This window comes from Moschus berezovskii, chromosome 8, assembly GCF_049115385.1.
Source record: "Moschus berezovskii isolate FMDL1 chromosome 8, NW_MosBer_1.0, whole genome shotgun sequence".
NCBI lineage: Eukaryota > Metazoa > Chordata > Mammalia > Artiodactyla > Moschidae > Moschus > Moschus berezovskii.
The window spans coordinates 64,886,501-64,957,253 of record NC_142467.1 but is presented as its reverse complement, the minus strand read 5'-3'; the positions used below and the strand labels follow the sequence as shown (position 1 = coordinate 64,957,253).

Below are 70,753 nucleotides of genomic sequence, written 5' to 3'. Positions count from 1 at the left end.
ACAAGAGGAGGAGACTAGGACATGGACACGCACATGGGATGACACAGTGAGAAGGGTCCCGTCTATAAGGGAAGGAGCAAGGCCTCAAAAGAAATCAACCCTGCCTATATCTTGACCTCAGACTTCTAGCCTCCAGGACTGTGCGAAAATAAATTTGAGTGTTTACATCACCTAGTCTGTGGGATTGTATTATGGCAGCCCTAGAAATGGCAGCCCGCTCCGGTGTTCTTGCCTAGAGAATCCCAGGGATGGGGGAGCCTGGTGGTCTTCCGTCTATGGGGTCACACAGAGTCAGACACGACTGAAGCAGCAGCAGCAGCAGATTAATACAGCTTCTGGGGTCGCCTTGGAGGTTTCTCGGAGGAAGGCTGCGGGCTTGCTCAGGTGGGAGTAGAGCTGCCACGTGAGAGCGACACAGGGGGCAGCGTGCCAGGTCTGTTAGGGGCATCGCAAGCTCAGCTCCCCAGGGGGCACTTGGTTAGTGGAGAGAGAAGCTAGATGGTGAAGGGCCTAGAATGCCAAGTCAAAGAATTTGGATTTGGTTTCCTAAGCAAGAGGGAGCCATCCAAGATATTTCAGCAGGGGAGTGATAGGATAAAATCAGAAGTTTAGAAGGAGAGGTCTGGGAGCCGGCTGGGTTGGCAGCGGAGTATCTGAAGGTTGGGACCAGCTGAAAGAGGCTGCAGTTGTCTGGGTGAGAATTTTAAGGGTCTAAGTGAGCATGAATGGCAACCCACTCCAGTATTCTTGCCTGGAAAATCCCATGGACTGAGGAGCCTGGTAGGCTACAGTCCATGGGGTTGCAAAGAATCTGACACAACTGAGCGACTTCACTTTCAAGTGAGCATGACTGGAAAACAGGTCAGAAGTAGATCCCCAGAAGGAACAGTTCATAGGTGACATGGCAGCCACACAGTAGGGATCCACATGGCACTGTCTGAGCGGTAAGAGGTGTAGGGGGAGGCGAGGGTAAGAGAAAGAGAACGACTTGGGTAAGAGCTATAAAACCCTTAGTGGTACGTGTCCATTACTGTGACTGGTGTGCATAAAAGTATATCTTTGATTTGACACTGAGCCATGCCATGTTAGCATCTTGAGATCAGCCAGGTGAGAGTATTTATACCAAGGAACCCATCAGAGTTTGGTCGTGTTGTTTGTTTTTGAGAGCTGGTTTACTAGAACACCACCGAGCAAAAGGGATTTTAGGGGGATAATTAAACTGTTCTCTATTTTTTATTGACATATAGGTGATTTACAATGTTGTGCTAGTTTCAGATGTACAGCACAGTGGTTCAGTTATACATACACGTGTATACTATTTTTTAAAAATTCTTTTTCCTTATAGGTTATTACAAAATATTGAGTATAGTTGCCTGTGCTATACTGTAGGTCCTTGTTGGTTACCTATTTTATATATAGTAAAGTGTATATGTTAATCCCAAACTCCTAATTTATCCTTCTCCACCCTCTTTTCCCTTTTGGTAAGCATAAGTTGGTTTTTCTATGTCTGTGGGTCTATTTCTGTCTTCTAAATAAGTTCATCTGTATCTTTCTTTTTTTTAGATCCCACGTATTAGCAGTATTATATATTTGTCTTTGCCTGGTTTACTTCACTTGTATGATAATCTCTAGGTTCATCTTTGTTGCTGCAAATGGCATTATTTCCTTCTTTTTCATGGCTGAGTAATATTCTATTGTATATATGTACATCTTCTTTATCTATTCATCTGTTGATGGACATTTAGGTTGCTTCCATGTCTTGCCTATTATAAATAGTGTTGCAATGAACCTTGGGGTGCATGTATCTTTTTGAATTGTAGTTTTCTCTGTATATATCTGTCCAGGAGTGGGATTGCTGGATCATGTGATAACTCTATTTCTAGTTTTTTAAGGAACCTCTATAAATGGCACCCCACTCCTGTACTCTTGCCTGGAAAATCCCATGGACGGAGGAGCCTGGTGGGCTGTAGTCCATGGGGTCATGAAGAGTCGGACACGACTGAGTGACTTCACTTTCACTTTTCACTTTCATACATTGGAGAAGGAAATGGCAACCCACTCCAGTGTTCTTGCCTGGAGAATCCCAGGGACGGCAGAGCCTGGTTGGCTGCCATCTATGGGGTCACACAGAGTCGGAGACGACTGAAGCGACTTAGCAGCAGCAGCATACTGGTCTTCCTAGTGGTGATACCAATTTACAGTCCCACCAACAGCATAGGATGTTGAATGTTTCTATATTCTGATTAAGGTCAGATTACATGTTGGTGTGTGTTTGTCAAATTTTCTAGATCTGTACACTCAGTAGGGTACATTTTATTAACTAAAAGAGAGAGATATATAATTTAAAATATTTGTAAATTAACATAAATTTATATGAAAATGCAAAGGACATACAATATGTTGATTTTTATATTTTAAAGCTGTAAACTATTTTTTTTAAAAGACTAAAGCTGACAGATTCCCATAGCTTATTTCAAGGCATATAATAAATTTATAGCAGTGGTTCACAATTGAAGACTATTCCCCCTGCCCCAGGGACACTTGGCAATGTCTGTGGACATTTTTGGTTGTCACAACTCAGGAGGGATGGGCGCTACAGGTAACTGGAGAGTAGATGCTGTTAAACATCCTACAGAGCACAGAAGAACCCCCACAACACAGAATCATCTGGCTCAAAACGTCAGTAGTGCCAGGATCTAGAAACTCTGATCACGGTAGTCAAGGCAGTGTGGTATATATGTATGGATCAACACAACAGAACAGAGTCCAGGAAGTATGGACCTACACATCTATGATTGATTTCTTACAAAGATGCTAAAGTATTTCAATGAGGGAAAGGAAAGTCTTTTCAGCCAGTGGTGTTGGCATAATGAATATCCAAATGGAAAAGTAAATCTTGATTTCTATCTCAAATCATATCCATTAACTCAAAAGAATCACAAACCTAATATAAAAGCTAAAACTATAGAGCTTCCAGAAGATAACACAAAAATATATATTCACAGACTTGGGATGGGCAAAGATTTCTAAGGATACCAAAAGCACAAATGAAAAAAAAAATGTATTTCATCAAATTTAAAAATTTCTGTCCCCTAGAAAGACGTTGTTAAGAAAATGAAAAGGTGAGGCACAGCTTGGTAGAAAATATTCACAATTCCTATTTGTAACAAAAGACTTGCATCCAGCACGTATAAAAGCTCTTACAACATAACAGTAAGACAAACAACCTTACAAAAAATATATATTTTGAAAAGGAGGTTCTGTGCCTTCATAATAGCATAAGCTCACTATACTTCATTCCTCCCATTGACTGTAATTCAAGATTCTGAACAAGATATAAAAACCAACTACCTAAGAACTCTAAAAAGTAGAAACAGATTGTGAGGAGAGTCAAACCTTGGACAAGTGATCCATGCAGGGATGGTTTTACCAGGTTCTTTTGTTTTCTGTGTGTCTGTCTCTCTGCTCTGCACAGAGGGCCAGCTACAGTAGGACAGTAGCAAAAGCAGCAGTGGCAGGAGGTGGACCCTGGCAGGGCAGAGACCGCGGAGGAGATCCAGGAGGAGAGAGAGCCAGAGAAGAGGTCCTGTTTCACAAAAATTGATTTTAATTAGAATATAGCTGCTCTACAGTGTTGTGTTAGTTTCTTGCTGTACAGCAAAGTGAATCAGTCATACGTATACATATAGCCCCTCTTTTCTGGATTTCCTTCCCATTTAGGTCACCAGAGAGCACTGAGTAGAGTGCCCTGTGCTATACAGCAGGTTCTCATTAGTTGTCTGTTTTATATACAGCAGTGTATCTAGTGTGAAGTCTTGACCTAACCCCTGAGCTACACATGAGTGGGACAGACCCAAATCAGCACAGCCAAGCTTTGGGACCAAACTCAGGTTTAAACCATGTACGTAAAAGCTTTTTAAAATGAGTTTTATGATTTCAGGGACCCATCTTTTTAGCCTATTCACCAAATAATGTAAGCACGGGACAGACCCAAACCACTATTGCAACACAACAAAGGCTTAGAAAACTAAACTAATATTTGAACCACTGCATACAGAAGGTAAGACAGAACTTGCAGCTTGAACCTGAATTGATTGCCTTCAAATCCACAACATACTATTCATCACATCTAGGACATTTCAAAATTACCTAGCATATAAAGAACCAGAAAAATGTGGCCAGTTCTCAAGGGAAAATAGATGCCAGTTCCAAGCTAACAAAGGTGGTACTAGTGGTAAAGAAACCTCCTGCCACTGCAGGAGACATAAGAGACCTGGGTTCAATCCCTGGGTCAGGAAGATCCCCTGGAGAAGGGCATGGCAACCCACTCCAGTATTCTTGCCTGAAGAATCCCACGGACAGAGGATTCTGGCGGGCTTCAGCCCATGGAGTCGCAGAGTTGGACATGACTGAAGCAGCTTAGCATGAACCAAGGTAACCCATGTGTTGGAATTATCAAAGACTTCAAAAGAAGATGTGATAACTGTGTTCCATCAGGTTAAAAAAATACTGGAAATGATTAAAAGGATAGAAGTTCTCAACAGAGAAATAAAACTATAAAAAGAACCAGATGGAAATGTTAGAACCGAAAAATTCAAAATCTGAAATTATAAGTTCACTAGATGATTTCAGCAGATTGGTGATGACCAGAGGAAAAACCTGTAAACTTGAAGAAATCTATAGAAATTAAACAATCTGAGGAACAGAGAGAAAAAGAAAATTAGAAAAAATGAACAGAGCTCCAGGGATTTGTGGGGAAATGTATTTTTTAAAAATAACATGTGTGTTATTGGAGTCCCAGAAGGAGAGGAGAAGCAAGCTGGGAAGAAAATATTTGACAAATATTTGGCCTAAAGCTTCCCAAATTTGGTGAAAGAAAGAAATTGACATATTCAAGAGGCTCTACCAATTCCCAAAAGGATAAAATATGAAAAATAATCAGTTGTGACAAAGAGCAAGTCAGTTGCCTGGGGATGGACCTGAGGGAGGGACAGAACAGAAGTGCAGGAGGAAATTTGGGGGGATGATAAAAGTATTTGTTAAACTGATTGTGGTGATGGTTTCTCAAGTGTGGATATAAGTGAAAACTTATCAGATTGTACACTTTGAATAGATACAGTTTATATTAATTTTTTTTATTGCCATGGTGAACTTGTGGGATCTTAGTTTCCTGACCAGGGATCAAATCTGGGTCCCTGGCACTGAAAGCCCATGTGCTAACCGCTGGACTGCCAGGGAAGTCCCGCCAGGACTTTAACAATAACAATGAAGTTATTAGGGTTGGCAAAAGATTTGGACAGAAATGAAGATAGCATAAGTTGACAACATGCACATGTTTGTTGTTCAGTCACCAGGTTGTGTCCGACTCTGAAACGCTATGGACGGCAGCACACCAGACCTCCCTGCCCCTCACCATCACCTGGGGTTTGCCCAAGTTCATGTCCATTGAATCAGTGACGCCATCCAGCCATCTCATCCTCTCTCGCCCTCTTCTCCCGCCTTCAATCTTTCCCAGCATCAGGAAAAGACCATGCACATGAAAAGATGCTAAATATCATTAGTAATTTATGCAAATTAAAACCACAAAGATATGCCACTACATCCCCACTAGAATGGCAACATTTTTAAATGATGGTGAGAACGTGTAATCTTCTTCCCTGGTGGCAGGTGGTAAAGAATCTACCTGCAATTCAGGAGACTTGGGTTTGATCTCTGGGTCGGGAAGATTCCCTTGAGAAGGGAATGGCAACCCACTCCAGTACCCTTGCCTGGAGAATTCCATGGACAGAGGGGCCTGGCGGGCTACTGTTATAGTCCATGGGTTAGCAGAGTCGAACAAGACTGAGCGACTTACACGCACACAACACACAAGAATGTGAAGCAATTAGAACCTTCATACATTGCTGTTGGGAATGTAAAAATGGTATAACCATTTTGGAAACAGTTTGGCAGTTTCTTATTTAAATGTGCACTTACTATGTGATTAAGTTGTTCTTATTTATTTTTGGCTATCTGGGTCTTCGTTGCTGTGCAGGCTTTATTCTAGCAGCAAGCAGAAGCTACTCTTTAGCTGTGGTGCACAGGCTTCTTTTGTTGCGGAGCATAGGCTCTAGGGTGCAAGGGCTTCAGGTAGCTTGGTTCCTGGGCTCTAGAGCACAGGCTCAATAGTGTCACTATTGAGCTTAGTTGCTTTGCAGCATGTGGAATCTTTTCAGCAGGGATTGAACTTGTGTTTCCTGCATTAGCAGGCAGATTCTTTAGCACTGAGCCACCAAGGAAGCCTGTGATCAAGCTATTTGAATCCAAAATATTTACCTAAGAGAAATGAAGACTATGCCCATTTAACTCCTGTATATAACTATTCAGAGCAGCTTTTTATTTATAATGGAAACAGTGGAAATGCCTCTACACAGATGAATGGATAAACACATTGTCATGCCATACAATGTTATACTGCTCACTGATAAAAAGGAGCAAACTGTGTCACAGTAGGAATGAGTCTTAAAATGTGGAACTAGAAGTCACATATTAAAGAATACATATTGTGTGGTTTTATTTATTCTAGAATGTAGCTCTACCATCAAAAAGCAAATCAGTGGTTGCTTGGAGTTGTGAAGCAGAAAGAGGATTACCTGAAAAGAGGTATTTCTGTATGTTAATTTGGGGGCTGTCACATGGGTGTATAGATTTGTTATGATTGTTCAGTCGTGTCCGACGCTTTGCGACCCCATGGACTGCAGCACGCCAGGCTCCCCTGTCCTTCACCATCTCCTGGAGCTTGCTCAAACTCATGTCCATTGAGTTGAGATGCCATCCAACCATCTCATCCTGTCTCCCCCTTCCCCTCCTGTCTGCAATCTTTCCCGGCATCAGGGTCTTTTCCAATGAATTGGCAAAATTTTTGCGTTGGTGGCCAAAGTATTGGAGCTTCAGCTTCATCATCAGTCCTTCCGATGATTGACGGGTTTGATCTTGCTGTCCAAGGGACTCTCAAGAGTTTTCTCCAGCACCACAATTTGAAAGCATCAGTTCTTTAGCGCTCAGCCTTCTTTATGGTCCAACTCTCACATCCATACATGACTACTGGAAAAACCATAACTCTGACTAAGTGGGCCTTTGTCCCCAAAGTAATGTCTCTGCTTTTTAATACACTGTTTAGGTTTGTCATAGCCTTTTTTCCAAAGGGACTTCCCTGGTGGCTCAGACCCAAAGAGCAAGTGTCTTTTAATTTCATGGCTGCAGTCACAATCTGCAGTGATTTTGGAGCCCCCAAAAATAAAGTCTGTCACTGTTTCCATTGTTTCCCCACCTATTTGCCATGAAGTGATTGGGACAAGCTGCCATGATCTTAGATATTTGGTGGACCATGTACTTTACAGTGTATATAAATTAGACCTTGATAATGTTGATTTTTTTAAAGATGACTATATAACATGAATTAAAATTATTATCAAACTAAAGAGATCGAGATAATATGGCATTGGTACCAAGCAAGTCAAAGAGAGGGACAAAACAATAATTTTAAGAAACTGACTTGAGTTTGAAACAGTTAAGAATTTAGAATGCGGGTTATGCTTTGGTATTTTAAATCAGGTTGAGAGAGAAATGATATATCCATAAATGACGTTGAGTCAACTGACTAATCATTCAACATATAAAAATTAGAGCCTTATCTGTTACCACTTACAAAAAATAAATTCTATATGGATTCAGGAATTAAGTCTATTAAAAGAGAAAAGCTGACAGAGAGATGGGGCAGCCCTGCCTGGGCCTAGGGGTCCACTGAGTCTCACTTTGCTTGGAATCCCCCCCTGGGTAAACCTGTGGTGCTGGAGACGCCCAGGCCTTGTGCCCCTCACCTCCACCCCACGGTGGGCTGGGGATCTCCTGTCTTGAGCCCTTAGGCTAACGACTAACTCTGAAGTCTGCTTCTCCAGGCTGTCCTAGTACTGAGGCTCAAGTCTCCATTCTGTACAGTGGCCTAATAGTGATGCACTTTGCAGCTTGAAAGTCTGTAGTGAGGACTGTGCAGGAATCACTCAGTGGGGTAAGACACTAGGCGAGTGATGACAAATGCCCGTCTCCTCTCTCTGAGCAGTAGCACCAGGCCTGGGAGAGAAGCTGGGGCTACTGGCTCCATGGGGGAAGGTAGACGTTCGGCACATCTGTCCTTGCACGGCCGTCTCACTTCATGCTCACTAGTGACCAGGGAAGAACGACAGAGGAGGGGCCACAGAGATGGAGACCAGAGATCCAGGCCTTGGCTGCATTCCCAAGGAGCCTGAGGCATCCAGGTAAGGAGAGGTCCAGATGGCCCCAGGCAGCAGAATAGATGCTTGAGACCCCTCTCACCTTCTGCTGGAGGCCCTGGGGGACTCTGAGTCTCCGGGCACAAGTCTCCCAATGAGTTCACTGGCCCCATCATGGAGAACTGATCTGATTTCCGGAAGATGCCTGCCTGCCCTTTGTCCCCCTGAGTCTCTGGGAAGGCTCCGGATTCAGCTGAATTAAGAGGCAGGTGATGATCACGGGTGTTGGGTGCTTGGGCAGGAGTCTCCATGGTAACGGAACCATCTGGCTTTCTTGCCTGGCACCAGGCCTTATGACTTCATGATAGAATCTTCTCTACTAGGCAGAGAGGTTTCCCAGGGGGAAGAGGAGGCCAGGAGGAAGGGACCTGCCAAGGAGGCTTTGTCTTTTCACCCAGAGTTTGAAGATGAAACTTGATCCTGTCATGACTCAGGGATGCTGCTGACTCTGCAACGGCCGCTGGAGGTGCCATCTGGGGGGAGATAGTGTAAACAGCATTGTGTGCTGGCCACCTTTGGCCAAGCCCCCTGGAGAGTTGGTGGAGGCAACCCTGACCTCTTTCGGTCCTGGCTGGCTGGTGGAGTGGAGCCAGGACCACGGTGGGAAAAACTGAGGTCTGGGAGAGCTGTTGGCCCACCACTGGGAGGTCCAACTGGGGCAGCACCACTGCATGGCAGGACGGGTTAAGGCCTAGGGAAGCCCAGCCCACAGAGGGGCCTGCGGTCATGGCGATGGGCCTCTCCCCACAAGCTGCTCGCCAGAAGAGCCCTGTCAATCTTCATCCTTGTGTCAGAGCCCTTCATCCACACAGCCAGCCATCCAGTCAACCTGTGTGAGGTAGTGTCTCCTGGGGCTGTTGAAATAAGTCACTGCAAACTGGGTGGTTCACACAGTGCAAACTTATTCTCTCACAGTTCTGAAGGTCAGGAGCCAAAATCAAGGTGTTGACTGGGTCCTTCTTGGGAGCTCAGAAGGAGAGTCTGTTCCCTGCCCCTCTCCTAGCTTCTGGTGGTTGCTGGCGGTCCTTGGCATTTCTTGGCTGTGTCAGTATTGCTCCAATCCCTGCCTCCATTGTCACGTGGCATTCTCCCTGTGTCTGTGTCCAAATGTTCTTCATCTTATAAGGATACCAGTCATTGGATTTGGAGTCCACTCTAATCTAGGATGACCTCATCTTCACTGGATTCCATTTGGAAAGAGCCAATTTCTAAGTAAGGTCTCTTTCACAGCTACCAGGGGTTAGGACCTCCTATCTTACAGGGGATGGCCCTTTAAGGGATGTTCAACCCTCAATACCATGTAAGTCACAGTGAAAAGAGCAGAGGCTTCAGAGCAGGGCAGACTCAGGCTCAAACCCCGGCACCACTGCTAGTCTGTCCTGTTTTCTTGACCCAGCAAAGCTGGAAAGGCAAGTCTGTCCCTTTGTGCTTCTAAGGATTCCCAGAGAGAGAGGACTGACAGCACAGTGCCCGGGGGGTGTCTGGGGAGTGGCAGAAACTCAGCAAAGGTGGCTTGAGTGGGGCATGTGGGACTCAGAGGAGGGCCTGGTCCCCTGTCTCCAGGAGCTCACAGTCAGCAGGGTCGCAGGCACTGACCAAGGGTTAAGACTTGGGACAGGGACCTTGTGCTCAAGCTGTACACAGGAGTTGGGGCAAGCATGGACCACATGGCCTGTGGCAGAAGGTGGCACTCCAAGCCCAGAGGCCCCATCCAGGATCAGGAAGCCAGGGTCAGAACACAGTAGGTCCCTCCTGTGTGACCCAGAAGCCATGTGTGCAACCCATGGACCTGACAAAGGTGGAACATGGGCTGGCTTTTCACTGACAGGTGCTCTGGGTGCCTCTGTCCCCTCAGGGCCTGGACGGTAATTCCTTGTTCTCCACCCGACCCTACCCTAAGACCTGGCTTCTCCCTCCTAGTGACACTGAGTCTGGTAAGGACTTTTTTCCTGGCCAAGCCCAGTTCAGCATTCTTTCTTTCTTCCTCTTTCTTTCACTTCAACCTTGCTTTTATTCTTTCATTATTTGGTATCTACTGTGTGTCTGGGCTGTTGTAGACTCCAAGGATATAGAAGACAGATGGGCCTTGCCTAGGTGAAATTTATAAAAAGTGAGATGAAAGGCATTAATCAAGTAATCGTGCAGACGAATGTTTCACAGCAGAGGAATGGGTGCTCTGAATAAGTCCCAGGGTGGTGGGAGTCAATGGTAGAATGAAACAACCAAGCCAGGAGTTAGAGAAGAGACCCTAGGCCAGGAGCTGGAGAAGTAGTCCACTAGGAGAAAGGAGAGGGGAGAGAGTCCAGGCAGGAGCGTTAGCACATGCAAAGGCCCTGTGGCAAGAGGCTAGTTGTCAAGTAAGAAGGACCTAGGGAAGGTCTGCCTGGCTGGAGTGGACAGAGTGCAGGGCATGTACATGTGTGCTAAGTCTCTTCAGTCAAGTCCAACTCTTTGCGACCCACGGACAGTAGCCCGCCAGGCTCCTCTGTCCATGGAGCTTCTCCAGGCAAGAATACTGGAGTGGGTTGCCATGCCCTCCTTCAGGGGGTCTTCGCAACTCAGGGATCAACCCCTTCTGTGTCTCCTGCATTGCAGGCAGATTTTTTTTTTACTGCTGAGCCACTGGGAAGCCTGTAGGGCATTCTAGATGCACAGAAAGTCAGCAGGTTAGACCCATCGCTTGTTGGAAAAGTATCAGTTGAGTAAAACAAGACGGATCACACATGGAGTAGGCAGACCACTGATAAAGAAAAGTGTTTCAGTTCTGAAGTGAAGGGCAAGGAGATCCAGAGTCAGCTGGGGGAGGCGGGAGTTGGGAAGGCTGCTCAGAGCAGATTTGGGCACAGGCTCTGAAGCAGGACCTACTTGCTTTGACTGAGAAAGGACAGAATGCTGACTGGTGTGTCCAGGAGGGAGAAGGAGGCACTGTGAGACCGCAGGTGCCAGCAGGCTCGGTGCCCTGAGGCTGTGGGTAACCTGACCCTGGTTGGGAGCCACCCTGCAGAGCCAGGCAGAGCCACATTTGGAAAACCCCTCTAGCCTCCAGTGTTGGCAGGAGCAGGGGAGGGAAAGCTGGAGGGGCTGAGGGAGGTGGGTGCCATGACAGATGGAACACGCTTCTCTTCCCAGATGTCCCAGGAGAGCTGCAAGGCTGAGTCCAGAGTCTTGTCCTCTCCAAGGCTCCTGGAGGAGGACAGCCCAGAGCCCCCATCCCAGCAACTGCCGGCCACCAGTTCAAGGGTCAGCGAGTCCCTCGGCAACCGTGACCTCTCCCATGGGCCCCTGATGGCCCTGGAGTACCTGCCCTTCTTCCGCACCTACGGGCAGCTCCTGACTGAGGAGGAGTTTGCCTCACAGCCTGAGGTCTTCAGGGACCAAGGAGGAGAACAGAGTGTCAGAGAGGAGGACTCGGAGCTGCCCAGCGGCTTCTTCCCTTACTATCGCTCCAAGGAGGAGAGTTTCCCCAGTCTGGCTCTCCCTGGCAGGTCATGTGCAGGCTCCCGTGACCCTCCTGCCAGGAGAGGGGTGCAGGCCACAATCCGTGGTGACTGCTCCGTGAGTCAGGGAGACTACAGAGGGTGTGTGGAGCAGCACTGGCTGCCCCGGGGCCCTTCAGACCTCTCCCAGGGCCCTGACCCCAGTAGGCTTGGCCAGGCCCCCCGCCTCCCCCAGGGTCAGCTGGAGAAGTGTGTCATTGGTTAAGGGCACCGAGGCTGGAGGCAGACTGCCTCACTCAATCCTCGCTTGGCCACTTACTCGGAAAGTAGCCTGGGAATTGTGTTTTAAGCTTATGATTCTCAGTTTCCTTATAAAGACAGAAAATAGTAGTAGCTACTATTTGTTTAGTTCTCAGGCTCCCAGACAAATGATTCATGTGTGCCATTTCATTTTTCTTAATAAGACTCCTATGAGGTAGGTGTTATTATTCCCATTTTATGGAATGAGGCTTGGAGAAGTTAAGCAACTTGGTTAGATACTCCGCTCTCAAGAGCAGTCCGGGATTTGACCCAAAGCCCATGCCCCACAGAGTCACTAATAGCCGCTTCCAGCACCATGAAACTGGCACCAATCCCTGTGCCTGCAAGACGGAGGCGGTGGGATAAGTGGGTTCTAATCCCAGCTGGGAGCCCGGGCGGGGGTTGAGGGGGTGACCTTCGCCGCTGAGAACTTCCCTTCTGTAGATCAGGCACGCCTCTCACTTCTTCTCCTAGTGCTACTGTGGAGTGGAGGCCTAGGCCAGCCCTGGGTGTCAGACCGAACCTAGGAGCCTGGCTGACGGTCTTGTCTCTCCCTGACCCAGGCTGGACCAGCAGACCTCACCTCCGGGCGCTCTCACTCAGCCGCCTGCTGCCCCATCCTGCTGGTCTCAGCTGGGCATTCCCATGACAGCGGCCTGGATGCCCCTCTGTCCAGCGACGTTGCCTTTGGGGCCCAGGCCCTTCATGCTTCAGGACTCGTGCCTTACTACAGAAGCCCTGAGAAGGGGCTGCACATGAGCCCTGGGCCCCCCGCCTCCCCACTGTGGGGCCAGGAGTCCACAGGAAAGCTGCCCAGGCCCAGGGCAGCCACACTGTGAGGGAGCAGGATCTGGTGGTGGCAGGAACCACCAGCGAACAGCCCCCAGTACCTGATGATCAGCACACAACTGGGAAGTGACTGGGGGCAAGGCTCCAGGGCTCAGCTTGTCCTGGGACTGAAGCTGGCCTGGGACCACAGCCCCTAGGCCTTCATTTTCCCCTCTGGAGGAAGGCACCCAAGCCCCCAAGCCCAGGCTCTCCTGTTGGTCTCGAAAGAAGACCCTGCACCCTACTAGTGGGTGGCTTGACCCCAGGGTCTGAGTCAGCAGAGGAGAGCTCAGCCTGCACCCCATGTTCAGCCACACCCCCAGGAAGTGACCCCACCACCCTGGCTGCTCCCACTCCTCTGTCCTAGCTGGAAAACCTGCCCAATGGAGAGCAGCTGTCCCAGGAGTGCCTCCACAAAGGGGAGGGAGCAGGGTTTGCCTGAACACTTGATAGGTGCAGAGATCAGAGACTGGTTTGTAAATAAATCATTCCACTCCCAGGGTTGGACTTGGTGCACTAATTTGATGCTTTGGAGTAATACTTGTGGCTTCCGTTGATGGAACATGTGCTGTATGCTAGGCACCTCACAGAGATCATCTCCATAATCCTGAGGTGCAGACACTGGTGTCATCTGCATTCTACAGCTGAAGAAACAAGCTCAGGGAGGTCAAGTAATGTGCCTGAGCTCACACAGTTCATAGAGAGCAGAGTTGGGATTCACACCCAGGTCGGTCTGACCTGGGCCCTGAGCACGTGAACACTTGCCCTCATGCTCTGCCTCGGGGAGTCTTGACAGCCAGGAGAGAGTCAGCTACTGCCCGCCACACTGCCCTGGGCCTGCCCCCACCTCCCTCCTCCTCACTGCCCCTCTGCCTTTCCTTCTCCAGCTCCCTGCTCTTTGGAGCCACGTGTGTCTGCCGAGCCCCTGCCTACTTGGACCGCGTGGACATGTTGTCTGGTACCCCAACTCCAGGTTCGCCCCCTGTGCTGCAGCAGAGGGCCCCGAGGCTGAAGCAGGCGGGTGAGGACAGTCTGCTGCACCTGGCCCTGCGCACGCGGGCGTGGCCCCTGTTTGAAACCGTCCTCAGTGCCAGTCACCCCCGTCATGTCCCATGCCCACAGCCACCCTGTCTCACAGCGCTGGTTCCCTGACCCCTTCTTCTGACCCACACACCCTGGTGGCTGATTGCTGTTCCTGGCCAGGGGCATGCCTGCCCCTGCTCCCCACTCTTCCTGAGGATGGGGAAGTTGAGGAGGACGGGAAGGAAAGCAGTCATTCATACTTCAGGTACATGCAAGCTTTTCTTCTAAAAAAAAGTTTCGTTTTTGTTTCCTACGATTTCCCTTTGGACTGGGATACTTGGGGCTGGGAGTATGATGGATGAAATCTGGTGGCCTTGCTGGAAGACTCCTTGGCTTGGCATGAGGGGATTGGCCTGATCCCTTGTGTGTTCCTCAGAGCCGGGTCTGGGCTGGGTCAGTGCTTGCTGGCATCCCTGAGCCCTTGCTGCCCTCGTACAGTTGGGAGGTGTGTCTGGGTGTGTGTTAGAAACCAGGGCCACCCTCTTCTATGCTTTCTGAGCTGGTCCCCAGGGGTGACTCCCTGGTCCTGTGTGTGGGGCTCATAGAGCGCATGTCGGGCTGGGAGCCCTGCCGCCAAAAACCGTTATCTCCTGAGCAAGCGAGCGGGCCCTCACTTGCTCATGGGGCTGAAGAGACCCTGGAGCTTTTCAAGACTGGGAGCTCTCTTGAGGGAGTGGCTTGCAGGAAGGATCTGGGGCAGAGAGGTCCTGGGTGGGAGGGTGGCAGGGCTTATCTTCAAGAGCAGGTTGCTTCTCATCCATCCGGCTAGCACCGGCCAGGAGCTGCTCTGGGTCAATACAGACGTGAACACAGTTGAGAACACAGAGGCTGGAGCAAGGGTGAGAGGTAGCGTCCGCTGAGTGTTTATTGTGCGCCAACCACAGTGCCGAGCACTGTACGTCATGTAACATGTTGATTTTGAGTTTGATACCACTTCAGCTAGGTACTGTTAGCAGCCCCATTTTACAGAGAAGGAGTTCCAGGCACAGGGGGATTAAATGGCCAACCAAAGAATACAGATCTAGAAAGCTACAGTCCACAGGGTTGCAAATAATTGGACATGACTGGCAACTGAGCACAGCACAAAGCACAGACATTTAATATGAGCACGGACTCCAGAGCTAGATAGTGTTTGGATCCTGGCTCTAATGCTCTCCAGCTCTGCATTCTTTGTCTGGCCATTTAATCCCCCTGTACCTGGACAGCCTCCTCTGTCAAATGGGGCTGCTAACAGTACCCAACTGAAGTTCTACCGAACTCAAAATCAACAGCTATGTCCATGTAATATATTGGGCTCTCCTGGTGGCTCAGATGGTAAAGAATCTGCTTGCAATGCGGGAGACCTGGGTTCAGTCCCTGAGTTGGGAAGATCCACTGGAGGAGGGCATGGCAACCCACTCCAGTAATCTTGCCTGGAGAATCCCCATGGAGAGAGGAGCCTGGCAGGCTATGGTCAATGGGGCTGCAAAGAGTCGGACATGACTGAGCGACTAAGTACGGCACATGTAACATATTATCTCAAAGCTTAGTTATGTTTATATTGTGTTTGTTAGTCACTCAGTGGGCTTCCTTGGTGGATCAGATGGTAAAGAATCTGCCTGCAATGCTGGAGACCCAGGTTTTATCCCTGAGTTGGGAAGATCTCCTGGAGAAGGGAATGGCTACCCCCTCCAGTATTCTTGCCTGGAGAATTCCATGACAGAGGAGCCTGGCTGGCTACAGTCCATGGGTAGCAAAGAGTCAGACACCACTGAACGACTAACACTTTCAGTAGCTTAACATAACAATAAGCACGTATTTTCTCCCAGCATCAGTTCAGTTCAGTTCAGTTCAGTCGCTCAGTCGTATCCGACTCTCCGCGACCCCATGAATCACAGCACACCAGGCCTCCCTGTCCATCACCAACTCCCGGAGTTCACTCAAACTCATGTCCACAGAGTCGGTGATGCCATCCAGCCATCTCATTCTCCGTCGTCCCCTTCTCCTCCCGCCCCCAACCTTTGCCAGCATCAGTCTTTTCCAGTGAGTCAACTCGTCGCATAAAGTGGCCACAGTATTGCAGTTTCAGCTTTAGCATCAGTCCCTCCAATGAACATCCAGGATTGATCTCCTTTAGAATGGACTGGTTGGATCTCCTTGCAGTATAAGGGATTCTCAAGAGTCTTCTCCAACACCACAGTTCAAAAGCATCGATTCTTCGGCGATTAGCTTTCTTCACAGTCCAACTCTCACATCCATACATGACCACGGGAAAAACCATAGCCTTGACTAGACGGACCTTGGTTGGCAAAGTAATGTCTCTGCTTTTTAATATACTATCAAGGTTGGTCATAACTTTCCTTCCAAGGAGCAAGCGTCTTTTAATTTCATGGCTGCAATCAGCATCTGCAGTGATTTTGGAGCCCAAAAAAATAAAGTCTGACACTGTTTCCACTGTTTTTCCATCTATTTCCCATGAAGTGATGGGACCAGATGCCATGATCTTTGTTTTCTGAATGTTGAGCTTCAAGCCAAACTTTTCACTCTCCTCTTTCACTTTCATCAAGAGGCTTTTGAGTTCCTCTTCACTTTCTGCCATAAGGGTGGTGTCATCTGCATATCTGAGGTTATTGATATTTCTCCTAGCAATCTTGATTCCAGCTTGTGCTTCTTCCAGCCCAGCGTTCCTCATGATGTACTCTGCATATAAGTTAAATAAGCAACATCTCCCAGCATCAAGGCTCAGCAATCTGAGAGCAGCTTGGCTGGGTGCTTGTGGCTTGGGATCTCTCATGAAGCTGCAGGTAAGATGTTGACCAGGGCTGCAGCACCTTGAAGGCTTGACTGTGGACTGGAGGATCTGCTTCCTGCCTCACATGGGTGGCAAATCTGTGCTGGTTGTTGGCAGGAGGCCTCCGCTCCTCACCTCAAGGGCCTTTCCACAAGGCTACCTGAGCAGCCTCACAACATGGTGACTGACTTCCCCAGACTGATCGATCCCAGAGACAGAAGCTGGAATGCCTGTTACAGCTGAGCCCTCGAAGTCACACAGTGTCACCTCTGCCACACTCTGTTGGCCACACAGGTGAGCTCTAATTCAGTGTGCAAAGAGACCTCACAAGGGCGTGAGTGGTCAGAAGCATTGGGGGCCATCTTGGAGACTGGCTACCCTAAGATATAGTGCCAAATTCTGGGGGTTCATGGGGAGAAGGGGCTCATTCACCAGAGCAGGCTCTGGAGTTAGGGTAGGAGAGTCAGAAGAAAGTAGTCTTAACTCTACACTTGGGAGGAATGTGCTAAGACAATGATTGTATCCCCAGTCCCCAGATTATACCTAGTTTCTGGTAGGTTCAGTTCAGTTCAGTCGCTCAGTCATGTCTGACTCTTTGCAACCCCATGGACTGCAGCACGCCAGGCTTCCCTGTCCATCACCAACTTCCGGAGCTTGCTCAAACTCATGTTCATTGAGTCAGTGATGCCATCCAACCATCTCATCCTCTGTTGTCCCCTTCTCCTCCTGCCATCAGTCTTTCCCAGCATCAGGGTTTCTGGTAAGTACTCAGAGGTTAAGTGTTGGATAAAGCATCAATAAGGCAGAAAAGGGGCCCAGTGTGATTTTATGTGTCTAAAGTTAGGGGAGGAGTGGTCATTATGAGGTGCCTGGACGGCAGTCAGGAGGGAGAAGGTGGGGGTCCCCTTAGGCAGTGTTCCTGCAGTGGAGAGGGGGCTGCAGCTACCATGGGGCAGCGGGCAACTTCCCTTCTGTCCACTCCCCTGCAAATGAACTTGAACCTCATTTAAGGCTGGTTCTCTTCAGCCTTCTCCCTTGGCAAATCTTTTGTCACTTAGGAAGTCTCTATTTAGGAGAAAATCGAATCCATATGGTTTTGAGATTTTGTTCTTTGAAGTCTTTTTCTTTGTAGTCGCATCAAAAATGAGATGTCCTGGGAGTCCTTCACATCTCCCCTCTCTTAAAAACAGGAAGTTGCTCTTTGCCATGTTCATGCTTACCCTGGATCTGAGAGCCATGGGTTTGGGTGGGTCCAGAGCTGAGTTTGTTACTCAGACTCTTTCTTCAAGGTGTGGGGTCTTAAGTCTGGTCTCAAATTTCTTTTTTTACTTTTAAATATTTATTTATTTGCTTAGCTGTGCCAGGTCAGAATTGCAACACGCAGGATCTTTGATCTTGGTAGCGGCATGCAGGACCTTTAGTTGCAGCGTGTGGGATCTAGTTCCCTGGACAGGGATCAAACCTGGACCCCCTGAATTGGGAGAGTGGAGTCTTAGCCCCTGGACCACCAGGCAAGTCCTCATCAGGCCCATGAGAGGTTCACTCTGGCACCTTCAGACTCCTCCTGAGCCTCCGTGTCAGCACCTCTTTCAGTGCCCAAGTGTATACTGGCTCTGACTGCCAGCCTGGCGCAGGGAAAGTAGGCCAGGAACCTCTCCCCCTTGCCACAGGTAAGCCTTTCCCTCTTGAGAGCCCCAAATGCTGTGCAGCAGCGCCCTCTGCTGGCAGGTCTTAAGAAGACATCCACCTCTGGCATCTTGGTGGTCCAGAATTTCACGCTTCTACTTTGCTGCCAAAGGCAGAGAGGAAATTGAGGCCTGGGCCTGCCCAAGGTGCCCCCAGTGAGCAGCAGCACCAGAAGCAGAGCCCAGGCAGCCCAGCATCCTGGCAGCTTCTTTCCCCCCCTCACTTCAAGCCAATCACCTCTATTTTTTGACTTGGAGCATCTAATTGAATGGACCCTAGACCCAAATACAGTCAGAACATGGCTCTGAATAGACTTTCTCAGAGAACTGTAAGTAAGAAATCCTGTCCCAAATGAAGAACTTCAGTAGCACCTTGAAAATCAGGCCTCAGAACCAGACACAGGGATGGGACCCCAGAATTCCCATTATCTGAGGCTGGCACAGGGTGATGCAGGAGGTCCAAACACCCAAGGAAGACAGCCAGCCATACCCATGGCTGTGGGGAGTGGTTAAAGGTCCCTCAACGGAGGGGAGCAGAGCCATCTGAGCAGAGGTGCTGAGCAGGGGAAAGACAGGTGGGAGACAAGGTGTGGGGTGAGAGGTGACAGCTGTAGCTTGGAGAGGGCCCAGATGAGGGCCCTGAGGGTCCCCAAGTGGAAAGAGGAGCAGGGGATGAACTCTGAGGGTAGAGAGAGAGCAGGGTCTCTGCCACGGGAGGTCAGGCAGGAGCAGCAGCTGGCCCTGGTGTAGTAGGCGGGCGCAGGCAGGGGACTGGGCTGGGCCTAGAGTGTTGAGGATGTAGAGACTCGAGGCTGGAGGGACTCAGGGTGCAGGAGGCTTCCAGCCTGGGGACCTTCCCTGACTGCTACCTGCCACACAGTTCGCCCAGTGTTCTCAGTCACCCGCTGTGGCATCTCAGACAAATGGTCCCCTCTCTGACAGAGACCTTCCGAGAGCAGAGACTGATGCCGACTGGAAAGGACAAGTGAGGAACGGGGTGTGCTCCCCTGACTGTCAGAGAACCGCCCATCTGCGTATCCTCGCCGCCATTGCGGTGGAAGCCGCTCTGGGCTTACTTTTGGGGAAGGAGCCGAGGAGAAAAGGAACTGGGGGTCCTTCTGGCCCTAGTGCCCCAGGGAGTTGATGTCTCTTTGCCTCATTTGCTTTACCTTCTCTCTTCCAAGGGTGGAATAGAGTGTGCACAGCAGCATCGCAAACGCTGCTCCAGTGCAGGGATGCCAGGACTGAACAGCAGCCCAGAGCCCTCCCCAGACTCAGCGTCCTGCCGGGTTCTCTGGCCGCCCCCGGCTGCAACGAGAACTGGCTCCTCCCTGCCTCCCTCGGTGGTAAACCTCGTGGGCAGATCTATAGTCCACATTCAGGGATGGAGCACAGAGCTTCCTTCTGGAAAGGAGCTCACACCCTTGGCACTGCTGCAGCTCATTAGCAGTTCAAGCAGCCACTTTCTGGGCTCAGGAGGCTGTCCCAGGGCTCCGGGGCCTCTGCCTGCCAACTCAGGACCTTCCTGTTTAGTGCCAAACTGAGGGACTGAGGGAATGACAGCACCCCATCCCCCGGCACCTGCTGGGTGGTCCTCCAAAAGAGTGGATCTGGGGGAACTGGCAGGCTTGCCACCTGTGGATGGGCTCCAAGGTGAGTTCACAAAATGACCACTCTTTGGAGACCTTTGATTTCTCATAACTGTCCTGGCATGTGTCCCAAGCATGGTGGGGCACAGTTCGGTTGGTTACTACTGGTAGCCCTCACTTGTCTCAGCCCTTTTAGGATCAAGCCTCAGTGGCAGACTCTGTCTTGCTGTGGAGGAAGGCGCCCTGGGCGCTGTCGTGCCATGATGGCCTGGAGGGTGTGACATAGCTCTGTGTGTGGGGGGGAAGGGTGGGCCCAGCAGAGGCCCCTCCCCCAGACCTTATCCCCTGCCATTTCCTGCAGCCTCAGGTGCTAAAGCAAGGTGCCCTGCTGGGACCCAGCAGGACACTGGGGGTGCCAGGGAGCTCTCAGTCCACATAGCTAGATCATGTTTCTAGTAAGCATGCACCTCCAGCTGGGGCCTGGCTGGGTGCAGGACCTGCCTCCAGAGCAGGATTGAGAGAGAGATGACTGCCCCCCCCCCCGCCACCTTTCAGGCTGGACAATGCAGGCTGAGCCTGTAGGGAGCTGGGTCCCTGAAGAGTTTGACATGACCTTGGCCCTCCAGGTCCTGCTGTCTCTGGGCCCAGGGCACCTTGAGGGCCACAGCTGGGATGACAGTAAGCATCCCTGCCTGGGGATGGACAGGGAAGAGAGAGTCCATGGCTGATGGGGCTCAGCACAGGCCCAGCGAGACAGGAGCACCCCACTGCCATTGCAAGGCAAGGGGCTGGACAGGAAGGTGGGAGGCATGAGAAATGTGTGGGGAAAGGTCAAGAGCAATCTGTTAGGTTGTTCCTAGAATGCCTCCCCAGCTCACAGTTCTGGGGTCGTGAGACCCAACCTCCCTATTCCCTCTATGAGCCGTCTTGTCTCTGTTTTACAGGTGTACACAGTAAAACCAGCAGGAGAGTCTTTGTGACCTAACGGTAGGGTCTGGCTGGGCAATGTGAAGTCTGGAGGGCAGTCTGGGAGGCTGGAACCACTCATCTCCCATGTGGAATTTCTTCCTCAGGGAAACCTCCATGTTGCTCTAAAGCCTTTTAGCTGATTGGATGAAGTTTGCTCATTTATCAAGGATAAACTCCCTGACTTAAAATCAGTTGGCTGCCACATCCACACATTCTCTTCACAGCCACACCTAGATTAGTGTTTGATTAAGTCACTGGGTACTGTCACCAGCCAAGCTGACACATAAGACCATCCCTGGGGTGACACCAGTGCCTACTCACAGCCACTGTGAGAAGAAAGTGAGACTGTGCAGAGGCTCTGACTTGAACATGTCTTCAGGGCAAGGCAGCACTGGCTCCATGGGCTTGTCTGGAGCGTGCGGGTAGAGACAAAGGGGTATACATTTGGGGGTGGTAGGAAGTGTCTCAGTCAAGGTGGCTGAGCTGGGTTTGGGCCTGCTTGTCTGCTGGGGATGGGGGCTGGTCAGACGGCCTTGGGGGTGAGGCATCAGTAGCTTCTGGGCCCTGTAAGGTTCACACTTCCAGAGGCACTGTGTGCTTGCTACCTGGCCACCCAGACATCATGTCTAGGCAGCAATCAGAGGAAACTTCCAGGCTAGTCTCACCCCTCCTGAAGGCCTGGCCAGGGACAGGCTGAGAGTTTCCAGGGCCCTAGAAATTCCTAAGTGGCCCGGGTGCTCTCAACAGGGGACTCTGTGCCCTCAGCCAGGGGTGCTGCCGGACCTTCAGATCTGGTGGGGTCTCCCCTGGGTGGTCCACTGTGGCAGCCAGGTTTTTGGGAATAAGCTCAAATCTGTTCAGGCACCGCTAAACCTATAGCTCAGGTGTGACAACTTTCATCTCCTAATTTGACCAGCTTTCTAAAAGATTAAAATCTATGTAAAATTTATGTGACATACAATCATTTTCCTAGGAATGGGGATGGCGGTAACACCTATTTCATAGGGCTGCTGTAGGAGTAAGACCAGGTACAGTGAAGATGCCTGATTTCAGTGCTCAGGACATGTTGGACATGATTAAGATGGTATTTAGAGACGATTTGGAGCCCACCTGGGCTAGGTATTTTCCACACATTATTTCAGTGATTCAGAAATAGACTGGATTTTGAAACCTGGGGGCTTGCGAAAGATGTGGAAGGTGGGCCGGAGAAGAGCCCCTGACTGCCAAAGTTGTTATGGAAAATTGTCTGTCCTTTTTATTTTATTGCAAAGCTGTCTGTGGCTTTCCATCCGCTCAAAGAATCGAGAACTTCTGATTTAGATGATAGCTGGATGTGTGTGCATGCTGTCGCTTAAGTCGTATCCGACTCTGTGACCCCATGGACTATAGCCTACCAGGCTCCTCTGTCAGTGGGATTCTCCAGCCAATAGTACTGGAGTGGGTTGCCATTCCCTTCTGCAGGGGATCCTCCCAACCCAGAGATCAAACCTGTCTCTCCTGTGACTCCTGCGTTGCCACCAGGGAAGCCCTGAGAGTTGGTTATTCAATTACAATTATTCCAGCTCTGTTTTAGCTGAAAAGATGTGTCCATCCAGCTAAATAATTCAGTCACAGAGTGACCTTGGTGTTTGTAATCAAATACTTCCCGACCTCAGATAGCGCCTTCCTCTTTACCTCTTGTCATTTGAAAAATGTCCCTGAAGTCATTTCCAGTGTCTCAGAGATGTGAATAAAGGCAGGTGGATACTGCCTCGCAGGGCCGCGCTCTGTGCCTTTAAGGCCCACTGGGGGCGTGATGTCAGCCGCCCGCGGGCACCCCGAGCGGGGAGTGGGGCAGCGCGGTGTGGAGGAGGACCTGCCTGCAGGGAATCCGTGTCCCTGACTTCACCCGTCTGGCGCGCTTGCCCGCAGGCCTGTCCAGAAGACACTGAATGGGCACTGACCCAGTTCCGGGAAAGCGAGGCGCCGCGGCCGGGGCTATGGGCAGCTTCCAACTGGAAGACTTTGTCGCGGGCTGGATCGGAGGTGAGCGCACCCCCGGACGGGAGGGATGGAGGGACCCCCAGAGGTGAGTGTGGACGGGGACACCCCTGCCCGACAGGAAGAGAGGGGGGCGGCAGGCGCTGCACGGGCTGAGTCTCCAAGCGGTGCCTGATTCGGGAGCTCCGCGCCAGCCACGTACTGCCCACACATTACCCAGGCGCGCGCCACCCGCAGCCCGGCTGGTCTTGCGGCTCCTCGCCTGCTGCCGCGAGCCCCACTCAGATTCTTCCGGAGCCTGCGATTGCCTCAAAGTTCGGGTTTGCAAAACTTGATCCTGATCCGTAATGATTAAACCACCTATCAAAGTGGACAGCCAATGGAGCATCCCGGCGCGTACACTCCCTTCGGCGGCGCCCCGGTGCGCACCTGAATTTGGGCATTCCTGGGAACTTGTAGGTGAGGGTGGCGCTTGAACACCGCACGCCCGGAGCGCAGGATGCGGAGCCCGGCACCACGGTCAGGCTGGCTCTTCAGGCTGGCTGTTGGGGGAGCTGGAGCGCAGAGCTGGGGATCCAGCACCGGCAGCAGACGCCCCCTGCCAGACAGGGGAAACCCTTATGGTTTTCAGCTGCTGCCAACTGTCACACCTCTCCTCTGGCACTGTTGGGCAGGCTGATCCCTACCTACCGCTCCTGGAGCCGCTGTCTGCTGGGTGTGTTTGCTTGGGCAAGAGTCACATCCACTGCCTCCCTTCTTCATTCTTCTCTGTCCAGTAGGGGGTCGGTTTGTCCTTCTTCTTTGTTCAGCTATTGGAGGTTTGAGAGACTGCTTATTGTAAAATACAGTCTTTCTTTTGGCTCCATCTAAGAGGATTGGGCTTCCCTGGCGGCTCAAGGGTAAAGAATCCACCTGCAATCCTGGAGTCGCAGGAGACACAGGTTCGATCCCTCGGTTGGGGAGATCCTCTGGAGGAGGGCGTGGCAACCCACTCCAGTATTCTTGCCTGGAGAATCCCCATGGACAGAGGAGCCTGGCTGGCTACAGTTCATGGGGTCGCCAAGAGTCAGACAGGACTGAAGTGACTTAGCATGCATACTCGCAAGAGGATCATCAGAAAAGGGATGTTGATGAATGCAGCTGCTCCCCAAAGGCAAAGTAAAATACTGACGTGCTCAGGTAGAGGCTGTGGCCACCGTGTTTGTGCCCCACCAAGTGTCCTAGGTGTGGAGACCAGGAGACTTGTAGGAAAGGAAAAAACAGAAACAGCATCTAGAATTGGTGGTTCCTCTTCTGGTGGCCCCTCCCACCTAGCAGTCCATGTCTGTCCCCCACAGGTGGCTGTAGGGCTCCTGTCTCTCAACCTCCCAAGCAGAGGTGATTTCTTTCACTGGGGACAGTTCTGTTGCACAGGATCCCTTGGGTAGGGCTAAATTTACCAGTCAGGGGGCTGTGCCCAGAGACCCAGTGGGCACATCCAGGCCCTCTTCAGACAACCTTTCAGCTGTTGAGAGGGAGAGACTTTCCTTGACTGCCCCTTCAGTAGTCTGACCAACTTCAGTAGGGCTGCCCGGGACGTCATTCGAGAAATGTCCTGGAGGGTGAGACCACCAGAGTGGCTCAAAATCTCTGATGACACAAAGACTCCACCTCACATGGCAAGTAGTGGGTCATCCTTTATTCTGAGATTGGCCTTTCTTTGTTTACATCAACAGGGTTTTGCTTCCATGAAATGAAGATGAGTGTAGTAGCAGGGAATACTTATTAAGTATCAGGTGCTGTTTAAATGCTATCTATGAGCTCAGTTATGTCTGACTCTTTATGACCCCATGGACTGTAGCCCACCAGGCTCCTCTGTCCATGGGATTCTCCAGGCAAGAATACTGGAGTGGGTTGCCATTTCAGCCTCCAGAGGATATTCTGGGCCCAGGGATTGAACCCACATCTTCTGTGTCTCCTGCACCGGCAGGTGGATTCTTTACCACTGTGCCACTTGGGAAGCCTCTAAATACAATATGGTTACTTTTAAAGTAACTATACTGAGGTTATTTTACATATCATAAAATCCAATCATTTCAAGTGTACAATTTAGTGATTGTTAGTGATTTTACTAAGTGGTGCAACCATTACTGTAAGTTAGCTTTAGAACGTTCCATCCCCCAGGAAGATCCCTCACACGTATTTACTGCGAAACCCCATTCCATTCCTTCCCCTCTGGGCAACCACTAATCCACTTTCAGAATCTGTTACAAATCTACAGTCATGGAGATTTCCCTCTATGTTTTAGTATATGACTTCTATAGTTTTAGTGCTTCCAGATAGGTCTTTGGTTTCTTTTGAATTAACTTTGTATATGGTATGAAAGTGAAAGTTGCTCAGTCATGTCCAACTCTTTGCAACTCCCTTGGACTATAGAGTCCATGGAAGTCTTCAGGCCAGAATAGTGGAGTGGGTAGCAATTCCTTTCTCCAGGGGATCTTCCCAACCCAGAGATCGAACCCAGGTCTCCCACACTGCAAGTGAATTCTTTACCAGCTGAGCCACAAGAGGAACCCCAAGAATACTGGAGTGGGTAGCCTATCCCTTCTCCAGCAGATCTTCCTTACCCAGGAATCAAACCAGTATCTCTTGCATTGCAGGCAGATTCTTTACCAACTGAGCTATCAGGGAAGCCCCTATATGGTACGAGGGAGAGGTCTAACTTTATTCTTTTGCATTGATACCCAGTTATTCCAGCACCTTTACCTCCCTTTCTATAGAGTATTTGTCCTGGAGGCAAGGCCCAGGTTTTACTCCATTCCCTTTGCCTTCCTCTGTGTGTGAGCCCATGCCTGAGGGTCCCTTCTGGTGACTGGGCATGGACCGAATAAGTGAACGTAAGTGCCTGGGTCCTCTGTTCTGTCCTGAGGGCCAGCTGATGCAAGTTGGAAGTCCAGGGGCTGAGTAACCAGCAAGTCTTCTTGATCCCCAGGTGCAGCCAGCGTCATCGTCGGCCACCCTCTGGATACAGTCAAGGTACAGTAGCCTTGTCACCATTACCTTTTGGAAAGAGGCCTGGAGCTAGTCTGCCTCCAGTAATGTGCCTGCTGTTTCTGACCCCCAGAAGGTTGCCAGCCCAGGGCCAGATCTCTGTGCCAGTCCATGGGGGTGGAGTGCTAGGAGGTCCGGCCTGGAATGCTCTACCCTCATTGCTTGGCAGTGATTTTGTTTTCATGAATGCTCCATTGCTGCCTCCAGGTTCTCAGAAGCTTCAGGGGAGTGGGCAAGGGCACTGGGAGTGTTCTCCTGCAAGCCTCTGTGAAACTAAGGAAGCAGAAAAGGCTTCCAGTGTGAGGTGGCATTTGAGCCAGAATCTAAGGTCAGGCAATTGGAAAAGACATCCCAGGCACAGAGATCAGAATGGGCAAAGGCACTGAAGTGGGGACACTGGGGGCCACGCTTAGGAAAGGCCAACATGGCCAGTTTTGCTGATGCCTCAGGTTTCTGAAAGCAGCTACGGATCAACAACCAGGAAGGGTAGGTGGGCAGTCAGTCCTTGTAGGCCTTGAATATCAGCTTAGGACTCTGGACTTAGGTTGGGAATTGGAAGCCACGGTAACTTGATGGAGCCAGCAAAGCCCCTTGGCACTGGAATCATCCATGCCCCTTGTTCTACAGGTGTGGAAACTGGCCCAGAAAGGGGAAGGATTTACCCCAGGTCATGACAAGTCGAAGCACTGAGAAGTGAGGTGCTACAAAGGGACATCTGATTCCACCCCCACCCCTGCCTCCTGTCCCCGTGCTAAGCAGCACTCACATTATACCCTGAGAAGGTGGCCACGAATAGTGCCCCCTCACCCTGACTTTCGCGTTCGTATCTAATGCTCCTCTGGGATTGTGCACAAGGAAGAACCTCTCAGGCCCTCCTCCAGGGGCCGCTGTGGGCCCCTTTCGCCCCATCTTCCTCCTCATGTGACTGTGGGCCCTTCCTCTGTCAGAGCCCAGGCCTGCTCTCTTGTGATGGGGAGGTCAGCCTACATGTCTAAATAGTCGAAGGTATTTCCTGGCTCCTCGAGTCCCTTCCACAAGCCCCGCCTTTTGCTCGTATATCAAACATATCCTGGATGCTTTCTCCATGCAGGTCCTGTGGGGCTGGCAGGGCAGAGGTGGTGGACAAAGCCAGTCCAGTCCCTGCCCCTGCAGATCTAACAGCCATGTTTTGGACCCAGGCAACCAGTGTGTTTCTCTGATAGAGCATCCTTCCCTCACCCACAGCCTGGTCAGGGGCTGGTAGAGCCTGTTTGGAAGCTCCATCATCTCCTGCTCCTGGCATGGCAAGCCTGGCCACCCTGTGCCACATATCAGCTATAAAGATAAGACTCTCCTCCTTTTCTCCACTCCTCCCCTTGAACCTCTACAGGGAAGCTTTCCCAACACATAAAATCTCGTCTTTGTTCCACCTGAGAACCTCTCTGTTGAGAGTACCAGCCTGATGATGCCAGCTTCTCTGGGTCCAGCCCAGGGCTGGCCTGGGGCCTTTGTTTCTCTCCAGAACATTTTCCTTCCTTCTGGCTGGCATTTACTCTAGAGTTCATATTCACTGAGAAAGGTCTGGGCCAGAGTCCTAGAGTCAGAATAGCCTGGAGTCCAGTTCCCCCCTTCCCGTATTTTCCACCTTAACCTCCCCAAGCCTCAGTTTCCTCATCTATAAAGTGGACAGTGAGCCCCTTCCCCCAGTGGGGCTGTCATGAAGACTGTCACTTTGGCAGCAAGGGTAGAGCAGTGAGCGAGCCTTTCTGTCCTGAAGAGCACACGTGCTGGAGTGTGGTGATGCAGACAAGCGGCTTGTCCCAGGTCCCCAGGCTCCCCCCTGAAAGAGCCAAGCTGGAAGGATCCAGGCTCCTGACCTGGGGCAGAGACTCCCACCCTACAGGTGGGAGAGCCAGGCTGGCTTCTTGGGGCAGCAGAGCTGGGGTCAGGATTCACCGTAGGCTCCTGGCACACCTGGTACACTTAAGTTTATGTCTGATGCAGTGTGACCAGGGTTTTCTAATCAGGGCTCAGCTCTCCATAGACCAGCGAGAACACTGCAAGAAAATAAATTTGCTTTGTTTTAAGCCACTAAATGTATCATATGTTGTTACAGCAGCAATCAGAAACCTATACAGGGAATCAGCTTTTTTCATCAGTGAGGTGGGGATAATATCCACACCTCATAGCATTTGTGGGATTCTGTGAGATAAGTTCCATAAGATGCCCAGTATTTCCCCACTGGTCTATATGCAGTTGGTCTATATTATGTGCTAGCTCCTGTTGCAACTGGAGACCCTAGAGGCTTGAGCTTTGCTGCTGGCATGGGTGTCAACTTCCTCAAGGGCTGACAGACCTTTGCTCTGGTCTAGGCCCAGGGTGAAGCATGCCCTGGGCTTTTCTGTGGCCTTACTCAGACCCTCTGCCTGTCTACAGATACCCCAGTCAGCGGAGTCAGCCTCCATTAGAGTATGCCACCATCTCATCCTCCAGCCCCTTGGTCAGTCAGTGCAAAGGGCCAAGTGCCAGGGCCACGCTCTGCTCCAGGGATGAGAGGAAAATACAAGATGGCCCTGTTCCACAGGGGGAACCCAAATACCCTACAAAGCCAATGGAGGTGACAGAATTCCAGCAGAGCTATTTTGTATCCTAACAGATGATGCTGTTAAAGTGCTGTACTCAATATGTCAGCAAATTTGAAAAACTCAGCACTGGCCACAGAACTGGAAACGATCAGATTTTTTCCAATTCCAAAGAAGAGCAATGCCAAAGAATGTTCAAACTCCTGTATGATTGCATTCGTTTCACTTGCTAGCAAAGTTATGCTCAAAATCCTTCAAGTTAGGCTTCAGTAGTTATGTGAACCGAGAACTGATGTGTAAGCTGGGCTTCAGAGAGGCAGAAGAAGCAGAGATCAAATTGCCAACATTCATTGGGCCATGAAGAAAGCAAAGGAGCTCCAGAAAAACATCTACTTCTGCTTTATTGACTACGCTAAAGCCTTTGACTATGTGGATCACCACAAATTGGAAAATTCTTAAAGAGATGGGAATAACAGACCACCTTACCTGTCTCGTAAGAAACTTGTATAAACAGTTAGAACTGGACATGAAACAACTGACTGGCTCAGGATTGGGAAAGGAATATGTCAAGGCTGTGTATTGTCACCCTGCTTATTTAACTTCTATGTAGAGTACATCATGCAAAATGCCAGGCTGGTTGAAGCACAAACTGGAATCAAGATTGCTGGGAGAAATATCAATAACCTCAGAAATGCAGCTGCTGCTGCTAAGTCGCTTCAGTCATGTCCGACTCTGTGCGACCCCATAGATGGCAGCCCGCTAGGCTCCTCTGTCCCTGGGATTCTCCAGGCAAGAATACTGGAGTGGGTTGCCATTGCCTTCTCCGAGAAATGCAGCTAATACCACTCTAATGGCAGAAACTGTAGAGGAAGTAAAGAGCCTCTTGATGAGGGTGAAAAAGGAGAGTGAAAAAGCTGGTTTGAAACTGAACATTCAAAAAACTAAGATCATGGCATCTGGTCACATCACTTCATGGCAAATAGAAGGGGAAAAAGTAGAAGCAGTGACAGGTTTTATTTTCTTGGGTTCCCAAATCACTGTGGACAATGACTGCAGCCATGAAATGAAAAAAATAAAAAGTTTGCTCCTTGGAAGGAAAGCTATGACAAATCTAGACAGTGTGTTAAAAAGCAGAGACATTACTTTGCCATAAAAGGTCCATATAGTCAAAGCTGTGGTTTTTCCAGTAGTCATGTATGGATATGAGAGTTGGACCATAAAGAAGACTGACCACTGAAGAATTGATGCTTTTGAACTGTGGTGTTGGAAAAGACTCTTGAGAGTCCCTTGGACTGCAAGATCAAACTAGTCCATCCTAAAGGAACTCAATGCTGAATATTCATTGGAAGAACTGATGCTGAAGCTGAAGCTCCAATACTTTGGTCACCTGATATGAAGAGCCAACTCATTTGAAAAGACCCTGATGCTGGGGAAGATTGAAGGCAAAAGGAGAAGGGGGCAGCATAGGATGAGTTTGTTAGATAGCATCACTGACTCAATGGATGTGAATTGGAGCAGACTCTGGGAGATGGTGAAGGATAGAGGAGCCTGGCATGCTGCAGTCCATGGGGACACAAAGAGTAGGACATGACTTAGCGACGGAATAGCAACAACAGCAAATCTGATCAGCAGATCACATCATTAGAGCACTGAAGTTCAGACCCAAAAGATAAGCTGAAGAAACAGCCTTTCGGGGAGAAATGTAGGTGGAATGTTCTGGAAGCAGGAAGAAACTGGTGCTCCAGGGTCCAGGAGTGTGTGATGTGACAGGCACAGCAGGTGTGGAGGAAATTGCCTGGAGGTGGTGAGAGGCACCACAGAGGCACCGCCCAGGACCTCTGTGGTGCTGGTTAAGGGCGGGATTTTTCTGATTTTGCAAGGAGGCCTCTGCAGAGCTTGATACAGCCATGACAAGCATTCATCGTTGTTTGGAAAAGATCAGTCTGACTGTTGTGTCGATATAGACAAAGGAGTGAGTGGGGGAGTAGGAGGACATCGAGGAGCCCAGTGCATCACGGGGGGACAGATACGGGGGCTCTGTATCTGTCGGGAGGTGACACAAACAAGCCACTCCCAGGAGTATTTGGGAGGGCAGAGTGCTGGACAGCAGACGGGCCAGAGCCACAGGCTAACTCTTGTACTCAAGATGCAGCAGAACCATATGTCTCCAAACAAGCGTTGTTCTTGTGCAACAAACTGGCCTGTCTTCCTCTCTCAGATCGAGGGGGCTCCTGCTGCGTTTAGGAAGGGGCGAATGGGACGTGTAGGGAGGCAGTGCGGCTAGAAGACGGAAGGCCAGCCAGGCTGGGACGGGGTCACAGGGGCAGGGCCTTCCCCTCTCTGGACCCCCGTGCTGGGAGCCCAGCATCATGGGAGTGGTGGGGATGTGACCTGTCTCCACCTGGCCCTCAGGCCCTTGCCTTTGCCTCTCTCTGCAGGCTCGCCTGCAGGCCGGCTCTGGCTATGGGAGCACGCTCAGCTGCATCCGCACGGTGTACAGGAGGGAGAGTGTAAGTGTTCCCTGAGTAAGGCTCTCCTGGGGACCACGATCACCGTCCTCACCCCCTGTTCATGACGCTCATCACCTTTGGCTCAGTGTTCCCTGTTCGTCTCACACCACTCCTCAAATATGTATTACCTGAACTTAACTCTGTCCCCGGGTGCAATGTTATTGAGGAAAAAAACCGTGTGCCACCTCTCTGGAGAAATTTTGAGGCACTTAGAGACATGGAGTCGAAAATTCCTGCAAAAACAGGGTGACCTGTCAGGTTTTCAAAACCAAATGAGTGGCAGGTAAGTCATGTGTTCACAAGCTCCCTTTATCCCAGGGTGGGGCGAGGGGTAGGGGTGGGGTGGCTCTTCTGATCCCAGACACCCAGAGCAGGCTTGAACCACACTCCAGACCGGGGGCCCAGGGGTTTTCTCTGCAGAGGGGAAAATCTGAGTAGCAGATTTTGTAGAAGCATCAGGTGCCATTCTTGAGAATGAGTATGTGCTTTTTGAAGACTTTCCAAGACTCCTCCTTGGGGAATTTTAAATAGATTTTAAAATTTAGGATGAAATGAACTATTAGAGAAATAGGCGTGAGCAGACAGAGAACAAATATATGGATACCAGGAGATAAAGTGGGGGTGGGATGACTTGGGAGATTTGGACTGATACATATACGTATACTTTAGTATGTACAAAATGGGTAACTAACAAGAACCTCCAGCATGGAACAGGGCACTCTACTCGGTGCTCTGTAGTGACCTAAATGGGAAGGAAATCCAAAAAACTGTATGTATATGTGTACATATAGTTGATTCACTTTGCTGTAGAGCAGAAACTAACACAACATTGTAAAGCAATTACACTCTAATAAAAATTAATTAAAAAAAAAAAAGAAATAGATGTAAGCCCTGTGGTGCACTGGGCTTTTCCTTGAGTCACTGGAAACATGGCCCCCTTATTGGCCTCTGTTCCCCGCAGGCTCCCTCCTGGGAAGTGGCCTGGAGCTCAGGAGGCTCCCGCTTGCACCTGGAGTTTCTTCTCCTTGGTTGAAATCTGTCTGGTGTCTGCGTGTTGTTCTGATTCTCTGGATGGTCTGCTTTAAAATCAGGGTGAGCCCTGCAAACCCAGCACTAGCTGTTCTGGTGTAATGTTGTCCTACTCCTCCATCCTCTGAATGGCAGCTGTTGATTCTCCTTTTTGGGACACGTGCCCTGGGGTTTCTGTGGGAACTGCTGGAGTTCCTCTAAGACACCATGTTTCAAAGCTAAGTGATGTCCCAAGTTATCTGAGGGGCCTTGTAGAGGAGGAGTCTGGAGTATGGTGTGTGCATGCATGTGTGTTTGCATGTACATGCGTGTGTGGACGCTTGTGTGAGGTGGTGTCCAGGCCCTTGTAAACAGGGTTATAGGCATGCAGGTCAGGCTGAACCGGCTTGAGTACAGCCTGCAGTTTTTACAATGGCTTCCCAGTGCTTTTTCACCTTTGGTGCCCTGTATGTGGCCCCTACTCCTCCAAGGGCCTCTGGGATTTTCCAGGCTCAGTGGCACATCTGTGGGGTTTGCTGAGAATGCAGTATGTGTATACAGAAGCCTTTCATGCTGTTCATTTGGGGATTCTCCCTCTGGCTCTGTCCCAACAGATGCGCATGCTCAGGGGCACCCAGCACCCTGCTGGCCCAGGTGCCCCTGGGGGGCTGTGGGACCCTTCACACCCCACCACTGCAGACTTAGCGCATTATATTTTACTTGCCTGTCAGTCTGTCTGCCTGGGTCCCCTCCTCCCCCGCCTCCAGATTGTGAGCTCAGTGCAGGCGGAAAGTACTTCTTTCTTCTTGTCCTGCAGGGCCTGGCACGTGCCCAGAGAATGCTTTTGTTGGAGTGGCCCATGAGCAGGGAGCATGTGGTGCCTGGCAAGCCCACTGTGCCTCCATGGGCTGCCCTCAGCCACTGCCCAGGAACACTGCCACTCTGGTGACAAATGCAGGTCCTAGACCCAGCACACCATGGCTCAAGAAACAGTTTCATGCAGAAGCCAGTTCCTCCTGAGGGCAAGGATGCACTCATGCTCCCCTGTTTCTCCTTTCACATCAGCACCCTCTTATTCTTTCCACCGACATACTGGCTTGCTTCTCCTGTGGTATCTCCTCCACCAGGCCATGGGCTCCAGGAGGGCAAGGTCTGTGCCAGGGGTGGCATAGGCCCTCATGCGTCCTCCTCCTGGGTCTCCCCACAGGTGTTTGGCTTCTTCAAGGGCATGTCTTTCCCCCTTGCCAGCATCGCTGTCTACAACTCGGTGGTGTTTGGGGTCTTCAGCAACACACAGAGGTTCCTCAGCCACCACCGGTGCCGGGAGCCCGAGGCTGGCCCACCCCACGTGCTGTCTGACCTGCTTCTGGCCAGCATGGTGGCCGGCGTGGTCTCTGTCGGGTTGGGTGCACCCGTGGACCTCATCAAGATCCGGCTGCAGATGCAAACACAGCCATTTCAGGAAGGTAAGAGGCCAGGGAAGTGGCCTGGTGTCTGGGCACCTGTGACTCTTTCATGGCTTCCTAGCTCTGGGATTTGGTTAATATCCTTTTTATGGTTCAGGGCATCTATGTCAAATCATTTTTATTGATAGCGGTATCTCTCATTGGTCAAGGGTTTACTATGTACCAGATGTTTGTGAAGAGCCCCACATGTGTTCTCTTAATTCATCTTCAGAACAATTTTCTGAGGCAAACACTGTGATTGTTTCCATTTTGCAGATGAGAAAACTGAGGCTCCCAGAGGTTGAGATACTTATTCAAGGACACACAGTTCATGACTGGCCAGTCAGCACCAGCTTTCTAGTTTATAGCCCCTGGCGTGAAACGAAAATAATCTCTTGATTACAAATTAGTAAGAATTTAAAAAGGGCAAGAGCAGAGCATTAAGTCAAGTGAGGGACCCTGGGTGACTGTTCAGGTCTCAGAAGCACACTTGCCCCTCACACCAAGGAGTGCAGCCAGGAGGCCTTGAGCTGGATTTGCTGCTGGTTCATGAAGTGGATGCCCCTCACCTTGCCATCAATGTTCCATTAGAGTTTCATTTCTTATCTGCTGTGTAGCTAGCTGCTCTGGCCCATGGTGAGCTGGAGCTGACGTCTCCTCCCTGCTGGAAAGAGATGCCTGCCTCTTCTCCTGGGACCAGCTTTGATAAAGGAGGTTGGAAAGAACGAGAAGGCACTTGCATGTGGACAGAAAGGGCCGGCTGTAGAGGAAGGACGAGCTGGGGGCTTTTAGACAAATTCTAATACCTTGGAGTCTGGTCCTTGGCTCTCACTTTACTCTGCCTCCTCAGGGAAGATAGCATCCCTTTCTGGGCCTCAGTCTCCTTATCTGTATGATGGAAGGACTGCATCTTGTTCCTTCCTGTGACCTCAGATATATACCTGACAAATGTTGTGGATAAGACCCCTTTGCTTGGCCACCTTCTAAGTGGCCTCCATGGGAGCCCTCTGCCCACAGAGGCTGGGTGGGGAGTCAGCTGTGCTGACCCATGGCTGAAGCCCCAGAAAGTCCCTCCGGAGCATCCTGGGCCAGTGCCTCTCCTCCCTCACTGCTACCCAGGCTCCTTGAGTCACCTGCCCTCCCTGCTCAGCTGGGCAGGTGTCCAGGACAGGTCTGCACACACTCCCAGCATGTGCTGATGCTCCTCACAGGGGCCCCTCCTAGCCCAAGAACAGGAGTCACACCTGCTAGGTGCTCAGTACCCCCGGGCCAAGGTCACTGTGAGCATGCAGGGAAATGCAGGGCAACAATGAGATGGTTCACCCAGAGAGTCACAGAGCACGCCCCCCAGGGGCCACTGAGGAGATACAGGGCAGGGGCATCCTCAGCCCCACCTACCTAACTCACTGAATCATGTCTTGGTACCGTTCAGTTTGACCAAAGGGTTGCACCTCTGAGAAGAGTTCGAAGCTCACTGATCTGGTCCTGTGTCAGAGGCAGAGCAAAGGTGTAGAGAAATGAAGGGGCATTGTGAACAGGCCTAGAGCGCAGCAGTCCTGCCCCCCAGGCTGGCTTTTTGTGCTCTCCTGTCTACTTTCGCAAAGTTGTGTTGGTCTGCACCAGAGTAGGTCTCTCTCCATAAGCCTTGAAGCTCTTTGGGGTCCACATGTTGGATGAGTCTCAGTGATGGGGCTCCTTGGTTCGTGGGGGCAGCCCCGCCCGCTTCACAACCAAGGCGCCTCATCCCGGGAAGGGGAGGAGAGTGGGGCAGGGGTGCATGTGTACCTGTGCGGGCCCCCAGCCAGCCTGGACACCCAGGGGGAGTGCTGGGACACAGGATGCCAGGACATTCGGGGACACGTTCATCGGTGAACTTTCTTGACTGTGTTGGGTTCCATCCTCTGTTCTTCCCTTGCCCACCTACACTTTCCCCGAGGAGGGTTCTAGAACGGTGGCTGACTTAGCAGGCTAAGGCCTGAGCTACAGGAGTCCTGAGGCCAGACTAGAAGCCTCCAAGACTGGAGGAAGGAAAGGAACAGCTACAGAATAGCCAGACCCAAGAAAGGCCCCACCCCTGGGTGTGCAGGAGCCTTACTTTTAGGGAGCGGAGCAGCCTCCGTTGCTGCTGCTGCTAAGTGCTCATCAAGTCCTGACACTGTGTTAAGTGCTGTTTATGCATGGCCCCATTTAACATCCACCAGACAGTGTGAGGTTCATTTACCCAATGCACAGTAGTTATGCACCTGCTGTGTGCCAAGCCTATGGCTAAGTGCTGAGGCCGTAGTGGTGGACAGAAGACTCTGTCCTGTTCCTCTTGCAGCTCTCCGTCCAGCAAAGGGGCAGACAGGCATTGGGCCACTCCAGATAGGGTGGGGGAAAGTGGGAGGGGCTCTCAGCCAGGCTGGGGGTCAGGAAGGGCTTTGGGGAAGGTGGTGGGAGGGGTCGAAAGAGGGCTTGGAGGTCAGGACTGGGCATCTGGTCAAGGCCACACTGAGGACCACCTGTGCCTGCTTGCCTGGGCCCTGGGGACCTGGAGCAGAACTCCCTAGAACTGCCAACTGGGATGTCAGGACTCTTGTGGAGGCCTTGTTAGCTGGATAAGCCCTCTGAGCAGGGAGGACGTGGGGACGTGTGCTCTCTTTATTCCTCCCCAGCATCTCATCCTACTCCTGTATGGATGGGACCATGGCCCAGGTTGTAAGTTTATCTGTGATACCATAAGGAAACCGGTTCTTAAGCAAACCCCTTGAGGCAGCAACAGAAAATGAAAATGCACTTGTTCTGTCCTTCCCAGGGTGCCAGGAAGCTAGCCTTTAGGGAACTCAGGGAAGGGTCTTAAAAAGAGACCAGGGGAGGCCCCATACACAGAAAAACTTTTCTCAGCCCTTCTAAGCTCAAAGTCATCGGCACCTGGTCCCAGGGGCTTATCTGACAGTGCAACAAAGGAGTTGACCTGAGTGTGTGGAGAGAAGGTAGAAACCAAAGCTGGAGGGTCCCCCTCAGCTCTGCCCCTAGAACCCCCAATTTGGACTAAGCCAGAACATTCCTGGCCGTGGGGGCAAGGATCCAGTGTTTACTCAGGCTTACCATGTGGCAGGCACTGTGTGAAGAGCTCAGTGTGTTTAAAATTCCCAAAAACCCAGTTCCTGGACATTTACAAAGGGGAGACAGAGGCACAGAGAGATTCCACTGCCTGCCCAAGGTCCCTGCCCAAGTTGGGGGTGGAGCTGGGGCGAGGGCCCAGGCAGCTGACTCAGGGCCACTGATGCTGTTTCTGCTTCTGCCCCCAGCGTTTCGTAGAAGCTGAGGCTACAGTGATTTTGGTAATATCTGGGCCTTTGCACAGAATCATCATGTACAAAAGCGGTTGCAAACTTTGAGGGAGGGAAGGGAAGTGGGAACTTGACTCTAAAATGACATTGTTCAAGTAGTGGGGGCAGCCCATGGGCTCCAAGGGATGGGTCTGAATTCTTTGGCTTTGGGCAGCTCTTCTCTGCATGGCTGCTCTTCCTTACCCCCCTCGTCCGCTCAGATGCTTGAGAGAGGGGGCTTTGGTGACTATGGGTGCTGGGCAGGATCAACTACTGGAGATAAAGCAGAGGCAGGTGGTGGGTCACCAGGCAGTTCTTTCTGCCCGGAATCCCTCCAGAAGTAGAGGAAGGATGTGGCTTTTCTTTCACTTGTTCCTCAGAAACCCTCTAGGCCAAAGGTAGAGGGGTAGACTCGCTGGGCCCAGGCAGGAAGCATCAGTGAGCACTGGTGCCTGGAGAATGCACCCTTTTCCATTTTTGAACACTTACAGCCCTCCGAACCTATGCTTCATTTTTCCCCTTCTTATAGAAAAACAAGACATACTTTCCATGTCACTCTGGTATTAGAAATGCAGTCATTCAGCCTTGGTGCCTGGGAGGTGATGGGGAGTGATGGGAATAGTTGCAAGTTGCCCAAATCCTCTCTAAGGGCGTGGCTTCAACTCTGCTCCAGCCGACTATTGCCACACAGCCTGGATCTTTCACTTTTTAAAAGAAGGCAGAAAGCTAGATTTTCCCAGGGTCTTTTAATGGGAAATCGTCAGTTCAATCAAAACCAAAGTCAAATGCAAACCAACATAACATCATGTAGCCCAGACCATTGTGTGGACTAGACAGTATGGGCCGTGGTTAGCTGCCGGCTTGTGGTCTCTGCTGAGTCAGGCCCACTCTCCCTGACAACTGTGCTGAGATGGGTAAATTTAGGCTGCCTTGTGTGGGGCTTGTGGGATTGCTCATGGCTTGCGGCTTTACCCCAGAATTGCCAGTCCACTTCCTGGGTGGTGACAGTGGGGGTCTGTGAGAGACCACGCTCCATACTGAAGGTGGGGGCCAGAGGCCTCTGGCTTCCCTCTTTGGGGGCAGATGTCAGGTGGAATGCAGGCCATGCCAAGATGAGAACCCAGCTCATCTGGTTGGAGACATACAGGTATAAAGCCATTGAGTTCATCCTGATTATCTGAATGTGGAGGGAAAGAGTAGCCATCCAACCAAGTATGGTCACCATTAATACATTAGTGTATTTCTTCTTCCTTTTCAGTCTGCATAGATGAAATGTTTTCAGAGGTTTTACTCATCTAGACAGTTTCATATCCTGTTGTTAACAGTATAATGAACATTTTCCATGTTACTAACATTATAAAATGAAAATAGATGGATAATATTTAAAACAGATGTACACTAGTCCATAAAATACACACGTATTTTGAGAGGGATGATAGAGCATGGTAAGAATTCAGTTTCTGGGGTTAGACTACCCGCTTCTGTTATCTTCACCGATCGTCAAGAGGCCTCAGTTTGTGTGCTGTGCTATGTCACTTCAGTCATGTCAAACTCTTTGCAACCCTATGGACTGTAGCCCACCAGGCTCCTCTGTCCATGGGATTCTCTAGGCATGAATATTGGAGTGGGTTGCATTTCCTACTCCAAGAGATCGTCCCTATCCAGGGATCAAACCAGCATCTTTAAGTCTCCTGCTTAGGCAGGTGGGTTTTTTATTTGTTTGTTTTTTACTACTAGTGCCACTGGAAGCTCAAGCCTTAGTTTACTCATCTGCAATACAGTAATAACAAGAGTAGCTCATTCATAACTGGGATGGGATAGAATCATGCATAACACATGAAGATCTGAGCACAATGTCTGATACTTTGAAACCATGAGATAAATGTTAGCAATACAGTTAAACTTATTTATTCAGAAGTCTTCCTACTAATGTAAATTTAGGTTGTTTACAGTTTTTCCTCTTTTAAAAATAATGATGTGATCAGCAAATTTGTCCATAAAGAGTTGTCTTCATTTACAGTCATTTCCCTAAATGTGTGGGCTCTTTGATTCATGAGTAGGTCAAAGAGTATGGTCATTTTTAGGATTCTTGGTGTGTGTTGTGAAATTTGTTAGAGAGGGGTTTTACCAAATGATATCAGCATTTACTGAAGTTTAAAGGGAATGTCCATTTGGCACTGCATATGTGAAAACTCCCAACTTCATGGAGGTTTTCTCCCGGGGTCTCCATCACTTGGCCTTTATTCTTTCAGATCTGACCTTGACAGTAAGGTGCCTGTGAAGGTGCCGTTTTCAAGTTACCATTCCCACGGGCATGAGCTGCACTAGGCACCCTGCTGGGCCCGTGCTGGAATCTGGGGCTGAGGTCCAGGGCCAGCAGTTCTTCTACCTGGGCCAAGTCACAGCCTAGAGCCCAGTGGCCAGTGACACTCACTCCTCTCCGATCTGGGAGCTTTCAGGTCTGTGTTTTCATTAAGAACCTAATTAATGTGCAGATCACAAAGCCCTTAACACCACAGGAGGCAGGGGTTTGGGGGACTGGAGGAGGACTCAGCATTAACTCTGTGCTGACCTTTGCAGTAATTCCACCAGGCCCAGCTGGAGGCAAAGGGCTGAGTGTTATACCTGCTTAAATCCACACTTGCATTCATTCACTCACTAGCATTTCCCAGCCTCTGCGATGAGCCAAGCTGAGTGGGTACCTCGGGTATCAGACGCACACAGCCCCTGTGCTCACGGAGCCCTCAGTCTGGTGGGGAATCAAATGTGCACCGCAGTGAGAAAAGCCCATGGAAGACTCTGGAATCTCGGAATCTGGCTCTGCACACCAGGAAGGCTCCAGAGAGGAAGTGGCTGTCAACTGGGTGCTTGAATACTGGCTAGGATTTGGAGGTGGGGAGGGGGAGGTGTTTCAGACCCAGGAGCGGTGGAGGGAAGGAGTCAAGGGCAGGAAGGGCAGGTCTGTGCGGGGATGAGTGGGGAGGGGCGGAAGATGCAGCTCAGGTTATGAAGAGCTTGGATTATTAGCTGAGTGTGGGTTTCTGTGCTATTCTGCAGGCAGTGGGGTGTCTTGGACACCAGCATGACCTGAGCAAAGCTGTGTGGCGGGAAGTGATAAGCCTGACCTTCAGAGGAATGGAAGGGGTGGGAATGGAAGAGGTAAGGAGGCTGCTGCCACAGAGCAGGTGAGAGGCTGGGAACACCTGTCTCAGGGCCACGGGCTTTGGGAACAGCGGGGAGCGGAAACTAAAAGAGGCACCAATAATGCAGAAGCAACAGGCCAATAAGGAGAGGAGAAGGTGTAGACAACGACCCAGGAGTTCAAAGCTGGGTGGCGGTGAGGGAGGCGGCACCGCCTGCGCAGGGAACGAGGCAGCAGATGAAGCCTGCGGGCCGGAACCTGGTGGGCGTGGGTCAGCGCGCATGCTCGTTGTTGCGGTTGATGATTTGGATCCCGCTGGAGAGGCAGTCTCAAGTGAGAATGTGGAGACTTGGCCTTGGTTCCTGTTGTAGGGGGCGGAACTCCAGCTGAAATGTTAGGGCAGGAGGTCTAGACAGGAATGTGACAGACATCAAAGTGACAGCTGAAGTCATGACATTAGATGCAAATGCCAAGTTGAGCTGCAAAAACAAAGAGGGGACTGGCAATGAGAAGACGCTGTAAAGAAGCTTGAGAAGGAGCTGTGCTGACGCTAATAGCTATAGTTAACAAGCGCCGTGCCTGACCATGCGTTCTGTGCTAACACACACCCTGAGATTCAGTCCCCACAGAACTCTATGAGATCTGCACTGTCAGTCACTGTTTGGTGGGCGGGGACACGGACGCTGGGTTTAAGTGACTTATCCGTGCTCTCTGGGCTATTCTGCCCCAGACTGTGCAGTTCCACACCCTGGAAACACAGTCCTGAGAGACTAGTGCCACCATCGTGGGGAGGGAGAGGGAAGTGGGGGAGCTGCTGAGGTCAGGGCGGCAGTGGACGCAGATCAAAGAGAAAGACTTTCTTTCCCGAATTGGGAGAGAAGAAGGAAAAGAGATAATTGAGAGAGAGTTTTGAGGCAAGAGGAAGGAAGTTGAGGGAGCCTGACTCTACCATATTTAATATAATCTGACGGAATGAAGGATTCAAGGAGGAGAGGGTCCGAATATCTGGATGTGCCGAGAGGGGACACGCTGACAAGGGCTGGGTTGGATGGTAACAGTGGGGAGTGCCAACCGAGGGGTGATCATCAGCCACTCACCTGAATACAAAGCCCATTTGAGTTTGGAAGGCTGTCTGATGACAAAATGGGACCTTCAGAAATGTCTGACTGGGAAGGGCAGTAACTGTGCCTCAGAGGCCCTGACTACATCAGTTTGTCTCTTTGGCAACATAGTTTTATTGCTCCCATAAAGATGTGTGGCTGCTCAGAAGCATATTTATCTCTAGGCAGGTTAGCCATCTGATACTTTCTAAGAATTTCCCAGTTCAGGGCCAGAATGATTAATGCTAAGCTCTGTAAAGAGATATATGTTGCTCCATCAGTTTCTAAAGAAGGAAGCCTATGGGAAGGTAGGAATTCTTGAAATGTGACAAGTGGCACAGAAACCACAGTTGGGGCCTTCTTCTCAGTAGGCTATATGCCAGTAGGAAGTGAGGGCTGGAGCAATGGTAGCCCAAAAGTGAAGGGAGGGGTTTTGTGAAGAGGCCAAGCATATAGCCATGCAGTTCAAGAAGCACCCTTGAGTTCTGGACAGTTTGAATCTTTTTCAAGCTGTGGTCTCATATAGCTTGCCAAAATTAATGAAGATGTACACAACATAACACACCATTGTACAAGTTACATATGGTCAATAGGGACACACCCATTTGTTCTTTCAGTCAATTGACAAGGGCAAATATTGTCTTGATTTCTATACTTGACACTAGTGTTGGTAGCTCTCAGTGCTGTGTGGGTACCCACAGTCTTCCACAGGAGGCTTGGCAGGTCACAGCAGGACACAGTAGGGTGCAGCTGCCTGAGATTGGCAGGTCTGGCTCTTCCGGAATCTGAAATTACATCAGGACAAGTTAATAAAGACAAGAACGATAACTATTTGCCACAAGTGAAATACATTTGTACAACACACATTTTGGTAAACTGTACTTGCCAAAGTGCATTCTCAGTTAATTTTCACAAAAGCCCAATGAGGATATGGAGAGGCCTCTTATTCTTCCCCTTTTGTATATGACAAGGAGACTGAAGGCTAGTGTTGGGGAATCTTTTGCGCTAGGTTATACAGAAAATAGCAACTGAGCAGCAGAGCAAAGCCTAGCTGCTCCTAACACAGAGCTCTTTCTAGTAAACCATCTGCCTATCATGGTCTCTTTAGATCATGAGAAAACTACCATACCCTCTACAAATAGGAACCGGGCCAGAGCTTCCCATTGGTAATATCCTGGGGAGGTGAACCCAGGGTCCCCCAGCCTGTTCAAATCCAAACCACAGAGGTTATACCCAGCCTGTCAGTTGGAGGATGTCCATCCATAGTACTGGATGCTTCCACAGCATCTTAGACCAGTGTGGAAGCATATACCATGATTTGGAAGTGTCTTTTAGTCTCTGGCACCAGGACCAGACCGGGCTGGGCTTGGAGGAATGCCCAACATGGGAAGTGAGGCTTTGGGAGGCCCCCTGCTAGAGCGGCCAATCAGATGCTCAGGTGTTCTCTGAATGGGTGTTGAGGCACATAAAGCCCACAGTGTCAGGTACAGGGTCACAGGGCCTGGGACACATCACAGCGTGTGGTTCCTACTGCCAGAAAACTCACTGAGTCAGTTAGGGGAAAACCACGTGTTCCAAAAACAGAAGCAACCAAAACAGACCATGACAGAGGTACAGCCTTGGCAGGGACTAGGGGTCCTAGTTTTTTCTATGAGTACCTTTAAAAAAAAATTATCTATTGTATTTGGCCATGTTGGGTCTTAGTTTCAGCCATCTGGCTCAGTAGTTGTGGAACTCAGGCTTAGCTGTCCGTAGGCATGTTGTGTCTTAGTTCCCCGACCAGGGCTCGAACCAAGTCCTAGAAAGTGGATTCTTAACCACTGGACCACCAGAAAAGTCCCTACGAGTACTTTTTTAAATATACGAAATGGAGTCCAACCCATAGAACAGTGGCTTTACTTTGTATCCATTATTAAGAAAACACATATGATAAGAAACTACTGTGGATTATCAGTGTATTTAAGTAATTTTTATTGAGTTCCCACATAGCACCTACATGAGAAATATGAGAAAAATGGTCAGACATGTACATGAGATATTTGAGGAATTCTATCAGTCTTCAAGGCTTGTGGATTGGTGGATCCCTTGAAGTAACCCCGTGCTCCCCCCTTACACTTAACAGCCTGCTGGCCCAGGGGTATTTGAGCACAGAACACTTGGTGAGCCTGCACATTGTTGACTGGGGACCAGCAGGGCCTCATCTGTGGGTGGCTGACCTGCTAAGGATTTTCTGGAGAAAGTGATGTGTTAAGAAATGGTGTTGTGTCCACCTCCAACCCCCACCGACAAACAGAGGAGGTCTGGTGGTGCTGTCCCTTCCAGGGAGCGGCCAGTCCTTTGTGTCCCTGAGGCCTGGGCTCTCCTTACTTCAAGTGGATCTGTGACTAGTCACTGTACTTCACCTGACTTTCCTGTCTCCAAGGCCATGACCCACTGAAGACACTGAACAGCATTACCTGAGGAAGGAAAGAGTTAAAAGTGTTTGTGTCTGGGAAGGGTACCGTGGGATGCTGCAGCAGGTCCCTGGGTTCTCAGAAGAGGGGCGCCAGAGGCAGATCTACAGGGACCTCAGCCTGCGTCTGGGCCAGTGCAGCCTCTCTGAGGTAGGAGGATCCCCCAAGGAGTGACTGTGTGGGTGCCTGTGAGGACTGGCTAAACCTGGACGCCCCCATCCCCTGCGGAGCTCTCTGAAGAGGTGCTTGCCATCATAGGGGCCTCCTGGTCCAGGCAAGAGTCAGCAAGCCAGGTGCCAGATGCTGCTGCTGAGCAGTGGGGCCAGATGGCCACAGCATGTGGTCCAAGGGGTGAGGAGGGGACTGGGCCGAACCACGCAGGGGAACCCGGAAGAGGGTCTTTTTAGAACTGTGGGGGCTTCTGTGCTTGTAGGTGAAGGTGAGGAGCAGATGGGGGCTGATATTACTGACTTTGAAATCCTGCCTGTCAGGTGAGCTTGAGTTGATCCTAAATGAATTTAGGAAAACAAAGAAAACCACAGACATCTTGAGTGTTACTGCACCTATTATAGTGAAAGGCTCTTAGTTTAAAGAGGACAGTAAAAAATGGCCTCAATAGCAAAGCAAATAGCAAAGCATTCAGGGTAAGAAATAATCAAAATTTGATTCATCGTCTTATCCTTACTTCAGGACAAAAAGTTCTCATGAGGGAAACTAAATACATTTCATCCTAGAAGGAAATATACCTCATGTGAATCTCTTCACAGGCGTGTGTGCACCCCCAAGCCCAAGCCCTGGAGGTTCCTGAACAATAGGCTGAGGGGAAGTACAGTGTGAGCAAAGTACCCACCTCCTTCCATGCACAAAGGCTAACAAATTCACGTGTATCGGTTGTGTATATTTCTGAGAGCTGCTTGCCAGCAACTCCCAAGTCAGTTTTTGAGGGTCACCAAAATTTGTTTTACACAAACTAAAATTGGTCCAGAGTTAGAGTTACCAGAGGCTCCAATTCAGCGCTTTTCTAAGTCTGGCTGCCAGGTCTCCCTGGCAACACCTTCCCCAGCTAAGCCATGGAGCATCCTGTGGTTTGAGCAGCAATGCCTGCTGTCTTCAGCCTCGTGGTCCCGTATGAATTGTCCATACCACTACCACTAAAGTAGGGGGGCCTGTAACAACTCTCACCTGAAAGAGATTTGCTTTTCACTGGGTGACACTTCATTAACACCACAGAATCATTTTACCTTGAAAAGCAGGACAGGCTAGGTAGGCTTCAGATTTTTGCTCTGCTGAGTGACCAAAATGGCTTATTTCAAGCATGAGACATCGTTTTCTCAGTGGGATATGGTATCTGGTGCATGTCATGGTCAAAACTCACTCACTTAGAAGCCACACCTTTTTTGGGATGTAAATTACACCTCAGTTGAAAAAACAAACTAATGAAAACAAGTAGAGGAGGCCAGAGAAGACAAGGTGATCTTGAGGTTGATTGGCCTTCATGGGAAAGGAGGTGAGACTGGAGAACGGGGAAGAAGTCCAGCCAAGGGTGCATCATCTCAGTGTGATAAGAAGGACACATCACACAAACCTCAGATAAGGAAAGTTCTGTTAACAAGAAGGGGGGCTGTGTACTCTTAAAAAATGTCAGTGTCACCATAAAAAAATAATAACAAAGCAAGGCTGTGGAAACGCTCCAGATGACAGGAAGCTACAGAGACATGACAACGAAATACAATGCCTGATGGACTGGATTCTGTCTTGGGGGTGGGGGAGGGACACTCTAAAGGTCAGCGTGAGCTCACCGAGAGCGTGAGCACAGGCAGTATTTAGATAAAGGGCTGTCCTCGTGGATTAGGGACCCGGCTCCTTTTCCACAGCATGTAGGGTGGAAACACAGACTAAAGTATTTAAGGGTTAAGGGCTATTTTGTATGTAACACACCCTGAAATGGCTCAGAGAATAAAATTATATATTGTATGTATGGGCCAAAGAATTTCCTTATTGCTTATTTTGGGAGAAAAAGAATGAAAGTACAGATTTGGTGCTGGGTTAGGTCTTGAGAGTCCCTTGGACTGCAAGGAGATCCAACCAGTCCATTCTAAAGGAGATCCTGGGTGTTCATTGGAAGGACTGATGCTAAAGCTGAAACTCCAATACTTTGGCCACCTCATGCGACGAGTTGACTCACTGGAAAAGACTCTGATGCAGAGGGATTGGGGGCGGGAGGAGAAGGGGACGACAGAGAATGAGATGGCTGGATGGCATCACCGACTCGATGGACATGAGTTTGAGTGAACTCCGGGAGTTGGTGATGGACAGGGAGGCCTGGCGTGCTGTGATTCATGGGGTCGCGGAGAGTCGGACACGACTGAGCAACTGAACTGAACTGAACTGAACCGAACTAGGTCTTGATGACAAGGCTGGCCCCCGATTTGGCCAAATGTTTTTCCAATTTTATCAGACTCTCTCATTCTGTCAGTAACTCCTGCAAGTCACATCATACCCACAACTGATTGATGAAAACCTTGACTCCAGGTCAGGTCACTGTCACTTGGAGCTGAACCAGGCAAAGTTTAGAAATTGGGACAAAGGCATCTGTTCAGTTTAATTGCAGACACATGTTTGAGTGAGAAGTGGAGGAGGGGTATGGGCAGGGAGGGAAAGAGAGGGCACACAAACCATAAAACAAATAAGGTAAAATGTTAAAAATAGGTGCGGGGGTAAACGTGTTCTGTGTAAAATTTTCTCTTTTTTTGTACTTTTTTTTTTGCAAATTTGCAGTTATTTCCAAATAAAAAAAATTATTTACAAATGTCAGGAATGAGCTGCAAGGAGTTCCGAGGGCTTCACAGTATCACCTTATGTTCAGAAGGCCCTGACAGCCAGCTCAGACTCGTGTCAGTGTTCCAGGTCAGCATTATAATTATATTGATGTAATAGTTGTAAATGGATCATTTTCAAGCAATTAAAGCTAGATTGCTTTTGTTTTAACCCTAGGAAAATATGAGAGAATTTCTTATTGCTTATCCTGAAAAGGAAAAAAAGGGCAGGTTTTTTGTTGACAGAGCCAGTGGAGGTTGGAAAGGTGTTTTATTTATTTTTTTTCCAACATGTGCCTCCAAACAAGCAGAATGTTGACAGGAGCTCTCCCTCAATAAGTGACTTCTTAGTTCTACATCATACTTAGAGTTGATTCATGAAAACTTTTGACTCTTGGGACAAATCGCTGGTACTTCCATGTGAGCACAGCCCAGGCAAAGTTTATATGTCGGGACAATTACATCTAGTTGGTTTAATGCCAAATATTCCCAGAATGACCCTGGTGGTATCCTAGTGGCTTTGGGAGAGAAAGGAGTGTTCAGTGATCTCTCAGAGGGCTCTCAGACTGCAGTGTCTGACCTTGCTCTGAGCTCAGAGCGCCCTGTGCCCCTAAACGTGGCTGCCACACCTGCTCACTCCGTTTTAAAAGAGAATGGGACTCAGCCTCCTGTAGTTGGCCTAACACACATGGACATTATCCCTCTCTTCCCCCAACACAGAAAGAAAATACGGGACTAGTTTGTTAAAGCAAACTTTCCAGGTAAATAGAAACCTCCCCCTTGACCTTGTCTACATCCAGGATAAGTGAAAAGGACAAGTTGTACTTAACTCATAAATCTCCTATTTGGACTGTGGCATCATGAAGCAGAGTGTTCTTTCCTGACCTTCATCTGATAAAGATGGGGCTATTTAGGGGGCTTGGAAGTTCACCTGTGTAACGAAAGTGATCTGTCTCTTAGCCAGCGTGCTGTAAAAACCCAACTGAGCTGGTGCTTCCAGGGAATTGAACCCAGGTGACAAAATGGGCATGTGGTCACAAGCAAGCTTCATTCTGTTTCTGCCCTGGTCCCGTCATCTTAGTTTGCCAAGAAGGGAAAGTTGAGAATATGATCTGCTTTGTCTGCACTGGGACTGGGAGGTCTCTCTGGCCATGAGTCAGAGCTGTGCCAAAGGGTCTGTAGCAGAGCAGATGAGCATCAGACGGGGAGATGAACGGAGCCAGGTGGAAGGATTAGAGTCGCTACTTGCTGTCTACATATGTCCTGAGAAGACACTACCAACGTAACAACCAGACCAAGACCAGTGATCTGCCAGCAGAGACCCCAGTGGTCAGAGAAGGAGACAGCACTCCGTGCCCTGGACTCTGAGGGGCCAGTGGCACAGTTCTGCCCTACAGTTGTCTCAGGGCACTGCCTGGCCAGGGCTGGAGTGTCACTGAGACCACGTCCAGCCTTCCAGCCCGTCATCTGGTCTCAGTAATGCTCTGGTGAGACCACGGCACCCCTACAATGTTCCTAGCACCATGCTGAGCTCTTTATAGGTATTACCTTGTTTATACTCACCACAGCCTATTCTCATTTTCATTTAAAAAAATAGTTTCCCAACTTTATTGAGATAGGGTTGACATACAGCCTTGTATAAGTTTAGGGTTCACAGTGTGATGATTTGGTGGACATGTGTGCAGTGAAATGATATCATGTCAGCTTGCACATCCACCACCTCACATAGTTGGCATGTTGTGTGGGTATGTGGTGAGAGTGTTTAAGGTCCACTCTCTTAGCAGCTTTCAGTATGGGCTTGTCCTCTTTTCAAAGGTAAAGAAACAAAGACTTAAAAGCTGCCTACCAAGGTCAGAAAGTTGGTACGCAGGGCCAGGATTTGGAGCCGGGACAGTTTAGTTTTAAATCTTATATGATTTTTAGCATGCTATGCACAAGTAGACACACTCACACACATACCCACACAGTGTGTTGGATTTTACAGCCTCTGCTTCAAGAAAGAGCTTTGTCTGGCTCAGCATATTTGTTTTGAGACATCGTGCAGTCACATCCGCTCAGAATGTCATAGTGATGGTTGACGGACAACCCCCGGGCATTCTAAGGCAACAGGTGTTTTATCACCTGGTGGGACTGCCTCCAGTCTGGCTGCACATGCTGGCAGGGGCTCCACACTGGGACTTCAGGATCCCCATTTGAGCTGCCAAGACAGTCAGAAGGTTTGGTAAAAATCAATTGGTGACGTGAGTGGGAACTCTCAATGGGCTGGGCTGGGCTGGGCTCCCTCAGTGCCAGAGAATGGCCAGTCTCCTGCCTTGGGCCACTTGCCACCTTTTTGCCCTGTCTTTGCAGCCAACCTCGGTTTGAAGCCCAGAGTGGCAGCTCTTGGGGAACAGCCAGCCTACCAGGGGCCTGTGCACTGCTTTGCAACCATCGTGCGGACGGAAGGCCTGGTGGGGCTATATCGGGGAGCCAGCGCCATGCTGCTGAGGGACATCCCAGGCTACTGCCTCTACTTCATCCCCTACGTGTTCCTGAGTGACTGGATTACGCCTGAGGCCTGCGCAGGCCCCAGCCCCTGTGCTGTGTGGCTGGCGGGCGGAATGGCGGGTAAGGGCAGCATGGTTGATCCCTGACCCTGTGCTGACCGCCTCAGCGGGACAGTGGGGCAAGGGCAGGGTTCATCCAGCCACTCTTCCAACAGTTCTTTGTTAAGTACCTGCTATGGTCAGACCTGGGGCTTCCTTGGTGGCTCAGTGGTAAAGAATCTACCTGCAATGTAGGAGATGTAGGGGACTTGGGTTTAATCCCTGGGTGCGGAAGATCCCCTGGAGCAGGGCATGGCAACCCACTCCAATATTCTTGCCTGGAGAATCCCCATGGACAGAGGAGCCTGGCAGGCTACAGTCCATGGGGTCGCAAAGAGTTGGACATGACCACAGCAACTTAGCACACACGTGCACTCACACACACACACACACACACACACACACACACACACGCATGCACATACACAGGGTCAGACCTAGCCAGGCAGAGGAAGGGCTAGGGATGAGGAATGGCCCGCCTCTTTCTCCCCGCACCTTCTCTCTGAGTCCCTATTTGGGCTCTTTCTGCTTTCAGTTGGAAGGTATATTTTGAGCACTCTGTGTCAGGTAGTGCTGAGTTTTGAAAAGAAAATCTGTTATCGTGGTCTACCTTTTAAAAATATTGGCACCCTACAAGTCTTTCTAACATGAGGATTTCATTCTCCCCAGAAGGTAGGAATCACTCTCCCCATTTTTCAGATGAGAAAACTCAGGTTCAGAGTGACCAACCCAAAGTCACACAGCTAATGCAAACAGTATAGCAGGGACACTGCCTTCAGAAAGAGCCAAGTTCAAATCCACACATAGTCACTTTGTGACCATGGACCGGTTACTTAACCTCCCTCCTCAGAACCCATGCAGCATCTCCATGTCACTTCAGCTGGAAGTCAGTGACCTTGCAGTGGTTTCAAGCCATCAGCAATCTGCTCATTACCCTTCTGCACTCCTTTTCTGCTCACGTCCCCTTACTTAGCTCAGTGTCAGTCACACTGGTCCATTTCCTGCAGCTTGACTGTGCCTGGCTCCCTCCCCACCACAAAGTCTTTGCACTTGCTATTCCCAGGGCTTGGGTTTAGCAATGCATAGGCCACGTGACTTTGACAAGATTTGGATGAAGAGAAGAGTGTGAGAAGCTGATTGAAGTGGGATCAAGAGAGAATGGGATGAAAGAAATTGGAGAACCCAAGTATGCACAACACTTCTGAGGGATTTGACTGCACTGTATTGGGGAAGAGAGAAACACAAGTATAGTCAGAGAGGGGGATGGAAGTCAAGAGGGGAGTGCTTCTTAAGAAGGCTGATAGCCTGGTATGTTTGATGCTGACGGGAAAGATCCACTGGAGAAAGGAAAATTGTCATGATGTCCCTGGGGGTCCAGTGGTAAGACTCTGAACTCCCAGTGCAGGGAATCCAGGGTTCAGTCCCTAGTCAGGGAACCAGATGCTGCAACTAAAGATCCTGTGTGCTGCAACTAAGAGCCAGTGCAGCCAAATAAATATTAAAAAAAAAAAAAAGGAAAGAAAATTGTCATTCTTTCTCCTCCTCATCATAACCAGCTGTGCTTGAAACAGGAAACACATAACAGAGCCTACATCTTAGCCACCAGACCCGTGTTCCCCATCCCCCTGCATGTCTGAGGCCTGGCCTGTGCCAGCTCCCAGCAAGTGCTCAATTAGTACCTATTGGCTGAGAGGGCAGACAGGCCCCTACTGCTCTCATATCTGGTGAGAACAGATGCATGTGGCCTGGCAGGCAAACCTGTTTTTGTAATACCCAAGCCCGTGGGCTGAGAACAGGGGGGTATGCCAGGGAAGCACCTGGACTGACTGCAGGGAAACAGCCCCATTTATCCTGGCAGGAGGCAGGAGACGCCCAGAGGGTTCCCAGAGGACCAAGGCTAGGAGGCCAGGGCGGGCAGGGAGCTAGGGACAGGCTAAGACCTCATTTGGGAGCTGCTGGGCACCAGTTACAAAACCTTGCAAACCAGTTGGACTTTGGCATCAGTTTGTTTTCATCTCCTCATCAAAGAATGTGCCAATGTCTGTGTTTACACAATAACCTGGTGGTGTTTTCTCGGAGTCCTTTAAGTCACAAAAGTGTTCAAACCAGGACACCTGAGCTTTATCCAATGAAGAAGACTCAGTGGCACATGGTCCCAAGGCTTCTTCTATTCCACATCACTGCAAAAGAGCTCTTTAAAGACCTGCCCCTCCCCTCTTCTCTACAATCCCTCAGCTGGCCAGCAGCCTATCTGCACGTGTTTGTTTAGCGTCTCTGTGTTCAGAATAAATTGTGCCGCTGGGGAGCTACCAGCCTTCAGCCTCAGGCCTCACCCTGGACTCCCTCCCCTGTGCGTGTTTGGAAAGTACTGGGCCTTTTCTTCCAATAAAAGCTGTCAATATAGGCTTCTGCTTACGAAGCACTAGCTACGCACCTGGCTCTGTGCTCAATGCTTCATATGCGTCAGTTCATTTGTCCTCACAGCAATCCCACGAAGAGAAGTACTTCTGGCACATTTTACAGAAGACAAACCCAAGGCCTAGAGGAGGCAGAAAATTTCTGCAGAGTCCCATAGCATGTGGTAAGGGAGGATCAGGGACCCTTTTCCTAGGTCCTGACCCTGAGCTCTTTCCAGAAATCTACAGGGAGCCAGGGCCCCTCCAGACCCTGACCAGCTAGCCCCTCATAGCTATTTGTCTCTCTCTTTACAGGAGCAATTTCTTGGGGAACAGCAACCCCTATGGACGTCATGAAGAGCCGGCTGCAAGCTGATGGGGTTTATGTAAACAAATACAGAGGTGTCCTGGACTGTATCTTCCAGAGTTATCAGAAAGAAGGTCTTAAAGTAAGCCCTGCAGCAGTCACATGTCAGTGACTTCTGGGGTTAGTGTCAGTCCCCGGAGGGCAGGGTCAAACAAACGCAGGGATGTCAGACTTTAATAGGGAAACCGAAGTGCTGGCGGTTACCATTTATCGAGCACTGCCTCTGGGGAGCTGCCAGCTTTCAGCTATGGCCTCACCCCGGACTCCCTCCCCTGTGCATGCTCAAAATGTACTGGGCTGAGAGGTTCAGAGGGGACTGGTAACCAACCTGAGGTCACACAGCTGACACGTGATAGAGCCAGGGCCTGGAATCACCTTCAAGTCGCCAAGCTTGCCTCCTTATCCAGTCCTGTGGAAGTTCTATAGTCAAATCCCACTGGCCTTCAAAGTCAGATTCCCTGGGGATTCCCAGTTCTTTTGCCAGATCCCCAGGCTGGGAAGCCTGATGCGGGGCCTAGAGCCTTCACAACAGTGGGAGAACATCTTTGGTGTTATTGTTCTCTGGTGTGTGGCTCACCCACCTGGTGGGTATGGGGTTTAGTTTTATTGTGATTGCACCCTTCCTGCTGTCTGGTTGCGGCTTCTCCTTTGTCCTTGGATGTGGGGTATCTTTTTTTTGGTGGGTTCCAGAGTCCTCCTGTTGAGAGTTGTTCAACAACTAGCTGCGATTTTGGTGTTCTCACGGGAGAAGATAAGCACACATCCTTGGCTCCACCAGCTTGAGCCGATCCCCTGCCTCCTCAGCCAGATGGGCTGGGAACTCCTTCCTCACTCCCCGAACAGTCCCTCACCCTCACCCCTTGCCAAGAAAGAACTCCCAGACCCACCGCAGTCATCACATCTCACAAGTTCCAGTTCCCCGATCTGTCTGCTGCTTTCCACCCAATGCCAGCCAGCTCCATCACCTCTGGTCTCGGCTATTGAAGTAGCCTCCAGCCTGGCCTTGTCTCCCTTCTCCTGAACGCAAAGAGCTTATCCTAAACCCTAGCAGAGAAGGTAATGGCAAGCCACTCCAGTTCCCTAGAAAATCTCATGGAAGGAGGAGCCTGGTAGGCTGCAGTCCGTGGGGTCGCTAAGGGTCAGACACGACTGAGCGACTTCACTTTCACTTTTCACTTTCACACATTGGAGAAGGAAATGGCAACCCACTCCAGTGTTCTTGCCTGGAGAATCCCAGGGACGGGGGAGCCTGGTGGGCTTCCGTCTGTGGGGTCACACAGAGTCGGACACCAATGAAGTGACTTAGCAGTAGCAGCAGCAGCCTCTTCTTGCCTCTAAACTATATCAGAATGAAGATCAGGTTTCCACATCTACTGTCTAAGGTTATAAACTAATTCATCTCCATCTATCTTGCCTCCCATGATACCTCCTAGCCCCCTTATACTTGCTCTTCCTCGAATGGGCCCCTGGCTTTCTTGTAGTGCTTCTTAGAGGCTTCCCTGGTGGCTCGGTAGTTAAAAAAAAAAAAAAAAATCTGCCTGCCAATTCAGGAGACATGGATTCGATCCTTGGGTCAGAAAGGTCCCCTGAAGGAGGAAATGGCAACCCGCTCCAGTTTTCTTGCTTGGGAAATCCCACAGACAGAGAAGCCTGGCAGGCTACAGTCCATGGGGTTGCAAAGAGTCAGACATGACTTAGTAACTAAGCTACAACTTGACTAAACAACAGCACAACTTGAATCAGCAGACTTGAGTTCCAAACCAGGTCTGGCTACTTGTAAGCTAGGGGAATCCAGGCAAGCTTTATCTCTCTAGTCCTCAGTTTCTCCTATGATAACCATCCCTACCATAAACAGAAGAGACATTTGAAGGTTACATTAAATGAGGCATATAAACAGTGCTCAGTTTAATGCATAATACATAAAGAACATTTGGAAAGAGTTCACATTTTAGTATTAGCACTGGTATATGTATTTATTAGTACTAATTTACTACTGACCTCTAGGCCTTATCTCATATGGCTGCCTCATCCCAAACCCTCCATTTTTTACTAACTGCCATCCAAGTGTGTTCAAAGTTCTATTTTTTTGCTCCAGTGGAGGGCCAGAACTTCTCCTCCAGACACCTGGACTTCTACAAAGGCTCTGTATGAGACTGCCCAAGTCAGTGTTCTCCAGGTCCTATAGCCAAGAGTGGCTGGAACATTTTCAAAGGCCACTGCAGATTTCACTGCCAGGACTGGGGTCTTCTGCCTATTAGCTGATGCACAGGTGGGCAGGATTCCTGTTGGGTCCCTTGGTGTAAGGTGCTGGATCCCACAACTCCCACAGAGGCACCTTTGTTCATGGATGGTTGTTTAATTTTTGTTTTTGAAGTAAGGGCAAAATGAAGGATGTCTTTTGCTGCTACCATGCTGGTGTTACTCTCCCTGTGTGTCTACCTATTGTGAGATTTTTATTTCTTCATACACCTTCAAATCACTGTCTAGTGGTATTTTATTTCAGCCTGAAGGACTCTCTTGAGCTTTACTTATAGGGTGGTGTTAGTCACTCAGTCATGTCTGACTCTTTGTGATCCCGTGGACTGTAGCCTGCAAGACTCCTCCATCCATGGGATTCTCCAGGTAAGATTACTGAAGTGGGTTGCCATTTCCTTCTCCAGGGGATCTTCCCGACCCAGGGATTGAACCCAGGTCTCTCGCATTGCAGGCAGATTCTTTATTGTCTGAGCCACAGGAAAGCTCTTACAGTGTAGGTCAAGTGGTAATGTACTCCTTCGGCTTTTATTTATCTCTCACTCTTGAAGGATCGTTTTTCTGGATATAGAATCTTTTATCAACAGTTTTTAATTTTCTTTTAGATTTTGGGATATATTGGCCCATTGCTTTCTAATCATCAAAGTCTCTGATGAGCAATCTGCTGAAAGTCTTATAGAGGATCCTTTGTATATAATGAGTCACTTCTCTCTTGCTGCTTTCAAGATTCTCTCTTTGTCTTTCAAAAATTTATTATAATGGGTCTTAGTGTAGATCTCTTTGAGTCCATATTACCTGGAGTTCATTGAGCTTCTTTGATATTTACATTCATGTTTTTCATCAAGTTTGGGAAGTTTTTGGCCATATTACTTCAAATACTCTCTGCCCACCCCGCTTCTTCTTGGACTCCCACAATATACTGCTCTGCTTGAGAGTTTCCCACAAGTCCCTGAGGCGCTGTTCACTTTCCTTCAATGTTTTTGCTTTCTATGTCTAAGACTCAATGCTTTCTCCTGTCCTGTCTTTAAGTTTGCTCATTCTTTCCTCTACCTGCTCAAATAAACCTTTGAATCCTCCTGGTAAATTTTTTTCATTTCAGTAACTCATTCAGTACATTTCAGCTCCAGAATTTGCCTGGTTTCTTTCCGGGTTTTCTGTTTTTTTACTGACATTTCTGTTTTGTTCACATATCATTTTCTTGACACCCTCCACATCTTTAGTTTTTCAAGCATCTTTAAGAAGGATGTTTTAAAGTCTTTGTCAAGTAGATATGCTATCAGGTCTCTTTGGGGGACATTTTCTGTTGATTTTTTTTTCTTTGAGTGGACCATACTTTCCTATTTCTTATATACCTTGTAATTTTTTAAACTGAAAACTAGACATTTGAGTCTAATAATGTAGTAACTCTAGAAATCAGATTCTGTCTCTTCCCCAGGGTGTGGTAGGTTTCATTTTTGATTGTTGTAGGCTATCTCTGTGCCAAAGATCAGCCTGAGGTGTAAACTTAAGGTTTTCTCAGGTTTTTTTTCTGATCCTGCACCTTTCCCTGGGCATGCACAGTCACTTTTAATTTTCCCCATACATGCAGTTGCTTTTGAATTTCCTAACCTTTAATGTCTGGCTTTAATGTCAAAAGAGGGAAAAGAGAAAAATGAAGGGAAAGGGGTCACCATTGCTATAAATTCCCCGGAAATCAGTTCAGCCAGAGGAGGATGGGCTTGCAGAATGGAGGGGGATGTTAAACAAGAATGACTGTCTTCCTCTTTGCACCTCGTGATCAGAAACAGCAATCCGTGGCCAGTCACAGATGTCCAATATATTCAGAGGACAAGGCTTTTGTTGCCCACCCTGGTTCTTGCAAGCTGTGTGCAGGTTGTTCCAGGAACATGTGCACAGCTGCCTGCCAAAGGGCTTGGAGTGGGGGATAGGTAGCTGCTACTGTGCTAAAAGCTAACATTGACCAAAATTAACCACTTCCCAAATGCTCCCCTGGAACTTGGAAGCTTTCAGTAAACTCCAGAGTTCTAAAGTAGTTACATCAGACAAATTCTGTCAGTGTAGTAGTTGTCTAGGTGAGAAGACAGAGTCCTGACATGTTCTACTCGGACACCTTCTTAGAATTCTCACTTCAGTTTTTTCCCTCCAGTTTTATTGAGATATAATTGATGTGTACAGCATTGTGGATGTTTAAGGTATACAACATAATGATATGTTCACAATATTGTTCACAATAAGTTTAGTGAACATCCATCATCTCACACAGATATAAAACTAAAAAATAGAAAAACATTTTTTTTTCCTTATAACAACAACTCAGGCTTTCCTCTCAATCACTTTCATATATGATGTATAGCAGTGTTAATTATATTTATCTTATTGTATATTACATCCCTAGTACATATTTATCTTATAACTCAAAGCTTGTGCCTTTTGACCACCGTCATCTAATTTCCCCTCCCACCACCCTTCACTTCTGGTAACCACAAATCTAATGTTTTTTTTCTGTTTGTTTGTTTTAGAAGTATAATTGACCTACAACACTTTGTTAGTTCCTGGTACACAGCATAGTGATTTGATTTTCCTGTACATTTGAAAATGATCACCATGATAAGTCTAGTTACCACCTGTCACCATACAAGGATATTACATAGCTATTGACTATGTTCCTCTTGCAGTACCTTTCAAACCCATGACTCATTTATTTTGTAACTGAAAGTCTGTACTTGCTCATTTCCCTCACCTGTTTCTCTCCTCCTCGACACTCTTCCCCTCTGGCAACCACCTGTTTTCTTTCCGTATCCATGGCTGTGTTTCTGGTTAGTTATGTGTGTTCATTTGCTGTGTTTTTTAGACTCCACATATAAGTGAAATCATACAGTTTTTGTCTTTGTCTTATTTCGCTTAGTATAATACCTTCTAGGTTCATCCATGTTTTCACAAATGTCAAGATTTAATTCTTTTTATGGCTTGGTGATAATATTCCATTGCATATATATGTATCTTCTTTATCCATGCATCAGTTGATGCACACTTAGATTTCTTCCACATCTTGGCTACTGTAAATAATGCTGCAATGAACATAGGAGTGCATATATCGTTCCTAATTAGTGTTTTCATTTTCTTTATGTAAATACCCAGGAGTGGAATTAGTGGATTGTGTGGAATGGCAATGGCAATGGCAAGCCACTCCAGTACTCTTGCCTAGAAAATCTCATGTACAGAGGAGGCTGGTGGACTTCAGTCCGTGGGGTCACTACTAGTCGGACACGACTGAGCGACTTCACTTTCACTTTTCACTTTCACGCATTGGAGAAGGAAACGGCAACCCACTCCAGTGTTCTTGCCTGGTGAATCCCAGGGATGGTGGAGCCTGGTGGGCTGCCGTCTATGGGGTCGCACAGATTCGGACACGACTGAAGTGACCTAGCAGTAGCAGTGGTGGTTCTATTTTTTAATTTATTTGAGAAACTTCCATACTATTTTCCATAATGGCTGCACCAACTTACCATTATGAACACTTTTCTCCACATCCTTGACAACATTTGTTATTTCTTCTCTTTTTGATAATAGCCATTCTGACTGGTGTAAGGTGCTAGCTCATTATGGTTTTAATTTGCATTTCCCTGATGATTAGTGATGTTGAGTACTTTCCATGTGTATGTTGGCCATCTGTATGTCTTCTTTGGATAAATGTCTATGCAGGTCCTCCGTTCATGTTTAAATCAGGTGGTTTGGTTTTTTGATGTTGAGTTGTATGCGTTCTTTGTATGTTTTGAATATTAACCTCTTATCAGATATATCATTTGCAAATATCTTCTCTCACTCATTAGGCAGCCTTTTCCTTTTGTTGGTAGTTTCCCTCACTGTGAAAAAGCTTTTTAGTTTGATGTAGTCCCATTTGTTTATTTTTGCTTTTGTTTTCCTTACCTGAGGAGACTGCTTATAAAATATTGCTAAGACTGATGTCAAAGAATGAACTGCCTTTGATTTCTTCTAGAAGTTTTATAGTTTCAGGTCTAACATTTAAGTCTTTAATGTATTTTGAATTTATATAGGGTGTGAAAAAGTAGTCCAGTTTCTCCAAAACCATTAATGAAGAGGCTGTCTTCTCCCCATTTTACATTCTTGGCTCTTTTGTTGTAGATCAATTGCCCATATAAGTGTGGGGTCATCTCTGGGCCCTCTATTCTGTCCATTAATCTATTTGTTTGTTTTTGTACCAGTACCATACTATTTTGATTACTGTAGCTTTGTAGTATAGTTCGAAAGCAGGGCACATGATACTTCCAGCTTTGTTCTTTCTTAAGATTGTTTTGGCTATTCTGGGTCTTTTGTATTTCCATCCAAATTTTAGAATGATTTGTTCTAGTTCTGTGAAAAATGTCATTGATATTTTGATAGGAATAACATTTAATTTGTAGATTATCTTAAGGAGTATGGTCTTTTAAAATAATATTAATTATTTTAATGAGTATGAGCATAGTGTATCTTTCTGTTTGTGTCATCACTGATGTCATAGTTTTCCAAGTCTTTTACCTCCTTAATTAAACATATTTCTGTGTATTTTTTATGCAACTGTAAAAAAGACTGTTAATTTCTCTTTCTGTTAGTTCACTGTTAGCAACAAATTTCTGTATATTAATTTTGTATCCTATAACTTTACTAAATTCATTGAAGAATTCTAATAGTTTTTTGGTGGCATCTTTAGGATTTCCTTGGTGTAGTATCATGTCATCTGCAAACAGTGACAGCTTTACTTCTTTTCAAATTTAAATTCCTTTTATTTCCTTTTCTTCTCTGATTGCTGTGCCTAGGACTCCCAATACTTTACTGGATAAAAGTGGTAAGAGTGGATTTCCTTGTCTTGTTCCTAGTCTTAGAGGAAATGTCTTCAGCTTTCACCATTGATGATGAAGTTAGCTTTGGGCTTGTTATATTTTGACTTTATTATGTTTAGGATTATTCCTTCTATACCCACTTTACTGATAATTGTTATCATAATTGGATATTGAATCAATTGTCTTTTGTATTTTTTTTTAAGCAGAAGCACAGTTTGTGATTCAATCAACAAGTACACAGGGAAACATAAGAGAGATTCAAAAGAGATGCTCAATTTTTGAGATATTCTGTTTTCCCAAATATTAATGTGTCATATTTCCAAAAAGTCTGTAGAAGCAAAATATATTGCTGATATCATTTCCTACAAAATGTTACTGTGTTGTTAAACGCAAAGCCCTAGAAAACAACTGAGGTCAGATGATTGATTTCTTAATCTCAAAAGTGTCTGACCCACAGTGTATATTCAGACAGGTTTTAAGTCATAATAGCAATGGCAACCCACTCCAGTATTCTTGCCTGGAAAATCCCATGGACCAAGGAGCCTGGTAGGCTACAGTCCGTGGGTTCGCAAAGAGCTGGACATGACTAAGCGACTTCACTTAGACTTAAAGTTGATTAACTACATTATTGATGGAGATTAATTATTTTTATTAGTTGGTTAAAAATTTTATAGTATTTATAATATAAAAATAGGAAGCTTCAAAAGGTATAAGAGGGACACAAGAGTGTCCCTCCTGTGACCCCCAGTGTTTTCTCAAAGGCAATCAGTTATGAGTTTCTCATGATATATTTTCAAATAGTCACAAACTGTGCAAGCAAATATGCATGTATATATATTTATGTGTGTTTGTATAAGTGTTTGCATATAAACATACGTAGTAACATAAAAAGAATCCTATACATCCCTGGAAAGTTGGGTAGTCTCACCATCAGATTCCTAGCAGCAGCAGGAAGAGCACCTTTCCCTAAAGTCTAGGGCAGGCTCCAGTCCCAGTGGGCTTAATGCTGGCTTTATGGAGTCCCCATTCCCAAAGAGTTCTGCTGCAGCTCACTGAGGCTGCAACCTGTTCTCACTTCCTTATGGAAGAAGAACTCGGTGTGGTAAAGGACTGGAAGGGTGTGAAATAAAGACGATAGTGCCCAATTTTAGTAGCGCCTTATAACTCAGTGATTACCAGGAGAGCAGTCTTGATGATGGGGGAACTAGAAGTCCATGGACTTTAGGAGCAGCCCCAAGTCAGAATGGTAGAAAGCTGGGGTAGTTGGGGATCCATTCTCTGCCTGCTTTGAGGATCATCCTGAACCACATGGGCCATGGCTCACACTTGGATAGTTGTCATCTGCAGTAAGAAGGCTGGAGGAGTAACTTGATGTCCTCTAGCTCCACAGAAGTGACTGCTTTGAGGGGGGTCAGGACAGTGAGGTGAGCCTGGATGACTCTAAGGAGAGATGGAGAGGACCATTTGTAAGCAGACAAGCTTCCTGAGGCATCAGGGTTGACTGCTCTTTGGCTCTGCCACTCGTGGGATCCGGAACCTTTCTTCTGCTCCAGGAGTCCCCCGTCGCCACTACCACAACCACCACCAGGACTCTTGGTTCAGAGACTGTTCTTTTTCTCATTAAGGAGTTTGTTCATTCACTCATTCCTTCACTCATCTGCCCATCCAACTAGCCACTGATTCACTTAATAAGATTTATAGAGGATCTTCTAGGCCAAGCACAGTGCAGGTGCTGGAGATTCAAATGGGAGCCATACACATAGCCCAGCTCTCACTGCTCTGATTAGGACTATTAATGAGTAGATCGACAAGTCGTAGGTGATTGGAAGATGGTGTGAGAAGGGCTGTGATGGCAGAGATACAGAGGGCACAGAAGGCAATGGGTCATAATCCTACTTGGTGCGGCCATGGCAGGGCTACCAGAGGGTAGAACCGAGTCTGGAGGGCATTCCAGCAGCAGAGACCAGAAGAAGCTCAGTGGTGGGAGAGAGCTGGCCCAGTAGGAGGAATGGCAGGCCAATATACTGCCCACAGTGTCAAGTGTAAGAGGCAGCTCAGAGAAATGCAAGAAGCATGTGGGTCCTGGAAAGTCAGAGAAGGGTATGGACTTGATCTTGGGAAGTGGGGGAGCCATTGAGGATTCACGAGGAAAGATCTAGTGATTTTGTGTTCCAAAAGCCAGGGTAAGAGCCATCAGGTCTGCACTTTGCTTGCCATCTTTGGGCCTTGCAGCGGAGCAGGCCACCGCTGGGGGGAGGTCACCTCTGGCTGTCTGAAGTGGCCCACAGCTCCGGCATGCCCCAATGCCGTGGGGGAGGAGGGTCACACTCCAAGCTGGGCCCTGTCTGGCTTGCCTCGCCTTGTGCTAGGGCACACGGGAGCCTCTGTGCACACCCAGCATGGAATTTTCCTCTCGGAGCCTGACCCAGTTTTTTGTTGTTATTCAGTCACCCCGGGTGAATTCCATCTCTGTGGAATTCCAGAAAGGTTAGACATTAGAGAGGAGTGACAGTGTTACAAGGAGCCTGCTGGCCCCCTACCTGAATGTTCCACTGTTTGTCTTGGCCACTTGCTCACCTCTGTGGATCTTGGCCCATCAGCTCCCTTCCCTGGGGCCAAGGCTTCCCCCCAACCCCGGGTATACTGAGGCCCTTCTCTCTCCTTCCTGACAAAGCTGCATGTTCCAGGCTTCCACGGGGGCCACGCTACAGACACCTCTCCTGAAGGGATGTCACCTGATGTCATGGCCCATGACAGTGGTCTGCACCTACCCTGACACCAGTGTCCAACTAAGGAAACTGGGGACATGCCAAAGGCTGGACTTTGACCTTCTGAGAGTTACAGTACCAAGTCTAATCTGTGAACAGTAAATTATACAGGCATCAGTTAACAGGTTTATCTCTTACGCCTGACAGTTCTCAGGTCATTCATGTGTGGGTAGTGATTTGCCTTCAGACGTGTCATCTCTTCCCAGAGAAGACATTTAATGACAGCTCCTCCCCACCCTGGGGCTTCCCAGGTGGCGCTAGTGGTAAAGAACCCACCTGCCAATGCAGGAGATACAGGAGACACAGGTTCAATCCCTGGGTTGGGAAGATCCCCCGAAGGGGGGAATGGCAACCCATTCCAGTATTCTTGCCTGGAAAATTCCATAGACAGAGGAGCCTGGCGGGCTACAATCCATGGGGTCACAAAGAGTCGCTCATGACTGAAGAAGCTTAGCACACTTCCCCACAATTATTCCTGAATGGGGCTTATGTCCCCTGCTGCTGCTGCTGCTGCTGCTAAGTCGCTTCAGTCGTGTCCGACTCTGTGCGACCCCATAGACAGCAGCCCACTAGGCTCCTCTGTCCCTGGGATTCTCCAGGCAAGAATACTGGAGTGGGTTGCCATTTCCTTCTCCAATGCATCAGAGTGAAAAGAGAAAGTAAAGTCGCTCAGTCCCCTAGTAGGTTATAAACGTCCCAAGGGCTAGGACCACATCACATAGATCAATGTTTACCCAGCACCAGGCAGGAAAATTCATGGTGGAAGGGAAGCACCTTACCATGTTCCCTAGGGGTGACAAGTCCAGTCTTCTTGTATTAAAGGTGGGATTTAGCAACTCAGTACAGGCCACTTGTACAACTACTCCTCGGCATTCATATTTATGACGGAAGTGGGGTGTTGTTACTCTGTATGAAGTAGCAATTTCATACATTATTGATAATAAGGATGGTGGTGTGATTTGTCAATAGTTAACAAGTGCTTACTGTAGGACAGGCACTGTGAAAACACCTTTAAAAGCAACATGTCATTTATTCCCTCAACAACTGTAGGATGTCAGTAGTATTATTACCCCCATTGGACAGGTGGGAAAATCGAGTTCTAGAGCCTTGGCCATTTTCCCAGGTAACATAGCTACTAACTGGCAAAGCTGTGCCTGGACTCCACATCTGCCGTCTGAAGCACGGCCTGAGTTAGTTCCCCCTACCCTGCCTCTTCTGGGATGTCCTGTGAAGCCCTTGTCACAGTGCTTGGTCAGGGCCTGGTGCTCTGTCTACCACTGCAGAGCGTATGGAGCTGTAACTTGCAGTCCCAGAACCAAGCATGTGTTCGCATGCTCATGAGAGAGAGCACAGTTTTAAGCAAGCGTGTGTGCTGTTCATGGGACTCACCTGTGAGCGGACAGTATTTAGCACGTGCATACTGGGCTTGCGAAGAAATGTGCCTTCAGCAGTGATGTGGGTGAGGGCGGAGGTGTGGATGCCTGAGGAGGGTGCTGGCCAGTGTCCTGTGATAACCCCGCCTCCTGCCAAAGGTGTTTTTCAGAGGTATCACGGTCAATGCCGTGCGTGGCTTCCCCATGAGCGCAGCCATGTTCCTTGGGTACGAGCTCTCACTGCAGGCGATCCGTGGGGACCACGTGGGGACCAGCCCCTGAGCGCCAGGTCAGTGCACCTGTTTCCCTGCCACTTGTGCCCTCCCGGAGCTTAAAACCCCTTTTTGCGGTGAAAATGGTGTGGACTTCAGAAATGTCCCTCTGTTGTTTGTTTCCTGTTTAATCTGTGTTAGTTTAGGACTAGAACTGCCACCCTTCTTGTCATCAAAAAGCTCTTCTGAAATGCCCACCTGTGACTGGTCAGTCAGTAACTGAGGCTGATGCAGAACTTACCTGTTTGTAGCGAGTTCACCTGTCTGTTTCCCATTCAGCTCTTGGAGAGAAGTGCATTAGCTTCACCATACAAATTCAGTAACCCAGGACAGAGGTCTCAACCAGGGTGCCCACCCTCTGATACGCCGTCTCTCCACCTCACTACGAACAGGGTCCTAAAGAACAGCCTTTGCCACCATCCCTGCCTCCCACACCCTCTCCTTTTCCTGTTACCATTGTAGAAAGGTCACTGCAACCAAAGGAATCTGAAACTGAAGTCTGAATAAGTGACTCCCTCACTCCACTGCCCTCAATGGCTCCCGATTGCCCTCTAGGTTAAGTGTCAGTCCTTAAAGCCCTCATCCTCACCAGCCTCCTAAACATACCATCCTCACTCTTGCCTCTGGGCCTTTGTGCATACTCTTCCAGCTTGACACCTTCTCCTCAGACCTTCCTCTTGTCCTTGGCCTCACCGATTCCTCTTTGTGATCCAGGCCCTGGTGTAGAAGCCTCCTCCTCCAGGAAGCCTGCCCTGATGCCTCAGCCAGGAGGAGGTACACCTACTATAGACTCTGCTCCCCAGTCAGCTGAAAGCTCCAGGGGAGCTATAACTATTTTTTCACCTTCGTATCACTAGTGCTTCCCACGAAATCTGGCACACAAATGGTCGCACAGAAACATCACTGAGTAGATGGGTGATCAGCTTTCAATATCCCCTCAATGCCTCCTCTTCGTTTCCCCTTCTCTAGCCCCAAACCAGTCATCTGCAGAGCTCACAAGACAAAGTGGGATGAGTCACCAGATTTTCTGGGAAACAAGAGACCATTTTGCTTCAGTCATGGCGACTGCAGATTCTCTTAGAAAGGGTGGTTGCTCCTCACCAGGAAGGTCTAGCCAACCTGTCTGCTGCCTGTCCTGTATAAGAGCCCAGCTAGGATGCGTGGATGGGGCCAGATCCTAGAGCCAGGGGAAGGGCAGGATGGATGAGGCCGATGAGAGTGAGCCCAGGCCCTGCCTGGGACGCTTGCTTTAGTCACATGCTTTAGCTTTTTATTAAAGCACCTACATCCACAGCCTTCCTGGCCTTTTTCCCTCTCTTACAAAAGGGAAAGGGTAGCAACACATTTTGCATAATTAAATACCCTGGGTAAAGAGTCACTGTACTTGGGTCATGTTCAGGACAAGGATGATAAATCTGCTTCTTAAAACTGTGTTCAGATACTGGCCATATCCCCCTTTTAACAGAGGAAAGGGATTTTTTTAAAAATCCTATTATAAAATCAATGCATTTTAATGTAGGGAAAAAATACAAATAAAAAGAATAAAATAAAAATACCTTTAATCCCATGGCCTTGCTAATATTCTTCCAACTTTTTTTTTTTAATCCCCCAAATGGGATCCAATGCAATGTTTTATAGCTCACTCCTCCCATTTAATAGTTCAAGACCATTTTTCCATGTCATTAAACTTCAGCTGCAAAGGGTTTTAATGCCAAGGCTTCACAGATCCCAGAGTTGCTGGACACTTGCCTGAGCCATGGCCCCCTGCCACTCGCGGCCACCCTGGTTTGGCTACTTCAGGAGGAAGCAAGACGTTTCCAGCAAGCTCAATCTGATTATCTTGGATTTGGCCTTTCAAAGCAGTGACTGGAAGTTTTTCCTTCTGAAAATGCTCTGATAGGACAACGGACCTGAATGTCTGTGTGTCTTTCCTGCGCAGGGGTGGGTGGGGCTAGTGCCTCTCAGGTGGAGGAGGGGGTTCCCAGGGACTCTTCTGGAGCCTTGTGTTGAACAAGCCTTACCCAGAGAGTTCAGTTTCCTGCTCTAACCCAAGAACACCAAGGCCCTTCCACAAGTCCTGGATCTGAATTTACCAAGTAGCGCTGAGATCTCTGGCAGCAGTAGCAGCCTTGCTTTGAAGACAAGGCAGCCAATTCCCTCCTTGTAGCCTAGACTGAGGACAGAGTGGGGTGAGGTAATTAGAGAATTAGGGAGCCCTGCAGTTCCTAACAAGTGGTGGGATGCTGTCTATCTCGATTTCTGGAATGATGCTGGCCCACCCTCTGCCGTGACATTCGAACTTCACTGGCTCGCTCTCAATTTCAAGAAAATTTCATTTTCAAGGCAGGAAGATAGATTTTTTCCCCCCAGCAATGTCTTTCATTGAACTTTTACAAAACAGCCCCGGACAACCTCATAGCCCTCCCCAGTCTGTTCTCATGGTAATACTTTGCCAGTGTTGCTTCGCAAAAGCAATTTGACTCCTAGATCTTGCTGACTGATAACCCCAGTGAGATGACAGTCTTAACCTTTCCTCTTTTCTCCCCAGGTCCAGCATCACCTGACCAGGACCTCATTCCGCGACAGCCGATGCTGATGGTGGCGGCGCCTCCAGAGCCTGCGCTGGTGAATTGACTGAAGAGAGAAAAGGAAGGCCTCTGCGCTGACCCTAAGCCAGCCGGGCTCACCTCAAAATCCCTTCTTGCCCAGCATTGAGTGCAGGTGGGGCGGGCATTCTCTGGGCCTTCTTTTCACGTGGAGAGCAAAACAGAACAAAGTGAACTCCTGATCCACAGTCTGATTTCCATTATGATGTCATTAATCTGAATTTGACTTCTCACTGGAACCGTGTGGGGAGACCACTGCTTTTTTGCTATTCCGAGTCCATGACGTCACTCCCACTTCTGTGCCCACCAGAGACTTCCCTCAGTCCTGCAGCCCCTTCCTCCTGAGATGAATGCAGCTTCTGAATCCTTCTCAGCACGGTGCCCTGGGGAGCTACCATCAGCCAGCCGGATGCATCTGTTCCCAGCTAAACCCCAGTGCTGAATGTATCCTTAGATTCCGAACCCCCCACCCTTTTTTCCTCCCTTGAAAGGGTCTTCCTTGATTTCTCCACAGCCCCCGTCCCCTTTGATTGATTAAGAGCATGTCTCCTAGCAGACCCAGTGCCAAGACAAGGCATGGCTCTGGCGAAGAGTTGAAACGTTCAGTCTAGTCAGTTTATCCTGTTACTGTAGCGAAGGGCTCCCTGCTTGAAATAAAATCCTTAGTATGGGCTCCTTAATTTTTCTCCTTTACTACCCCTGGCCTTGCAGCATCCCAAGGCAGCTCTACGGGCTGTGGTCTAAACTCTCCGTCACGCCAACACCAGGGTGTTTGCTCATTCCTTCAGTCATCAAACATTTTTGAGCATTTACTCCATTTTGACGCTGCCCTTGATGTTGGGGACAGCCATGAGGGTCCCCTGTGGCTCTTCCGCTCTGGACTATGAGAGGCAGTCCTGTTCACACGGGAGTTGGGTCTGCATGCATCACTGGGCTGGGCAGGCACTGTGGATGCTGGTGAAGAGAGGATGACTGGCATCTGGTCCATTACCAGGGGAACCTGAGGTGTTTTCTGTCACACAACCCAGGGCATGTTAATTAAGTCCTCCTCAGCTGGATCATTGCCTAGTGCTGCTGCTGGGTGCCAGTGTTTGGAAGTACTGTTGTATTCACTGGGCCAGCTGGGGTATTCTCTTGGGTGTTCCTGATGAGCTGAGATCCATACTAGCCTTCTTCAGGTAGAACCTGTCCCAGGGTCTCTTGATCATCTTGGCTCTTCTCCATGATTGAAGGAGATAAGTTAAAATAGAAATATGATGTTGGCAGTATATTAAGTGCAAAATAAAGTAGCAGGATAAAATGCGTGATATTATTCATTTTTAAAAATATGTTATATAATATTTAAATATGGATAATTACATAGATATTGAAAAGAATCCAAAAGGAGATACATCAAACCTAATAGTGGCTATTTTGGAAATATGGAACTGGGGGAAGACTTTCAATTTCTACTTTGATGATAATGGTGATTTCTCTGTGCACCATTATAGAATTTACATTTTTTTTACAAGTGTATATTGATTTTGTACTTTAAAAAAATTAAGGTACATTTATTTTCAGAGTCAGGTTCTGTACTAGGTACTTACTTCTTAGGCTCCCGCTGGCTCGGCTGCACTGGCCGAGCTCACCCAGGCTCTGAGCAACAGCTCTTCCTCTGCCCACCCTGTCCTGTCCACCCCGGGCCAGTTATACACAGCCTGCAGCACACTTCCTGTGTACACACACACACACACACACACACACATACACACACACACACACAGGAACACCTGAGCTGGAAAGGATGCAACTCTACCTTAATGAAGGCACTTGACCTCAACCCAGACAAATCTTGTATGTAGCCAGTCCTGGGAGGAGTCACCAGACAATAGCCTTCGCTTCCTCTTAGATTCTCCTGGAGGAGATAATATTGGGAAATAATTGGGGCCAACAGTTTGGGGGTTTTCCTTAGTCCATACATAGTAACCTTTCTTTCACTCAACCCCAAAGAGCATGTGTTGAATCTGACTCTGCTTATTGCTTGGGCTAGGTGGTGGGTAACCCCGATAGGGACCCTGCCCTCAGGAAACTTAGTACAGGCTGATTCTGTGTCATCATCAGCAATATGTTTACCAAAGAAATTCCATTTTTAAGAGAGGTTGAAGACAGAATTTCATGTCGAGCACCAGGTCTGGTGTCTGCATCCTGGGCTTGAAGAACTCCAAACTTGCCCTTTTACCCTCCTGGGGACAGCGAAAATAATACCAGTGACTATTAGTCTACAACAGAGGTTCTCCACCATGGTCCTTCCACCCGGCAAGGGATTTTTGTTTCTGTAGATTATAACATTTACAGAAACTAAAACTGATAATTAAAAAAACTTTTATTGGAGTATAGTTGATTTAGAGTGTTGTGTTAGGTACAGGTGTATAGCAAAATGAATCAATTGTATGTGTACATTATCCACTCTTTTTTTTTAAGATTATCTTCCCATACAGGTCATTACAGAGTATTAAGTAGAGTTCCCTGTGAGATGCAATAGGTCGTTATTAGTTGTCTATTCTATATGTAGTATTGTGTGTCAGTCAGTTTCAATCTCCAAATTTATCCCTCCTCTCCTTTCCCCCTGGTAATCATAAGTTTGATCTCAAGATCTCTGAGTCTGTTTCTGTTACGTAAATAAGTTCATTTGTGTCATTTTTATCAGTCTACATATGAGCGCTGGCACATGATATTTGTCTGACTTACTGCATTTAGTGTACTAGTCTCTAGATTCATTCATGTTGCTGCAAGTGTCCTTATTTTAGTTTTTATGGCTGAGTACTATTCTGTTGTATATATCTATTGTGTATACACGACATCTTCTTTATCTGTTCCGCTGTTGATGGGCATTTAGGCTGCTCCCATGTCTTCGCTATTGTGGTTAGTGCTGCAGTGAACGTTGGGGTGCGTGTGTCTTTTTGAGTTATGTTTTTCTCCAGATGTATGCCCAGGATTGGAATTGCTGGATCTTGTAGTTCTGTATTTGGTTTCTAAAGGAACCTCTGTACTGTTCATAGTGATTGTACCAATTTATATGCCCACCAGCAGTGTAGGAGGGTTCCTTTTTCTCCACATCTTCTCCAGCACTTACTGTTTGTAGATTTTTCATCCTGACTGGTGTGAGGTGATACCTCATTGTAGTTTTGATTTGCATTTCTTTAATAATGAGTGATTTTGAGCATCTTTTCATGTGCTTTTTGGACATCAGTAAAAACAGATTTTTTAAAGTATTTGCTTAAAGTATAGTAAGAATGCTAGCATCACATATTTTAATGAAACAGTTACTTTTTCCAAACAAAAGCAAATACTGAAAAGAGTTGCACTGTTTTACATTTTTGCAAATCTTCTAATGTCTGGCTTAAACAGAGGGCAGTTGGATTCCATATTTGCTTCTGCTTTCAGTCAGCTGTGATACCTCTTGGCATGAAGTTTTCTGAAAACTCCACTGTACACTTGTGATAAAGTGAGAGTATATGAAAATAGTTTTGAGTACGGGTCTCTCTTTGAGAACACCTGTTATGCATACACACACACACACACACACACACTTGATGGTCTCTCTTTGAGAACACCTGATACGCATACACACACACACACACACACACACACACACACAAACACACACACACACACACACACACACACACACACACACACAGAGTCACCTGAAAGTGCTCTTGGCTGATAAACTGTGAAATCGCCACTAGGTGGCAGCAGAGATCAACTAAATGCACCACAGGTCGGCGCTTCGGGTACCTCGTGGCACTGGTGTCTTGGTGAGAGCAACTGGGCCCCCCGACACTTTTCCTGTTTTCAGGGTTTCATCATCCCCATTATTGTCACTGTTCTTTTACTTCTCTGTGATGGAACTAACTTCAAGCCAGGGAGACCTTGTCTTAGGTTCTAGCTCCAGGTCTGTAATCAGCTACCTTCAAAATCTTGACAAGATTTGGCCCTCTTGGACCTCAGTTTCTTCAACTGTAAAATGGTCAGACTGGGTGGCTCTTCCTTACTAAAGAGCCCTTCCAGGGCTTCAGTAAGACTCTAGTGCTAAAGTGGTTTTGTAAAGTGCGAAACACAGGGAGGTGGTGGCGGACGTTGGGCACTCTGTGATATTTTTTGTTCCTGGTTTCAGCCCGCCTTCCCTCTGAGTCTGGGTTGTTAGCATTTTCCAGGGGGTGATATGGAGTGGCTACAACAGTGCTCCCTGGGCCTTGTCTCTGCCTGTAAAGCTCTGACTTTTACAATGCTTGGCTCCTAGGCCTTCAGTTTGGTTCAGTTCAGTCGCTCAGTCGTGTCCGACTCTTTGCGACCCCATGAATCACAGCACGCCCCAAGTAGACCTCTAGTTTGTGTGCTTGATCGCGTGGATGCCAATGCCAGTGTGGCCTTTCTGATGCCCAGGATATCTGTGGAGTCATCGATTCAAGTCCTGTAGTGTTCTGATTGCCAGTGCCTCTCTCTGATGGGCTGATAATCAAAGACGTTTCCAGCAAACATCTGGCCAAGCAGCGGAGTCCAGCCTGTGAGCGCCTGGGAACCAGACAACCCAAGCAGAGACTGTCTGCTCCCCACCCTTGGGTGGGAGTGGGGAGGCACCAGCTTGCTGTGGGCTCAGTCGCCCTCGCCCATCACAGGACCCGCCCCTAAGTGCCTTGTGCCCCTGCTTCCTGTCGTTTCGGAAGACATCCCTGTGCCTTCGTCTCCTTTGTGCTGACCCCAGCACTGGCACCCGTTGCATGCTTTACTGGTGTTTACTGACTGATTTAACCACATCCTCAGATGTACAAAAGATTTTTAAAAAGAAACTTGCTTTTATTTAAAATTTAATGAAGCTTAGTTTTCTCCAAGCTTTCATTCTACCTGCTGGCAGAAAGAGTGATTTTGCCATTTCAGATGTAAAATTCAGAAATTCCAAGTAAAATTCAAGCAGTTCAGTACTTCCTCC

At 48.6% G+C, this 70,753-nt stretch overlaps 2 protein-coding genes across 2 annotated transcripts; both read left to right on the top strand.

Moving 5' to 3' along the window:
* Nucleotides 1-11,408: 11,408 nt before the first annotated feature.
* On the top strand, nt 11,409-12,885 carry LOC148777082 (uncharacterized). Its single transcript, XM_088838369.1, has 2 exons — nt 11,409-11,864; nt 12,610-12,885. The coding sequence occupies exons 1-2, from the start codon at nt 11,409-11,411 to the stop codon at nt 12,883-12,885; spliced, it is 732 nt and encodes a 243-aa protein (XP_088694495.1).
* Nucleotides 12,886-22,791: 9,906 nt separating this feature from the next.
* Nucleotides 22,792-63,188, top strand: SLC25A48 (solute carrier family 25 member 48). The gene is made up of 7 exons (XM_055431127.2): nt 22,792-22,995; nt 25,922-25,965; nt 30,980-31,051; nt 33,267-33,525; nt 48,676-48,933; nt 51,623-51,756; nt 63,066-63,188. The coding sequence occupies exons 1-7, from the start codon at nt 22,902-22,904 to the stop codon at nt 63,186-63,188; spliced, it is 984 nt and encodes a 327-aa protein (XP_055287102.1). The 5' UTR covers nt 22,792-22,901.
* The last annotated feature ends 7,565 nt before the right edge of the window (nt 63,189-70,753 follow it).

What these genes read in the sequence shown, in the direction of transcription:
- LOC148777082 (XM_088838369.1), top strand. Translation starts at nt 11,409, where the DNA reads ATGACAGATGGAACACGCTTCTCTTCCCAGATGTCCCAGGAGAGCTGC. An exon ending in CAATCCGTGGTGACTGCTCC is followed by an intron (nt 11,865 to 12,609) that starts GTGAGTCAGGGA and finishes TCCCTGACCCAG; the next exon opens with GCTGGACCAGCAGACCTCAC.
- SLC25A48 (XM_055431127.2), top strand. Translation starts at nt 22,902, where the DNA reads ATGGGCACTGACCCAGTTCCGGGAAAGCGAGGCGCCGCGGCCGGGGCT. An exon ending in TGTCGCGGGCTGGATCGGAG is followed by an intron (nt 22,996 to 25,921) that starts GTGAGCGCACCC and finishes CTTGATCCCCAG; the next exon opens with GTGCAGCCAGCGTCATCGTC. An exon ending in ACCCTCTGGATACAGTCAAG is followed by an intron (nt 25,966 to 30,979) that starts GTACAGTAGCCT and finishes CTCTCTCTGCAG; the next exon opens with GCTCGCCTGCAGGCCGGCTC.